At 44.0% G+C, this 71,538-nt stretch overlaps 2 protein-coding genes and 1 long non-coding RNA gene across 11 annotated transcripts; 2 read left to right on the plus strand and 1 right to left on the minus strand.

Moving 5' to 3' along the window:
• Window positions 1-623: 623 nt before the first annotated feature.
• ACTC1 (actin alpha cardiac muscle 1) lies at window positions 624-14,841 on the plus strand. 7 transcript variants are annotated; one of them, XM_030844159.2, is made up of 7 exons: window positions 624-757; window positions 10,209-10,359; window positions 11,546-11,870; window positions 12,550-12,711; window positions 12,842-13,033; window positions 13,820-14,001; window positions 14,517-14,841. In XM_030844159.2, exons 2-7 carry the CDS (start codon window positions 10,231-10,233, stop codon window positions 14,658-14,660), a joined length of 1,134 nt encoding a protein of 377 aa, XP_030700019.1. In that variant the 5' UTR covers window positions 624-757; window positions 10,209-10,230; the 3' UTR covers window positions 14,661-14,841. The 7 variants fall into 7 exon arrangements, with proteins under 7 accessions (XP_030700019.1, XP_060150490.1, XP_060150492.1 ...); XM_060294507.1 differs by lacking the exon at window positions 624-757 and adding an exon at window positions 9,518-9,643; XM_060294509.2 differs by lacking the exon at window positions 624-757 and adding an exon at window positions 9,661-9,739.
• LOC132596859 (uncharacterized) lies at window positions 13,524-43,204 on the minus strand. 3 transcript variants are annotated; one of them, XR_009563054.1, is made up of 4 exons: window positions 42,782-43,204; window positions 34,942-34,964; window positions 31,770-31,993; window positions 13,524-15,555 (listed from the first exon to the last, which is right to left on the minus strand). It is a non-coding gene; the product is annotated as an uncharacterized lncRNA (long non-coding RNA). The 3 variants fall into 3 exon arrangements; XR_009563053.1 differs by lacking the exon at window positions 13,524-15,555 and having other exon boundaries at window positions 31,482-31,993; XR_009563055.1 differs by lacking the exon at window positions 13,524-15,555 and having other exon boundaries at window positions 31,482-31,993; window positions 34,942-35,051.
• Window positions 42,836-46,248, plus strand: GJD2 (gap junction protein delta 2). The gene is made up of 2 exons (XM_030844264.2): window positions 42,836-43,656; window positions 44,658-46,248. The coding sequence occupies exons 1-2, from the start codon at window positions 43,586-43,588 to the stop codon at window positions 45,550-45,552; spliced, it is 966 nt and encodes a 321-aa protein (XP_030700124.1). The 5' UTR covers window positions 42,836-43,585; the 3' UTR covers window positions 45,553-46,248.
• Window positions 46,249-71,538: the final 25,290 nt, after the last annotated feature.

Genomic DNA, 71,538 nt, shown 5'->3' on the forward strand with positions numbered 1-71,538 from the left:
CTGCTTCCAACAGGCAGGAAATGTTAGAGCAGCTCCCAGATCAGTCCTACTAACACCACCGGGCAAGAGAATTGGAGTACCACCGCCTGACTCTGCATGGGTGGGGTGGGGAGGGAGATCAGCTCCCAGTGAAATGAAGGGTGAGCAAGATGAAATTTCCCCTTAAGGTCTGGCTAGGGTAGGACGGGTATTGCCACAAAGGCTTTCCACGTGAGGCTTCTCTTTTGTTGGTTCCTTGACTGGAGGAACAGACTTTTCTTAGAGCTTACTTTATCTGTGTCTGTTGGCAGTTCCAGGATGGAGGCCACTAGAGTTCCTGTCTGGGATTTATGGAAGGCAGTAAAGAAACCTAAAAAACTCATCCCTCATCACCGTCCCAAAGTCCCTAGCAGTCCACCTTCTTCTTTCCTCCTTGGAGTGTTCCTCTGTTTGCTTGTTGTGTTATGTCCACAGTTATAAGAGGGAGGACCTGGGAGGCTCCATCTTGGCTAGAACCAGAAGTCTGATCTATACTTGATTTTTTTTTTTTGCAGTACGCGGGCCTCTCACGGTTGTGGCCTCTCCCGTTGCGGAGCACAGTCTCTGGACGCACAGGCTCAGCGGCCATGGCTCACAGGCCCAGCCGCTCCGCGGCATGTGGGATCTTCCCGGACCGGGGCACGAACCCGTGTCCCCTGCATCGGCAGGCGGACTCTCAACCACTGCGCCACCAGGGAAGCCCAATACTTGATTTTTAAGAGGAATAAGTAGATAACAGGTATGTTGATACCAATAATTAATTCACAGAAGCAATTTTTCATGATGTTATCATTTTAGTTTCACTCAATACTCTACATGTGTCATAAATATTATGCCATAGTAAGTGACAAGAGTTCACTTTCAAAATGAGACTATTCTGTAAATAACTCCTGAAGCATCAAAGAAAATTAAATTCTCTCTGTCGTTTTGTGTGGGTGTACTGAGATGAGTTTAATTCTCCAAACAATGGTTGTTTTCCACTTAACAAGAAACCTAACAGCGAACCAATTTGGCTAAAAGAGATTTTATTGCACATGGAAAACTTGGAGCAGAGTTAGATAATTGACCAAATATGAGGACAGTTTTAAAAATAGCACCACTGAAGATAAAGATCCTAAACAGCACTCAGAGATGCAATGTCTTTCTTCAAGTACGTGGAGCTTATTATGTAGAAATATCCACTGGCTGAGCAAGACAAAAGCATTGATTGAATAAACCACATCTGGATTTCAAGGGAACCCCATTTAGCCACAAAATTGGATTCTTCCTCTTGTTCGTATCTACATTTGCAAAATAAGCATCACTATTTTGATTCTGTTTAGTTAGAAATAATGTTTTTTCAAATCAGAGAGCTTATTCCTTTAAAATATTTTGGTAAGTGATGTGTAAAATGAAAGACTAAGAACACTTTGGAGTTTCCACATTAGGTGAAAGCAAGCCTGTATCTCCCAAAATTATTTGAAGTCCTTTGTTCAGAATCAGTCACTGAGAACTGAATATCTTCTTGATCGATGCTGAGAATTTAAATAGTGTTCAGAAAAAAAAAAATAGTGTTCAGAGAGACTGGAAGGGTAAAAGATACTTTATTGGAAATGACACAAGCTCTGAAAACAGTACTATATTTTCCTAGCAAGACACTTCTTCTGGTAAAAGGTATATTGGGACACATCACAGTCTCAGGGTGGTGACATTATGAAATGTTAACTAGACCTTCTACTCCCACAAATATCTGAGGAAACAAAGAGCATTTGTTCAGTCTTAACCACTGCCCAAGACCAACTTTTTTTTGATTAAATTTTATTTTTTTTATTGAAGTATAGTTGATTTACAATGTTGTGTTAGTTTCAGGTGTACAGCAAAGTGATTCAGTTATATACACATTCTTTTTCAGATTCTTTTCCCTTATAGGTTATTACAGGTTATTACAAAATATTGAGTATAGTTCCCTGTGCTACACAGTAGGTCCTTGTTTTTCTATTTTACATATAGTAGTGTGTATATGTTAATTCCAAACTCCTAATTTATCTCTCCCTGCCACCCTTTCCCCTTTGGTAACCATATTTGTTTTCTATGTCTGTGGGTCTATTTCTGGTTTGTATATAGCACCAACTTTTTAAAAACTCTGTCTCCATGATTGCAACTGAAGTAGATGCTTGGGGAAGGTGTGCTTGGTCTCTCCACAGTGATCTCCCTATGAAGTAGAGGAAACAGAAGGAATAAAACTCTTACTCATGACGGATTCTCTCAGTTTCACGTAAACGTGTTCCACGTGAGAAAGTAGGCAAGCTTAACATTTAAGCTTTCACGTTTAGTCAGAATAAAGGTTAGTTTCCAGGTAGATCAAAGAAAACTCTGACTACACAAAGATATAAACTATGGAACAATATTTTAGGGTTTGCTCTTTAGGCCCGAAGCATGGGCCCTTCTAGAACACTGGAGCTGTTCTAATAAACAAGGGTTTCTGCCTCTTGGGATCGCTTTTGCCACTTCCATTACCATTTTGGGGCCCACACCCCTGAGTTGGACAAAATGAGCACAGTATACCTAAAGTTTTCCATTGCCCGGTGTGGAAGCAAAGCCTCAGCCCTTGTACCAGTATCTACAATGTGTTTCCGATTTATCATCTTCCGTTTTCTATTCGGATAGAAACTCATGGGAAGGGTGGAGGGGATATAGGTCTGCACCCCCATCACCATCTCCCTACCTGCTCTCCTCATCTCTCCCACCACTTTGGGCCGGCGGTTTAGTGATGTGATCCTTGAGTGGACACAGAAGGGACTGATTGTGCCAGTCTAAGGGCTCCCTTTCTGCACCCGCAGGAGTAGGGCTCTGGACAGAGGATACGGAGTGAAGACGGCTCTACCCACTGGTGGAGAGATGAGCCTAGCATGAATCTTTTGTGACAGTTATAAATATTGAGCTACAATATTATACAGCAACTGGAACCCCTCCCTGGAAAATAGCATATTTAAATAGAGTTTGCAAAAGGGTTAACTGAACAGAGGACACCCTTCCTGTTCACCCATAAAGAATGTTCTCAGCTGAGGACTACCCAGTCCTTGCAGGTGTATCTTGGGTGATATGATGCTTTATCTGGTTACATCCTTTGGGTCATGCTCGTGATTGTTCTGCTCACTTGTCAAAGCCACACCAGGGGTCAACGGCAGATTCTTTTCTCAGTTCTCAAAGGCTGGCTCGTCTCTCTGAAATGCCACACACACGGAGACCTACTTATTTGTGTGAGTGCCAGTATTCTCAATCGAGTAACTGCTCGAGACACCTTTTCAGCTGTTTTTATTTTGGAGGAACAATCTCGGTTTCCTGCCTCTGGTTAACACGGGTGATTGGCTTTAGGGAAAGCCTTTATTTTTATTATTTTTTCATTTACGAAATTAAGTTAGAATCTGTAAATGTAAGAGGAATTGGTTATTTGTAGACCTAACCAAGAGGAGTTTGGAAATACTCATCATAAAATAGCTGTAAATATTCCCTAAAGCAACTGCTTTCAGACTCTCCACAGAAAGACAAAGCCTACAGTAATATATGTGGTTTCATTTTATGTTCATGATAGATTCCTCTTTTTAGACTGTAATTTGGAAACAGTTCAACAGCTGAGTTGGCAACTAAAACCCACACTCTAAAACATATAAGTGAAATGTGGATGCTATAATCCTAAGGGCAGAGCCTGCTCCCAGTTTGGCATTCTTTGGTTCCAGCTGTTGACTAGAGATGTTAGATTATAACAGTAAAACCAGAAAATGCTGTTAATGCAAATTCCTTGCATTGCATGTCTCTCTTTAAAGAGCAAGTGGACATTCTTGCAAATGACCAGAATAGGAGGCTATTTGTCTTTTCTCAGCCCAGCGACTGTAAGTAGATATGGAAGGCAAGGCCTCATGAATTTTATGTCACATTTAATTTTATTTTAAGGAGGTTAAAATAGAGGGCTTTAAAGCCTCAGCCAGGCATGTCATTTTCTTTGTCCTTCTCTGTTCAGTGTTTCCTAGTTCACCACAACAAGCACTTACAATTTTCATAGTGAGGGAAAGGTTATTTTAGATCCCCAGTTACACATACCATGACGTTAAGACGAAAATTAAAATGATACAATCCCTTATACAGTACCTTATATAGACAAAGCGTGTTTTCATGAAGCAATATATGCTTGCATGGGGATGGAAGAAACCGGCAGACATACGCAAGGCATCTTGGACTCTTGGATACTTGTACAGTCATCACTCCAATTTCAATTGTTCTCTCCATGGTCCCCATGAGTTCATTTTTATCTGTCTATCTATCTATCCATCCATCCTTTGTTTTCTCTCACAAAAGATGTATGACAGCTTACAAAGATAGATGGACAAATAAAATTTAATAGTGGAAGAAAAAGGAAAATGAAAAATAGATGTGGCTGTGCAAGATAGACGATAATGATTTGTAATCATGTTAACAATTGGGCCACAAGTGTAGTTTTCTAAGATTTTTCTTGGCCACTGCCAAAGGAAAAATCTGGTTGGTCACTAGATTCAGGATCTACGGGATCAAAACAAACCATTTACTTGGTAGAAGCCCTTTGTTCTTGGAACTGGAGCCAGACAGGAAATTCTTCTAAGACGCTCGTAAAGAAGACAGTATCCTGTGATGAACACCCGTGACAACATCTTTGCAATAGAGGTGGTGACCTATTTCTTACACAACGCGCCCCCATGTAGGCTGGTGACATCATATTCAAGAGCAGGTCTGTAAAAATGGATTCTGCAGCTGGCAGTCAGTCCAGCTTCATCTAGAATCTGACCATGTACACATATGAAGTCTCAGGATAGTGTATGGACCCAGTCTGTACTTAATAAAGGTAAGCAATTAGTATTATTGCTACACACTGTTGCGTGTCAGATGTGTGCCTACTTTTGATGGCGAAGAGGTGGGCTCCACACATGCAGCGGAGTGAACTTGGTGGGCAAGAGCATCTCTGAGCTCACAGCTCTCACCTCCCACGCACTTGTGTGAGCTCAAAATGCAGCCGCGTTCAAGTTGGGTGATGCCACATGTGGGCTCTCTACGGAAGACAGGCTTGCTCCAGGTAATGCTTGAAAAGCCGAAACTCCATAGTTACAGCCAGTATGGGGAGGAAGCCAAATCTGAGCTAAGTGGAGAACCTTCCCAGCAGAAACCTGCCAGCTTCAGCTCTTCGTTCTAGGAAGATTCAGACTCCTTTTAAGGAGTTAAAAAGATGAGAAGTCCTTTGGGATTTCCCAGGATAGAAGAGAGTGAAGATTTGGCTTTTCGCTCATTAGTCCCAGGTGACTCCGAGATCCAGCAGGATCTCCCGTCTACATTCTGCTCCCCTTCCCTCATCCTCCCCGTCTTGCCCTCTTTTTCTAAATCTCATTAAATGGTTCATCACAGTTGGTCCTATCATGTCAGAAGGCAGGGACTGCCAGAACCTGCCTAGAACAGAATTCATCTGGAGTTGAAATACCCTCCGCCTGGGTTAATCTCCTCGGTGGTTGCACGTAAAGCACGAGGCAGCATGTGGTGGAGATTAGGCATGCCTCGGTGTTGAATTCTGAGCTCCAGGATGTGTGTGGGCCCGCATCCCTCACAGCCACGTCACTTTCTTCTTTTAATGAAAGCTGAAACCCAGCTCCTGCCAGAGGACAGTGGGAGTGAACAAATGTATAGGAAAAGAAAATAGACATGGTTAGGAAGGCTGGCTGCCCGACCCCTGGTCTGGGCTGGAAACAGCCCACCCCCTCCTTCCTAGCCCATGGAATGCAGGAGGGGCTGCAAGAGAAGCCAGGAGGGCTCCTGGGGAGGAATTAAGGTTCGGTATGTTTCTGGCTTCTCTGTAAATACTGGACACCTCCGAATGGAAGAACAGCTGAGAAAAGTGACTGCTAATCCCCCAGTGCCAGGAGGAGGCCTGCCTCTCCCTTCTAGATCCCAGCAGATGGTGGATGAAACAGGCTTCCCTCGAGGCAAGGGCAGCAGGAACTGTCCCACCTTCTGTTCCTTCAGCCAGCCCTGCACGTCTCCCTCATGGCCTGTCCCTGCCCAGAAGGGCCTCGCCGGCCCTCGAGAGCCTTGGGGACACGCCCCGGCTTTGGCTTTCGCCGCTGTCCGGCTGGGATGCTCAAGGTCAGCCAAGCTGGACTCGGGCCAGCACTGGCAGCTTGGGAAGCCTTCAGCGAAATTCCGCGGGCCTGGGGAAGAACAGCCAGGCAGTGTCGCCACGTTTCTCCCTCTGTGAATTACCTGGGGAAGAGGGGCGGTGACTTATTTAAAATGCACATGCACTCTTCCAGGATGAAACCTGGGAATCTGAATTGCTGTTAGAGGTAACTTGGCTGCAAGTGGTTCTAGCATTCTACTTGGGGAAACAGCAGCCCCAGTGGACTGGAAGGCATTTGGGGTGGTGGATAGGGTGTCGTCTGGTGCCTGGATTTGAAGCCTTACTCTTCCGTTTGCTCAGCCGTGTGACCTTGAGCAAAGCAGGTGCAACGGTTCCCTACCTCATAGGATACAAACCAGTCTTTCTCAAACTGCAGGGCACAGCCATTCTTGGGTTTTTAAATCAATTTAGTCACAATTCATATCAAAAAATGTAACTGGGAGGTTGGCTACACAGCAATGTGAATGTGCTTAACGCTACTGAACTGTACAATTTTAGTTGGTTAAGGTGGGACATTTTATGTTATGTATATTTTACCGAAATTAAAAAAAAAGAGAAATGTCTAGACTACACCACAGAAGGTTAAGTCATTTTTATATACTTAAGTAGACACGACAGAAGCCAATCTCAATTTTCAAATTAAATAGATCCCTGAAAAAATTGTGTCAAATGAAAATCAGTCATTGAATCTTATTTTCCATTGACTTATAATTTAAGTAAATATATAAAAACAGCGTTTAGAGTTTTAAAACGTGGAAATTGAGCAGTATTGCAATGAACAAATATCGAACCATCATAGATATTTAAGGGGAAAAAAGTGTTCTTACCCTAAATATAGTGCATAAGAAACTATGTTTTGCTCTAAGTGGGAAAAAGTGAAATTGTTTTTAAACATTTTAAGGGTGAAGATTATTTCATGAAAATGGTCTCAGTATTCCACTGACCTACCCACCCCTGCTCCCGGACAGACTGATTCCTAGGTGGGTGGACTGGAATTGGCCTCCTGCGCCCTAGAAGTATTTACAAAGGATTCAGGGAATAACCGTGGTGTTCAGTGATCTGCTAGACTTTCCAGGAGTTCCCTTTACACATATGGCAGTGAATGTGGGAATGTGCCACCAGTCACCCCCAAGGAGAAACTCTTTCTTTCACACAAGTGTTAATGCACTTCAGTCCTACTCTGCTTTAAAAATAATGAAATACTTCCTCAGGAAGGCTTTCTCTGAACCCTCTTTTGAATCCCTCTTTTTGTGACTATCTCAATGATTCCCTCATTCTTCCTAGTGTGTACCATAACCGTCTCTGACTTGTCTGTAGCTGCTCTGCAGTACGAGTCCTGCTCTGTTTTATTTCTGTCTTCCAGCGACTAGCACAGTTCTTGTGCCATAAATATTTGCTGGATCAATAAGTGAATGACATTGACCCAAATCTTCAAAAGTGAGAGCTATAGCTGCCCCCAAAAGTATCATTATTACTGAATTGTAATAGTTACAATTTGCTTTGTATCTTCTATGTGGCTTATATCACTTGTCTCTAATTATTACAATAACTAATCATCTCTGCCTGAAAAGAGTTACTGTGTCCTTTTTCAGAGGGGAAAATTGAGGCTTATGGAAGTGAAGTGACTTGCCCAAGAGCAAAATAGGTAGTAAGTGACAGAGGCGGGATTCAAACCTAGGGATGTTGGGCTGTAACACCCGTCCCATTTCTCCTTCTTTTTGGTTCTTCTGCATCTGCCTGAGCCAAAACAGCTCCGCTCTTTGCATCCTGTCAACAGGCATTTTCGCTGAGAAAGGCCTACCGTGTGGCAGAGGGTGATTCCAGCTGGCGTGACCCTCACCTGGCTCCATCACCCAGCCGCCCTCATACTTTCTTCTCCAGACCAACCCAAACATGGTTGGGGAGCTCAGCGGGGAGGGCCCAGCATTCCCCAGTCTGGACAAGTATCTAATCAGCAGGCCTCCTTAGCATATCAATCCAAGACCACTCCAGAGATGAATGCCTGGGCCCAGTTTCTATTTTTAACTGGTGTGAAGGGGAGGAAAAACACAAGCATTAAAAATCAAAGTGTCAGTGAAGAACTGAGAATACAGGGCAACCCAGGGCAAACCAGTGATCTGTGTCCTTATGTCTCTCTGTTTCTTTCTCTTCTCCTTGATTCAAGTAATCCCTTTCTCCAAAGTCTCAGGATCCTCCACAAAGAAGCTGATACCATTTATACCAGTGCTTCTCACACTTCAGCATACGTATGACTCAACTGAGCATCTTGCTAAAATGCAGATTCTGATTCAATAGTTCTGGGGTAGGGCCTGGGACTGCTTTTCTAATTCATTCCTGGTTATGACCATACTGTGCATCCCGGTGATATGTTCAGTCGGTTGAAGTTGCTGTTATCTTCTTGACAAGAACATTTCTCTTTCAGTCTTGTCTTTGTCTGGAATAAACGCTTTTGCGTTATTAAGATGAATGTTCATCTCTCCACCAGCAGGTGGACAAGCAACCCTTGGCATTTGTTCCTTCATTCCCTTTGGCAGCAGGGGAGTCTTTCCTGGCCTAAAGGCAGGAGTCTGAGTTTGAGAAAAACCCTGGAATCATGGAGGAGAGCCCCCTGATGTCCCAGCTGGGGTAAACCTGCCCTCTCCTCCAACAAGACTGGGCAGGCTCTCACAGCAGCTGTTTCCAGCCTCTTTCCCTGACCAGCCCCTGAGCCATGCGTAAATTGGGGACCAAGGTGGCCTTGGTTAATCTCAGCTTTCTGCACAGCCCCAGCTCTCCGAGTTGTCATGCAGGTTGGTGGGGACTAAGCCAGGAGGGTGCCCTGTCCCAGGCACCCCTTTTCTGGCCTCCCAAATGTGCTGCTGTGGTGCCCTTTGGGCCCATGAGGACTGCCAGGGCTCTGCTCCCCCAGCTTTCCGTCCGGGAAGATGAGAAGCTGCCGTCACTCCCCTGCTGCCCTGGCCCAGCTGTCAGGACCCCTCAGCAGAGGGCGGGGTGCCAAGCCTTCCCCCTTGCGTGTGGCTTGTTGTCTCTTAGGCTGGCGGGGCTGTGGCGAAGCCAGCCACAGCACACCCAGGGGGCACCTCCACCCAAGAAGGGGGAGGGGGCCGGCTGGCGTCACCCGGTCTTCCCCTGCCCCCTACCCTTCACCGCCTGCCCCTCCCTAGCTCCCTATTTGGCCATCCCCCTGGTTGCCCCCTCCCCTTCCTTACATGGTCTGGGGGGCCCCCGGGCTGATCCTCTCCCCTGCCCTTGGCTCCATGAATGGCCTCGGCGCTCCTCAGTGGTGCGAAGGCGACCAAATAAGGCAAGGTGGCCGACCGGGCCCCCCACCCCTGCCCCCGGCGGCTCCAACTGACCCCGTCCATCAGCGCGCTATAAAGCCGCGCGCCCCGCGCGGGGCACCAGCGCCTGCCACACCGCCCGAGCAGCCGAGCCGAGCCCGCCCCGCGGACGGTGAGTCAGCGCCGCCCGCCCCGCGCCTGGAGCCGGTGCCCCGCGCCCCCACCGCTCCATCACTTTTTTTCTCCTTAAGACCAAACTTTTCATTTGGTTCGAACTTCTTTTGTCCTGGGTCTCGGTCTTCACTGGAGAGGGGCGCGTGGAGGGGTAGCCTTGGGCCCCAGTGGGGCTTTTGGGGTCCCCGCTGCCGTGTGCTTTTCCCTCTAGCTGGGGCTCGAGCATGGATCGGGGTGTGGATGGGCCCGAAGTGGCTTCCCGGTTCGTGAGAAGGCGAAAATGTAAAGGGCCGGGGAGGACCTGCTAAGGGGTGACCGTCCCTCTTGCACTGGGGCAGGGGAGGAGCCTCCTGGCCTGGGAGCCTGGGCGGTTCCTCTCCCCTGCAATGCAGCTTCTTCCCACCCTCCTTTGTCTGCCCCGAGGGGAAGGGAGACGACAGCGTCCCCCGCCCCCCTCCCCTGCCCGGGGACCCCCATCTGCCCTGTCCCTTCCTCCGGGGACGCGGACGAGGCCAGCTCCGCAGGCACTGAACGTAGGCCGCCTTGCTCTCGTCCATCCGTAGACCCCACTGAAGCTTCGCCAAGATGTGCGACGACGAGGAGACCACCGCCCTGGTGTGCGACAACGGCTCCGGGCTGGTGAAGGCCGGCTTCGCGGGCGACGACGCGCCCCGCGCGGTCTTCCCTTCCATCGTGGGCCGCCCGCGCCACCAGGTAAACTTCCCGCCCCGCACAGCCTGCCCTCACCTGGAGCCGTCTCCAGCCCCGCTCCACACCCCTTCCCGCCACCTCTTCAGCCCAGCAATCCAGGAAATGTCTCACCTGCCCCTCCTGTTCCATGAACTCATTAGGTCAGATAGGAAACGCTGGATTCGCTTCCAACCTCAGCCCAGGCAAGCAATACTCACACCCTCCAGCAAACCAGGAAACGTGCAGCACCGCCCCCCCTCCCCCAGTCCACTTCAGGGACACAGCTCTGCCAGGGGTCCAACTTCCTCCTGTGAAAAGGCGGCAGCTTCTCTTTTCCACTCCTGACCTGCATTTTTAGTCCTCAGTATCTTCTCTAGCTCTTATACATCTCACTTTACTCCTTGGCCTCCCTTTTCAGTCCTGTTCAAAACTCAGAATAATACAACGTATCCGAACCAACCAGGAGCCAAGCCACATTGCTCCCTCTTGTTCACAGCCAGTTTATAGGGTTCCCAAAATGTAATCCATCTGCTTCCTGGCTGTTGCATTTTTAGAAGCCGGTTATGACAGAGGCAGTAAAGTGCCGTGGTGACAGTGACATACCACCTTGTTTATTAAAAGAAATGCCACGCTCTCTGGCTTTGCCTCGGTGCCTGGCCAGACACGCTGCCAGGGGGGAGAGTGGTATTCCTCAGTGTTGGCGGACCATGCGTACTCCAGGACAGCTCTAGGAGGGCTGGATTTCCCAGACAGGATGGTAATAGCATATCAGTCCATCTTTTTATGTTTACTTGATGAATGTCAAACTTTTTCCTTGGGAGAAATACAGTGTGTCATTAATTCAGTCATTCCACAGTGTAGTCATTTATATTCCAGTCGACATAGGTGATGAGCTTAATAATTTAATGAAGGCATTATGGTATTTTAAAAATGAGGTGAGGCTCTGCTTCTTCCGTGAAATAGCTTCATTTCTCCCCATCCCTAGTTATATTCTAAACAATAGAATTATACCTCTTGGGGGTGGGGTGGGGAGAAGGTACAAGATTAACTTTAAATGATATTTCTGAATTGGGGTAAATTCCTATTGTTTCTTATTTCTCGTATTCATAAGATGTCACTTGACTTGGACAGTTACGTAGAAATGAATAAGGCATTGATTGTATTCCTGACATGGTGGAAGCTTGATTTTCTCATTACTTTCTTCTTGTAGGGAGTCATGGTGGGTATGGGTCAGAAGGATTCCTACGTAGGTGATGAGGCCCAGAGCAAGCGAGGTATCCTGACTCTCAAGTACCCCATTGAGCACGGCATCATCACCAACTGGGATGACATGGAGAAGATCTGGCACCATACCTTCTACAATGAGCTCCGCGTGGCCCCTGAGGAGCACCCCACTCTGCTCACTGAGGCCCCACTGAACCCCAAGGCCAACCGTGAGAAGATGACCCAGATCATGTTTGAGACCTTCAATGTCCCCGCCATGTATGTGGCCATCCAGGCGGTGCTGTCCCTGTATGCTTCTGGCCGTACCACAGGTGTGTTGGGATTGTGAGATAGTCCCTGATTAATTACATTCCCAAGTCTTCGACCTTGCTGGGAATCGGTCTCCCCAGTGAGAAAGGAATGATCCCTTTCCTCACGCTCCCTGGGAAGGTGTCTCTGCTAAGGGAGAGGGGTAACAATAATACCCTGAGGTTGGTCTCAGAGCACACTTATTTCTAAGAACTGAAAGAATACAGAGTTAGATCCTCCCCTTGCCTGAAGTATGTGATGTCACATATTGAGGCTTTGCACAACTATCAACCTGGAATGCAGCAGTCATTGGTGTGTGTTCACACCATCACAGCCCCTGGGCACACATCCCTACAGGGTCTGAGTCAAAAAAGAGAAGAACACGTGTAAGTTAGAGGAGAGGAAAGAAAAACACGCCTGGTTGCTTGCATAAGGTGCTAATAGCTGGTAAGAGGGATGGTCATTTGAAAGTGTCCTGGGGAAATTTTTCTACTACAATATTTAAGAGGATGAACTGTTGCTGGCTTCAGATTTGGCATCCATTATGCTCATTTTTATTCTTCATGTGTAAGGGATCTAATTTTATCTGGATCCTTGCCCAGCGCGAGTATCTCTTAGCCAGGATTGGAAGCAGGCTTTGACATGGTTAAAGCAGTGGTGTCCTCAGAGATTTACCTTGTTCTTGTCGATTTTCTCTGACAGGCATTGTTCTGGACTCTGGGGACGGCGTAACCCACAACGTCCCCATCTATGAGGGCTATGCTTTGCCCCATGCCATCATGCGTCTGGATCTAGCTGGTCGGGATCTCACTGACTACCTCATGAAGATCCTCACTGAGCGTGGCTACTCCTTTGTCACCACCGGTGAGTGTGTGTGTATCTCATCTGCCGTAGTATGTGTCTTGTTTTTTACCCTCCCCCAGCGAACCCCCCGACCTCCTCAAGGTTGATTTCATCTTTCAGAGCTTAACTGTGACACGCTTTATTTCTGCAGCTGAACGTGAAATTGTTCGCGATATTAAAGAGAAGTTGTGCTATGTCGCTCTGGATTTTGAGAATGAGATGGCTACGGCTGCTTCTTCCTCCTCCCTGGAGAAGAGCTATGAACTGCCTGATGGCCAAGTCATCACTATTGGCAATGAACGCTTCCGCTGCCCTGAGACGCTCTTCCAGCCCTCCTTCATTGGTGAGTTGTAGGGTCTGGTGCAGAAACACCGCTTGGTAACTCCCAGGGTAAAAGCTATTATAATCAACAATGATTAAGGGGCCCTTGTGTTAAAAGAAGTCATAGCTTGGAGTCCCACACAGCTCAGCCTCAGGTCCCGATGGCTTCTTACAGGGATGGCCGTCACCGCTCCGTAGCAATGATATGATAAAGGATGACACACTGGCTTCATCTCAAAATAAGGAATGAGACAGAGTAGTAACTGAATAATCCATATCTGCAAGGAAGAGAAGGTGACTCAGGAGTGCTGCCTTATTCTGATATGTTCCATCACCAAGTAGCTGGACGTTACTTTCATCACTCATTATTAAGTGTAACAACACTCCAACTCATAGTAATAACTGGACCTTTGTATGTCACCAAATATCTTTCCTAAGGAGTGATTTCCAAGAGGAAGCTTGTCAGGACCTTATTTTAGTCCATAAATAAGAATTGCATTAATTTACCGTAAATGTGTGTCTCCTCCTTTTCTAATCCATCTCCGTACTCTGACGGGTACAGCAAGTGTTCCCTCCAAACAAGTGCTAAACACAGTTGTTTGTTTCTTGGCAGTCCGTTGTGGATTTACTGTCTACACTTTTAAGACACCTGTTCCACAAAACCCTGCAATGTGTCCTATAGAGGAACATATGTTTCAGAGACAAATGGTGACAGTGTACCAACATAGAGGGGTACTATTCTCTTCCCTCTACCCTGGCCCCCTGGCCTGAGGGCACTGTGATTTTTCTTTTTTACACTTGTTCCTAGGTATGGAATCTGCTGGCATCCATGAAACAACTTACAACAGCATCATGAAATGTGACATTGATATTCGCAAGGATCTGTATGCCAACAATGTCTTATCTGGAGGTACCACCATGTACCCTGGTATTGCTGATCGCATGCAAAAGGAAATCACTGCCCTGGCTCCCAGCACCATGAAGATCAAGGTGAGTGGGGGAAGCAAAACAGGTCTCTCCGTATTCCAAGCAGAATTCCTAACTCCTTTCCCCTCACCGCTTAGCTTCCCGTTTCCCATAAACTTTTAGTTTTTCTAACACTTTCTCTGATTTTTCTAGCACTTTTCCCAAGATAGGAGACTTGGAAACACTTTCAAGCAGTGGATAAAAATAAATCTTTGAAGGAAAAAAAATATCTAAATCTTTGAACACATTTTAAAAGACCCCCCCACTTTCGGGCTAGCCTCCACCATGCATGTAGCTTATTGCCACATTATATTCTGTTTCAGAGAAGTGGGGAAGTTCTATTTTATAGTGACTTTGATAGTGGAAATGATGAAATAGAGGAAATGCATTAAACTTGACTCAGCCATATTCATTTGTGGGAATGAAGTATCACATTACAGTGAATTGATCACCAGTATACTTTCTGTGAATCTCCCCAACATGCGCTCTGTTGCTTGGAACTTCAGAGTTCACTGGTGGTTTTCGTTTTCATTCTGCAGATTATTGCTCCCCCTGAGCGTAAGTACTCTGTCTGGATTGGGGGCTCCATCCTGGCCTCCCTGTCCACCTTCCAGCAGATGTGGATTAGCAAGCAAGAGTATGATGAGGCAGGACCATCCATTGTCCACCGCAAATGCTTCTAAGGTGCCTTCTCTCTTAGTCTACCTTATGTTCAGGATGACGGTATGATGCTTCTTGGAGTCTTCTGAACCACCCTCCCTCATCTCTCATCAATCATTGTACAGTTTGTTTACACACGTGCAATTTATTTGTGCTTCTAATATTTATTGCTTTATAAATAAACCAGACCAGGACTTGCAACCTACAAAAGCAAACCTCTCTTATTTCTTTTTGGGGTTTGGGGTTTGGGGTTTGGGGTAGGAGTAGGATGGGGCCAGTGTTTGTGTACTCAGTCTGTGAACTCGTATATTGGCGGCCTTGACACCGGGAGCATTGTAATATCACAGCACCACAAAGTTTATCAGATGAATTAGCGTGACTTTTAGCTGGGAGTTACAATATTAAATTTTGATTTTACCCTTTGGGACAGAATCATGAAGATATTTCATATCGGAAAAGCAGATTAGGTTTAGCTCCACATAAGCGAGAAACAGAATTGGAGAACACAATTCTCTAAGATTCGTTTCTATGATGACACTGAAAATTGTTGTCTTAGCACATGTTCCAGTTGTTTTTGTGACTTTGCAGAAACCACGTAGATATTGGTAATGAGAAAGTCAAAGATTATTTTAAACAGATTAGTTTCAATTCTCATTCTCTTCAGTTATCTTCCTGAGGGCCATACATGTTAACGGTGAAACACGGAAGCCAGCTGACAGATAAGCCCAGCCATGTCCCATTCCAGATATTCCCTAAATAAATCAAGACCACTGGGCATGTTCCAAAACAAATGTGAGGCAACAGGCACCAGATACCTTTGCCTAATCAGTGACTAACTTCTGGGACAGACGTCTTCAGTCTCTTCAGTTCTTTGAAATCCTGGGATCGTGGGTCGAATGGAGTGAAGTCTATAAAATCCTGAGGAGTTAAGGGGAGCAGAAAGTCATGATATTCCTTTTACTCCATGCTGGGCTGTTTGCAAAGCATGCTGGGGATAGTGATGCATCCAAAAGCATCTATTGTGCTCTGTCCTTGAGGGGCTCACATACACGCTACCCATAAACCCCCAGTGTATGTGGTCTGGGAGGCTACAAGGAGATGAACATATGAGACTGGGTCTTGATGAATGTTTAAGAATTGGAGAGGTAAGAAGAGCAGGGAGGAAATCTCAGCAGAAGGCAACGGGGCAGAAGCCATCATACAAAGCACAGGGCAGGCTGGTGGGAGCTGATGAATTTTAGGAAATCAGTTTGGAAAGGGAGATTTCAACCTGATTGCAGAAGCTTTAAAATTTTTCACTTTCAAATGAATTGTCCATGAACCGTTTGACCATTTGAATGGACCTAATTAAACTTTGATCTGTTGATGAGGGAATCAAGACACAGAGAGATTAAGCAATGGGTGCAATGTTAAACAGCTTATTTGTGGAATACCCAAGGCAGTCAGGAACCCAGATTTTTTGACAGCTAATCTAATGGTGCTTCTAAAACAATGTTTCCTAACTTAGTCATAGTTATCAAGAGTAACCACATTCTATCACACATCGTTTTGAGAGTCTGGGTTCAAAATCTGCAGTACTTTAAGCTCATCAGACAGCTTTAATAGGTTGCCAATGTCATTATCATTCAAGGTAGTAATTGTGTCCTATGTTCGTTCATTCATAAAACATCTCTTGATCCCTGATTCTGGGCCAGGCACAGTAGTAGGTGTCCGGGACACAAACATGGAGCAGAGCATATTTTCTGTGCTTACAGAGTTCCATATTTAGCACAGCTGAATGGAAGTCTTTCTCTGCATTAAGGGTTAAAAAATAAATTTAGTGACATTTATGTTAGATACGATAAACTTTATTGGAGATTTTCATTTTTTCCTGCAACTATTTCTTGTAGCACAGATAGATTGATTTAAAAGCTAGGTAGGGCTTCCCTGGTGGTGCAGTGGTTGGGAGTCCACCTGCCGGTGCAGGGGACGCGGGTTCGTGCCCCGGTCCGGGAGGATCCCACGTGCCACGGAGCGGCTGGGCCAGTGAGCCATGGCTGCTGAGCCTGCGCGTCCAGAGCCTGTGCTCCGCAACGGGAGAGGCCACAACAGTGAGAGGCCCACGTACTGCAAAAAATTAAATAAATAAATAAAATAGATAAAATAAAAGCTAGGTATCAGGACTTCCCTGGTGGTGCAGTGGTTAAGAATCCACCTGCCAATGCAGGGGACACAGGTTCGAGCCCTGGTCCAGGAAGATCCCACATGATGCAGAACAACTAAGCCCGTGCACCACAACTACTGAGCCAGCACTCTACAGCCCATGAGCCACAACTACTGAGCCTGCGTGCCACAACTACTGAAGCCTGCACTCCTAAAGCCCATGCTCTGCAACAAGAGAAGCCACCACAATGAGAAGCCTGCGCACTACAACGAAGAGTAGCCCCAGCTCACTGCAACTAGAGGAAGCCCACGTGCACCAATGAAGACCCAACGCAGCCAAAAGATATATATAAATAAATTAATTTTAAAAACAGTAAGAATAATTTTAAAAAGCTAAGTATCAGCCAGAGACAGATTTGGAGCATATATGGGGACATATGATTTAGCCAGTCTCTGTGTCTCTTTTTTCCTCACTTCTCAAATTGAGTATGTTAAGTATTATGAATTTTATCCTCTAAGTACATTATTAATACTAGAGGTTTAGAAAGCTGGCTGGGGTATCACCTGTGGTTCTTTCTATGTGTCAATTTAAATGGAATGGGTATTGCTGTCTCTACTTAAAAGGAGAAGCTTTCGGAATCAACTTCTGATATTTGTATCAGAAGTGGTAAGCACACAGGTTCTCATTGAATTCTGAGGTTTTCTCATCTCTGCTTGATGACAGGGTGTAAGATGTTAGAACAACTGACTCGTAATGATTGTGCTTAAGAAAGATATTAAGGCAATAGGGTTTTCTTAAGGCCACCTTCACATTGTATAAAGTAATTGAGATGTCTACAGTCAATAGATCTTTAGTTAAGATGCAATGTAACGAACCTATATAGATCATGATATTTTTCTCAATTTATAATGAAAAGAGTACTTTTATTAATTTCTAACACCCGCAGACACTATTTCTTTATTTTCCTTAACAATGCTCACTTCTTAGCAATGGTTATCATGTAGATGTGTTTAAATAATTAAGAGAGTAGAGTTAGAGAGAAAAGGAAAATAACTGAAGAAAATGGACTATTTAGAGGGGTAGGATTGGTTTACTATACCCAGGGCCTAAAACAGTGTCACTGGGCTTTCTCGCCATTTCTTCTACGAAATCTGTTATGGACTGAATTAGGTCCTCCCAAAATTCGTTATTTGAAACCCTAACCCCCTAATGTGGCTGCATTTGGAGATAGGGCCTTTAAGGAGTCATTAAGGTTAAATGAGGTCATAAAGGTGGGGCCCCAATCCAACAGGACAGGTGTTCTTAGAAGAAGAAGAGATACCTGGACTGTGTCCATACAGAGGAAAGGGCAGGTGAGGACACAGCAAGAAGGTGACTGTCTGCAAGCCAGGTAGAGAGGCCTCACCAGAACCAACCCTGCTAGCACCTTGATCTTGGATTTCTAGCCTCCAGAACAGTGAGGAAACACATTTCTATTGTTTAAGCCACCCAGTCTGTGCTATTAAGTTACGGCAGCCCGAGCAGACTAATACAAGATTTTTCCATGTATTGGATATGATGGTCCAAGATTCATGGTCTGAATTTATCAGCCTCTGGAACAAAAGTGTATCTTTCCATATAGTTCTGACAAAAATTCCAGGGAGCCTCAGTCTGGCCAGGCTTGAGGACTGAGTCATACCATTCCCACCATAGAAACCGATCAATATTATTGAGCGGGGGACGGGTAATTCTCCAAAGGAAGGGAACAAAACAGCATAAACACTATTCCCAATGATCTAAGGTAGGAGAAAAATCACAGCAGTTTGTAGTGGAGGGACCGATTGTTGGAGAGCTCAAACTTCCAGTTCAGGAATTTTATTTGATTAAACAGGCCTTGAGAAAGACTTGAGAAGAGCAATGACTTCACCCAAACAAACCTGGGGGCGAGACTAAGAAGCTTTGAATGGTGACATGTGTGACTGATCAGATGCTCTCCAGACTCCACTGTGGCCCGGGGATCCAGAAACCCAACAATCTCTATATGACCAGATTAGCCAGGTGTTGAAAAGGAAATAAGAAGTCAGATTCACTTTACTAATTAAATGATACAAATACTATAAATATTTCCTAGGAACTAATAGGTAGTGAAGAAATTGTGAGTCTTTTAGGCCTAAAATAGCAAAAGTTATAGCAAAAGTCTATATTCAACCTGAGGTCTTCCAGGCTCATGATAAAAGGAATCTCTCCTTCAGGCAGAACTTGGCTGTTGCTATGGCAACCAAGCTCACACTAGGAAGATAGGGGGAATAACTCCTGGGGAGAATGCAAAAGTATACCTCTGGTATACTCATGCTAGAAGATGTTCCTTGCATTTCACTCATCAGCTCTGCACGCAATAGATGTAAGCAAGATTGACTAGGAGGATAAAGAACTTCCATGTAAGCGTAGCTGAGTCCTGGTGATTCTGGGCCCTCTCTCCTGCCCGGGAAAGCCAGCCGAGTCAGGTGAGATGTAAGCAGGGGTGGTCTGCACGTCCCTCAGCAGCTTTGCTGATTGTTCTGCATTGTTTTCCTGCAGCTTCCATGGGCATCAGCGTTGGGGAGGGGAGGCAGAGAGAAACCAGACCCACGTGAAGATTGCAGTAAAGCTGAACTAAAATGTGGCATTAATAGTAGATGAGAAGTGGACTCTGGAGTCAAGGGTAACAAGAAATTCAGTCAACAGGTTTAGTGTTGAACACAGAAATTTGATTTGAAGAACTCTGGAAATACTACTGGATGGTGACATCCTATAGGGTAGGATATGATGCAGCAGCCCACGTGTGGGAAATTTAAAAGCACATCTGCCTTAGGCCAAATATTGAAATTTTCCCAAGACATCTTTAACTCTAGAATCTACCCTTTGGACTTCTTCTCCAGTGCCTTCCGCCCAATGGTGGCTACCTGCGACAGTCTTCTTACTCCTCATATCTTTTTTTTTTTTTTTACTTGCCTGTCATTTACGTGCATTCCTCAAGAGCAGACTATGCTAATTAAGATATTAGTAACCTAATCTATGTTCCTGGGGAAAAGTTAGAACTTATGTTCCCACTAGAGAGCATACTGATAATTTAACAATAATTTTCCTGTATATGTATAGCTTTTTATACTAACCTGAAGGACTGATGTTGCATGGGCTTTCAGTCAGAAAGATCCTAGAGTGCAAATCCTAGTTCTGCCATTGACTAGTTGAGTGGACCTTAAGTAAATTAATTACTTAGCCTCTCTGAACCTCAGAACAGAGGGGCTAACTAAAATCGTGGTCCGAGAGTTGTGAGAATGTGATGATATCGTGCATTTAAGACACTAAGCACAGGGCACAGCACAAGGGCATTTGTGCTCCAGATCAACAACAAGAAAGTTTACTTTCCTTCCCTCCCCCTTTCGTCCTTTCTAGCATGGACTTTGGAGGCTGGGTTGGGTGGGTAGAGGGGGAGGTGAGCTGTAAATATCTCTTCACGATGCAGTGGTGTTTCTATAGATCCTGAGTTTTTCTGGAGCCAAAGAATCAGAATGGGAAAAATGAAGGGCTAGAAAGCACAGGAGGGAGAAAACAGTTAAAGCAGATTCGTATAAGGAAATGAAGGAAGGCAAAGAGGAAACCAAGTCTCTTCCCTGGAGACTTGGAAGACAAATTAAAGAGAGATGTGGCCTGGGCAGGAGGAGCAGAGGCTGTGTGTGTGTGTGTGTGTGTGTGTGTGTGTGTGTGTGTGTGTGTGTGTGTGTGTGTGTGTGTGTGTGTGTGTGTGTGTGTACATGCAGGTGTGTGTGCTCCCACACAGAACACAGGTGAAAGCAATGAACAGAGAGCCAGGCTGTTGGCTGTGTGAAGAGGATTTCCTTTCTGTTCTTCTGTGCTCTTCAACTCCCAGCACCCTCGTCACCCCTTCTTCTCATCCCCGTTCAAGAACCTGGTTTTCCACTCTTTACTCTGCATCTGTAGAATCAGCATAGATAGACAAACAGATGCACAACTGTTTCACGAAAAGTTGACCTGAGAGAATTTGGTCCCACAAGCCCCGTCTTCCAGGTAACCCCTTTTGTGCCAGCTAGACCCATGCAGGAGCGAGCACTTAGGGAGGAACTTTGTCCCCATCGCACCCCCACTCAGCTTCCTGGCTCCACACCCTGTTTCAGCCTCACCAAGTTTCTCCTGTCTTCTTTCGGGCCTTGGGTTCTACGTTCTTTGGCCCCAGCTTCTGGTCAGGAACAGAAACTCCCTTAAATCAGCTCAGGTTAGGAAGGGAGTTTATTAAAAATATAGAGAGGAGGGCTTCCCTGGTGGCGCAGTGGTTGAGAGTCCGCCTGCCGATGCAGGGGACACGGGTTCGTGCCCCAGTCCAGGAAGATCCCACATGTCGCGGAGTGGCTGGGCCCGTGAGCCATGGCCACTGAGCCTGCGTGTCTGGAGCCTGTGCTCCATAACGGGAGAGGCCACAACAGTGAGAGGCCCACGTACCGCAAAAAAAAAAAAAAAAAAAAAAAATATATATATATATATATATATATATAGAGAGAGAGAGAGAGAGAGAGAGAGAGAGAGGAGCTCCTAGAACCTGAGGACATAAAATAGGGCAGGACATCACAGGGAATGGGAACTTAGAACTAGAAAGTCATCAGGAGCTGAGGGCATTCTCTATCCCTTCAGTGGCCTTTCTCCATGAACCTGGCCTATGTTTCACACAGCTCCTCCCAAAGGAAGGACCCTCAACAGACAGGTGTGTTTCATGCATGACTCTCGAGACTAATGGGATGAGGAGGATAGATCTGACATGAGGACTTGGACATTTAAGGGCCAGCAACCAATCAGACATTTTTTTCCCTCTCTAGTTTGAAGAGGCACAGACAGGGCTGTTAGTTGTTTGTGGTTTTCAGAACTGACACAGAGCAGGTGGTGGCCAAGATGGGCTGAGAAAACTAAAACCTGCAGAGAGGAGTGAGAAAACGGAGCGGTTACAGCTCAGGAAACAAACACGACTGCTTAAACACACCTGTTGTGTTTAGGGATTGTGGGTAGGGATGTGTGTATGCGTAAGGCAGTTTCTTTATTGTGGTGGAGTTTGGGTGGAATAACACCCCACAGAGGAAGGAATAAAAGAGTTCAGTGAAAGGAGATTCTGGTGGAGAGGAGAATTCTGCTTAGATCAGGCTGTCAGGAAAAACCTCTTTGAAAAGGTAACATTAAATCTGAGACTGGACGAGTGGAAAAAGCAGGCAGTGAAAAATAGCACCTGCAAAGACCCGGATGTAGGAGAGTCTATCATGTTCAAAGACGTGAGAGGACCCAAGTGGATGGACAGTGATGGGGGGCTGAGGGGGAGTAGAGTACGTGATTCTGGAGAGGTGGTCAGAACAGCCATTATACAGGGCCTTTAGACAGTGATGAAAGTTTAGATTCTAAGTATAGCAGAGTGATGCTAAAGGGTTTAAAGCATGGAAATATAAAACATATATTTAAAAAACTCATTCTAGGTACAATGTGGAAACTGGATTGGAGAAGCAAGAGTGGAGTCAAGTACATCCCCGGGAGGCTCTTCCACTGATGTAGGTGGAAGACCCTGGGGCTCGGACCTGGGGGAAGCTGTGAAGATGGAGTGTGGTGTGGACATGGTCCAGATGGGCCTCATAAGCAGCAAAGACAGGGTGTGCTGCTGGTCTGGAGAGGGCCAGGCAAGAAGAGGGCAGGACCACGGAAGCTGCCCAGGCTGCCGGCTTGAGTGGACCATGTGTTTTCAAGGAAATGAAAATGTCAACGTAATCCAAATGCAGCTTCAGTCCAGCATTGGAGAGGAAGGTTTTGCTCTCTCAAACCTCAAAAATGGGGTTTGCTCTGGGTCTTGGAAAGTGTTTTCTGGGAGAAGGAGAGGAAGACTGAATGAGCAGAAGTGGTTTGGGGACAGGGAGGCGGTGGGCAGAGCTGACTAGAGTACGGAGTGTGTGTTGGGATACAGCAGTCAGGAGGATTGGGACCCTGTAGGGTGAGGGCCAGAGCATGGGTTTAGGAGACACAGGTGGGCTGTGTTCTTGCCTATAAAACACAAATGATGATAGAACTGCCCTTTGAAGTTGCTGTGAGGATTAAATGGGATAAAGTTGATACTAGGCTCAGGCCTTGACACATAGTGGAACATTAATTAATGCTCAATAATCGTTATTAATATTATACTTATATATATTTATATATAGCATATATAATTTATATTATACATTAAACACACGTGTGTGTGTATATTGTGGAAGAATCGAAAGACGAATGTAGGAATTCGGATGATATGAAAGAGTGTGCGTTTAGTGATGACATTTCCTGAGAAGTGGTTCATTCAATGATATTTGAAGAAGGTGAATTCTGGCATCTGGGTCCAGAATGGTTTAGTGAGCAGAGATCCTTACTGAACGACCCACTAGTGCAAGAGCAACTAGAGAATGTAGGGAGCACATACTCCAAAGGCTGAAACTGTGGAGCTAGATTCTCCTTCATCTGTCAAAGGAGTTACTGACCTAGATAGCTTCAAGAAGTCAGGAAAAGTATGGCTTCATGATATAGGGTTTAAAGCGTTTGATTAATAATCACCATGGCCTTACATTACATGGACTGTTAAGAAAATCTAAACTGGCTTCCTGAATTCTCAGTGTAGGAAGCACTTTTTATACCACTTTGAGCCTCCTCTCAAATTGAAGGAATTTATTTTAAAACTGTTTAAATCCTACAGCAAGGGGTGGCCGTATTCTCTTTTATACCCATTACCCTGGAGCGTCAATTCCATTGTGTTATAATAACTGGTTTGATTTTAATACATAAAAGGAAGCTCCATCACTGAAATATGGCATGAGGATTCCAGTTTTTAAAAAGAAAACTGTAGGTTGGTAGGGATAAGGGATTCAGCAGGAAGAATTTGATGAGTGTTTACTCCAAATATAAATCTTAATTGGGAGGACATAAAATATAAAATATGTATTCAAACTCTAAGAGAATGAAGTATGATACAAGGAATCAAAAATCTACTACAGGGGGCTTCCCTGGTGGCTCAGTGGTTGGGAGTCCGCCTGCCAATGTAGGGGACACGGGTTCGTGCCCCGGTCCGGGAAGATCCCACATGCCGCGGAGCGGCTAGGCCCGTGAGCCATGGCCGATGGGCATGCGCGTCCGGAGCCTGTGCTCCGCAACGGGAGAGGCCACAACAGTGAGAGGCCCATGTACCTCAAAAAAAAAAAAAAAAAAATCTACTACAGGGACTTCCCTGATGGTCCATAGTTAACAATCCACCTTCCAATGCAGGATTCGACGTGGATTCGATCCCTGGTCAGGGAACTAAAGTCCCACATGCCGCGGGGCAACTAAGCCTGTGCACCGCAACTACTGAGCCTGTGAGCTCTAGAGCCCACGCGCCACAACTAGAGAGAAGCCCGCATGCTGCAACGAAGTGTCCACACGCCGCAAGGAAAGATCTCACGTGCCACAAGGAAAGATCTGGCATGCCACAATGAACATCCCCGAGGGCCGCAACTTAGACCCAACACAGCGAAAGAAAGAAAGAAAGAAAGAAAGAAAGAAAGAAAGAAAGAAAGATTTTTTAAAAAATCTACTACAATGTTCACATGTTGAATTGAAGCCTCCATCAGCCTGGGTCCCCACAGGATTAGAATAAGTGGCGCCCCCTGCAGACAGAAAGCATGAATGAGAAATATACTGTTAAACCACTGAGATTGTGTTTGGTACAACTGTATAACTTAGCCTGTTCTGACTGTTATCACCAGCTTTTCACTCACCTCTCCAGGATTCCACTTTGCTCTGGGGCTCTGAGGTGATTTCATGCCAGCTGAATAATACATTTCAAATAATAAATGTAAGCCAGGACTTTTGTTATTTCAGTAGGGACGTTTGTTCAGGGTGTTCAAAATGCCACCCTGTCAGAAATGGAAGTTTAGTATTGGGTAATTTTATTCCATTTTTGGAGGGGAGGGCATGGAATTTTGTTTTTCTTTGGCGTGTTAATGAAATAGAAAATCTATCTGAAGTTACTCTAGATACATCTTGTTGGTTCAACATGTGAGTAGGATGCTAAGAAGGTAAAAATGAAGGGTTTCATCCAGGTTACTTTGTTTTAGTCTATGTTTAAAGTTTGCACCTGAACTGGCCTCATCATGGAATTATGTTACCTAACTTTTTAAAGCTTCAAGATATAATTCACATATACAATTCACTCATTTAGAGAATTTAACTGTTTTTTAGTAGATTCATAGATAAGTGCCACCATCGCACAGTCAATTTTAGAACATTTCCTCACTTTAAAAAGAGGCCTCAGTCCTAAAAAAGAAAAGGGAAAGAAAAGAAAAGGAAAGATAAGAAAAAGCCTCAGACCCTTTAGCTCTTACTCCTTTGTTCCCCCCACCCCATGGAAGGAGTTGGTGGGATGATCTGGTTGCATATACTATCTCTCCAGAGAAGAGTAAAAATGGGATGTTTGTCTTAATAAAGTCCTCTATTGCAAGAAACATAAAGAGAACTATCAGGGCCTTTGCTCGTGTGATTCCTTCTGCACCAGCCTCTTACCTCCTGGCATCTGAGAACCTTAGAAGCCTTCTTGAGATACTCATCTCAGTTGGACTCCTACCTCACTTCCACTCTTGGTTTGTTTCTTTCATATCCTATATTATATTACCTTTTGTTTCAACTTAACTTGATTGATGTGTAATTTGAATACAATAAAATGTGCCCATTTAAAGCATGCAATTCAATGAGTTTTGACAAATGCATAAACCCAGTAACCATCACCCCAATCAAAATATAGCACATTCCACCATCACCCTCCAAATTCCCTCCTGCTTCTCCAGAGTTAACCCTCTCCACCTCAGCTCCAGACAACACTTTTTGTCATTATGGATTAGTTTTCTCTATCTTCAAACTTTATAATAATCATAAGTTAAATTGTTCGCTTATCTCTTTCTTCTCTGTTTCTACTAGACTTTTTTTTTTTAAACCTTGATTTTCTAGCACAGAGAGTCTAGCACCGGGCCAGACAGTGTCAGAAGGGATAAATCCCAAATCATTCTATTTATCATCTTTAAGTTAAAAAATTGAAGCATCTAAATATTTGATTGTAAGAGTGAGGATTATATTACGAGGGTTAATAAACAGGAGGAGGCTTTTATTCATCTTTTTTGCTTTCTTGCCTTCCCTGCCCCCACCTTTTTCATCACAACAATGTCAAAGGTAGCCTTGAATGGGAGAGAAAGCTGTGTCAGGAGTCACGTTCCTTTGCCTTTGGGCAAAATGTGTTACCATTTTGAATGAACAGGTAGGAAGAGTCTCATTCTTTTGTTTTGTGGCTTTCAACTCTGAGCTTTCAGTTTCCTTGATGAAGACATTTTTAAGGGTATCTTGTAAATCTATGTCCTTGATAACAAGATATGAGATCAACTCGAACCATATCTCTACTTCTGAAAAATACCCGAGACTTGTGTTCTACCAACAATATCATAGCAGTTCTGTTAATTTTTGACAAGCTATTTCTCTCACTCTAATGTAATCAAACTTCACATCACATACCTGCAAACTGGCCTTTCTCATCCACGCACAGGAGAGGGAGGGGTCGTGTTCAGCATCTCTTCCTTATAGATGCAGGAGCTGAGGTACAGAGACCCTTCTACGGCTGCTTTTCCCTGCATCCTTCATGTGCATTCATTTCCTCTTTGGCAGTGTGTGCATCCTTCAGCCCAAGTTCTAAATCTCTTTCTCTCTCACTATCTAGGACACATGAGAATTAACCTACTCATGTAGATTACAGGGCCCCAGCCCTCATTAACCTTAATATTGAAAGAAATGCAGCTTTTGCGGCAGGAGAAGCGGAAATGCCCTTCCTCTCGGCACAAATAGCGACACTGGCATGAGCTGAGTAGATGGGCTTTTTAGGAGGTCGTTCATCCAATGTTAACATCTGCTTCCAGTCAGTGACAATTTCACACGGATTATATTCCTGGATTTGTGGGCCCCTTCATCCAGTATTGTAAAATTGCATCCCTGAGGTTATTTTAGAGTAGATCAAGGTACTGTCTAGTCTGTATTTTCTTCATGTCCTTTGACTCCATCCTGAAATTCTCATCTTCCTGCCCAGTGGGTACTCAACTACTACTTGTTGAAGGACTGAACAGCTGACATTTCTCTCTTAAACGCTTTAGTCAACGAACACTTGACCTCCTCTTTTCCGGACATCAGGTGCTCTGTCTGTTCCCTGCTTGCCGGGCCTGACTTTTGCTTTAATGGGATTTAAGTACTGAGCAAATCTCAGCCATGTCCTCATTCCTCCTCTTTGGAAGATGTTGCTTTTGTCGATGACACTGAGTTTGGGGAGGACAGTCACCATTCGGGGATGGAGAAGGGGGAAGAGAGGACAGGATATAAATTCATAACCAGGGCAAGTTAGAGGAATGCTGAGGACGGACTTGAACCTCAGAGAAGGCAAAACCAGGAAACAGGTGGGAAGAAAAGCTGCTCAGAGCAGCCCAGGCCATGACCTCTAGCTGGCTGTACAATATCTAGAATCAAACCTGTGTAAGAAAAGTTGGGCAATGGGCCCAGGTGCAAAGAAGCGGCAGGTTATGAAACTCTCTCATTTTGCTAAGCTTGAAGACACCCCTTTGCCAGATGAGGGTCAGGCTTTTCCAAGAAGGGCTAGGCAAATTTTCATTTATTGTCTTCCATCAGTCCCAAAGTAGTCACTACTCTTCTCTTGATTCAGGACAACAGGAAAATATTTAACTGCCCACCCCATGATCTGACACCATTTAGAACTGTGTTTTTCAAGCTGTGGATCATGACCCATTAATTGAGTTTTGAATCAGTTGAGTAGGTTTCGACTAGTATTAAAACAAAAGCAAAAACAAAAACAAACTACCCAAGCAGGACAGAGAATAGAAAATATCAAAGTATACTGTATGTAGTGAGGGTAAATAATGTTTTGTGGAGCTCTGTTTAGTCTCTACGTATATGCACTAGGTTGCAACATGAAATGTTTTTTGTGGATCATGGTGAAAAAAAGTTTACCACCCATTTACAATGATCAATTTTCAGATATTATTAAACTTTTTATGAGGAAAAATTTCAAATATACATAAAATAGCAACAGTAGTGAGATAGACCCTGTGTATCCTCATCTAGTTTCCAAATTGTCTTTTGTATGTAGTACAATCCTATTTATTTCCTTCACTAATTTATTTTTATTTCTTTTCTCCATCCCTACCAAATGCAGGGATACGTCAGGTAGAATTGAAGTAATCCTTCCTAATGGGTTGAGTTGTGAACATTTCAGGTCAATTGGGAGTCTTCCTGAGAGGCTACAGGAAACTACTGGGAAAAACAAGTTTGGAAGAAAAACTTAGGCAAAACTCACAGATGCTGCTTGCACTCCAGGCTCTATGCCTTTCTGGAAGAGTCATTCATTTCACCTGGTTTAGTTCAAAGTTCCCCTTTTACCCCATGCCCCTTACAGAATAGAGAAAAGTAGAGCTGGGTGGGATGTGAGAACACTCAGTCCAGCTTTTTGTTTTACAGATGAAGAAACTGAACTCTCTAGGAGTGGGAACTGGGTTACCCAAGAGAACTTCTCATCTAATACCTCTCTCACATCCCCCATCTGATTTCGGGAGCCACGTGTATTTTGGATGCAATGAAAAGTTTTTTTTTATACTCAGCCTTACTCCCCTTCCTCTGTTTTTCTTTCTTGATTGATAGTTCTTCATAATTATTTCAGTGAAGATCTGTGCATAGGAAATGCTTTCATTCTTTGTCTCAAAAAAATATTTTCTTCTCCATCATTAATATAGTTGGGTATATAGGCATAGAAAAATAACTGCAAGGCAGTGATTATATCTGAATGGGAAAACCACTGGTAGTTTTCTTCAGTTACTTGCATGTTCTAATTTTCCTATGCTGGATATTATTTGTGCAATTTCCCAAAAGTTAAAAAATTCACACCAAAATGCAGTAAGAGACAAAATACTTTGATCACCGGCTCATCAAATCAGTGCCAAAACTTCATGTATTCTGATCCTGTTTCTGTAAGATTTTCTTCAGGAGAACCATTGAAGGTGATGCTGTTGCCATGGCACCATACAAGTAATCCCCTTCGATATTAAAATGGAGGAGTCTCTTCATTCTAGGCTCAGGTTTCAGCTGTTCTGGGCAGCTTTTATTTGCACACCTTCAATGCAAATGTGCTTTTAATCCTGCTTTCTACTTGACATTAGAAATTCTTCTTTACCGTGATGGAATGCAATGTCTGTCTTCATGCAAGACTTGAAGCTGGAGTGTGAAAGAATCATAGCCAGCACCCACTGTACCTGGGAAGTGTGGCTACATCCCCTCTCTGTTTTCAAAGCTGATTTTTTTTTAATGCAAATGATGCTCCAGTTGGCCTTAACAGCAGCATCTGTGCATGAGATGGAAATCCAGAGCATAATCCAGGTCCCCTCCAAAGTCACCAAATTTCAAAGGACAGCAGTGAAAATTAGATTGAGAGAGAGAGAGAGAGAGAGAGAGAGAGAGAGATCACAGGCAGTGACACTGAGCTAACATTTTCCAGGGAGCTGGTTAGCTGGAGAAATCTGAATTCTTTTCACGCAGAACTTCAGTTACTCAATTAGTCCACACTGCTATTTTATTTTTAGCAGATTATGTTTGGATTCTTGTTTTCTCTTGGGTTTAGGTTTAAAAAAAAATGGTTTTTTCCTGGCTCCTATCACACTGCATCCTGCAGATTAAATAGGCTCCAAATTAGCTTCTCCTCCTATTTGTAGTCAGTAGATTTATGTAATGAGGAAAAAAAACCCACTAGACATAAAAACCCATTTAGCAACATGCATATGCAAACTGGCCATGAGGGATTCAACGGAATGCAGATATCTTACCTGGCATTCAGTATACGTACAGTTTTCCGGGTTCCCTTAATGGAGAATACCGGTGAATGCTTCAGCATGAAAAATAAAATTGTGGGACCTCCACATAACAGATGGAGGTCTACATGCATGTACTCTCATTTACTCTCATTCCCTTCAGAAGTCTCACTAATCAGACAGTAAAAGGATTTTAAGAAGGCATAATCTGTAAAGGCAAAGAGAATAGAAAACTGGAAAGCAGATAGACAAGTGATAATTATTAAGCTCAGCTGTAGAAAAAGCTAAACAGCAACTATTTTATTTAGCAGAAACCCACCTCTGCCGCCCAATAAAGATTTAGGAACCGGGCATGAAAAGGAGGTAAGAATGTAACTAAAATCAGGATGATTGTTTAAAAATATATTTAAGAAGAAACTAAAATTCTATATTTCCTTTCCCATTCCATATAGCCAAGTAACTGCTTTTCCTTCACCCTGGCAGAAAACTGGATGTTTAGTCTCTGGAGGGGGGCCTCTGGATTGGGGGAACAGTGGCCATAGTTGATGCTGGGGAGACAATATTGTCAACAGAGTGGTTAAGTGACCTCTGCCCACTGACTGTTAAAACCCCCAGCCCACCATTCCTGGCTTTTATCCCCACCAGGCAGGAGGCTGGTAGATTCTTGTCTGCAGAACTGACCTGCCCAAGAGAAAGATTAAAAACAAACAAACAACAAAAAACAAAACCATCAGGGATTTCCTAGCTAACTGGTCTAATGAGATACTCGATACCAGGATTTCTCAACCAAAACCACTGACACTTTGGGCAGGGTAACTTTTTGTTGTGGGGTTGTCCTGTGCAATGTAGGATGTTTGGGAGCATCCCTGCCCTCTACGCACTAGATGCCAGCAGCACTGCTCTACACTGAAGCCCACAGTCAGCAGGCCCCGCTCATGCACTTGGAGTTTTCCATCAGTTTCTTAGCGCTTCATTCACTTGCCAGTGTGAGCTAACAACCAAAAGTCAGAAGACACCTGAAGAGGAAAGCCTCTAATGTGAAATATGGAGATGAAAATAATGGAAATGTGGAGAGGATGGTGCACTGGGGAACTGCACAGTGATCTGGGCCAATGAGTTAGAGCCAACCAGTGGGAAAGTTGACGTATGGGCACTCTCAGCAGAGAACAGCACCTGTAAAAGTACGGAAATGTGCAAGAGGATGGTGCGTTGGGGAACTGCACAGAGATGTGGCTGGCTGGAGTGTAGGCAGTGTGTGGGAAGAGGAGAGACCATTAAACTAGAGAGTAAGTTCAGGCCAGATCTAAGGAACTCTCCTCACTGGTTTGTTTATGGTCAGGCCATTCAAGACAGCTGTTCTCTTGCTCTGTGGACATCCCCTGCTTGACCAGTCCCTGCTTCACCTGCACCCTACTCATGTGAACGTGCTTGCCCCCAGCCCCAGCTAGTGATCATTCTAATCCTTAGGCCAGAACGGCTCCACCTGCTAGTTTATTTAAGGGAAACATCTGCCCTCGGGATGGTTGTTAAGCTGAGTGGCTGTGCTGGATGTGCCCCCGCTTCTGGTTTCCCTGGTAACTGATGAGCCAACCTGAGGTCAATTCCCCCTATAAACGGTAGCCTTCTTCTCCGCGAGGAGTGTTGTCATGTCCTGCCTGCCCTTTGCCATCCATGGTGGGGTGTCGCTCCAGGACTCTTGTTTTTGTTTTTTTTTTTGCGGTACGCGGGCCTCTCACTGTTGTGGCCTCTCCCGTTGCGGAGCACAGGCTCTGGACGCGCAGGCTCAGCCTCTCCCGTTGCGGAGCACAGGCTCCGGACGCGCAGGCTCAGCGGCCATGGCTCACGGGCCCAGCCGCTCCGCGGCATGTGGGATCTTCCCGGACTGGGGCACGAACCCGCGTCCCCTGCATCGGCAGGCGGACTCAACCACTGCGCCACCAGGGAAGCCCCCAACTCCAGGACTCTTTTGTTTCAGACTTGTAAGATGCCGTCTCTGATACAGCACTGATATCTCCATCACTGTCTCCAGGCTCTTTCTTCAGACTTGAGGCTGGGCAATTACAGTAAGTCTCCTACATACAAACCTTCAAGTTGCAAGCTTTCAAAGTTATGAACGTGTGTTCCACCAACGTCAGGCGTGAGTGAAATTGCAGCTTGCCCTCTGTCTTCTATTGCTGACGATCCTTCAGCTCTACCATCTCCCACCTCCTCTCCCTCCTCCAGTCAGTAACTCTTCTTGCCGGTTCACCCGATGCCAGCCCGTGTGCCAGCTGTTGTACTGCACTTCTGTACTTTTCAAGGTACTGTACTGTAAGGTTAAAAATGTATTATTTTTTTGTGTTTGTTTTTTATGTATTATTTGTGTGAAAAGTATTATAAACCTATATACTATATAGCCGATTGTGTTAGTTGGATACCTAGGCCAATTTTGTTGGACTTTCGAACAAATTGGACTTACAAATGTGCCCTCAGAACGGAACTCGTTCATATGTAGGGGGCTTACTGTACAAGGCTTGTAGGCCTGCGGGGTGCAGCCCAACAGCTTCCTAAAGAGTCTGACCTACCCAGAAGGCCATAGGAAGCAATGAAGAACTGTAAGTAGGTTGGGCTATTATTGTAATAATATTCCTGGGAAACACACTTTGAGTGAAAGGTAAACCTATCCTGTATGATCTGTCCATTCATCCAAAAAGCTATGCGGACTCTCACCCTATCTTATCAACACACACACTTGACAGTGTGAACCACAACCTATTTCTAAGTAGCTCCTCTTGTACCCCCCTTGGAAGTTCCCATATATGCGTTACAGAGTGCCACCAGTACACAGAACATTTCAGGAACTCACTTCTTGTTATTTGCTCTGGGGCTGGCAAATATGTGTATGAATATTTTCGGTGATGGTGAACCCACTCTTCGAAGGGTAATCTGATTTCGTAAATGGCCAAAAGTCATTGGATATCAAGGGACCACACAAGGAAACGTTCCAACTTGAATGCTGGAGAAGCAAAAGGACCGTGAATCCCAGCTCACAATTGCCAAGAAACTATGATGCAGGTGCAAATCATTTTGCCTCCCTCTTTTAAATTCAGACTCATTAAAATATGTATTTTCAGACGTCACTAATGAAAATAAATTGGGTAATCAAGGTGGCTCATACAACTTGTAGTAAAAGTTCAGGTGTGAGTTTTCAAGTAATGAGGATTTTCTTACGTGCTAACAAGGGGCTCTGCAGAGCCTCAGAACTAGTTTGAGTTACGGCACGAAATTTGGAGTACATTTATATTCTAGGGAGACAATTTTCATTCGTGTTCTTTGCAGGATTCATTTTATCAACAGTAGTTTTGATCTCCTTCGTCCTATTTGATACTTGCACCATGTTTAAACTGCTCCTTAAAATGAACAGCCAGAAATCTCAGGAAGTTCTTAAATATTAACGTCTCAACATGCTTTTCCTCCTTCCAAGAACCCCGCCCTCCGCCTGCACTTTGCTCTGGCGCTTAGTGAACTGTAGAACTCAGGCAAAACCTGAATTTCTAATGCAAAAAAACAGGGAGCCCTGGCCTCCCTGGTTGGGGGACCCACTCTTACCTTTTCTTTAAAATTGTTAAGTGCCAAGGGGTAACCCACTACAATTTGTTTCCTGTGCCCAGAGGTGAGCATGTTTGCAAGGGGCACCACAATTTGCAAGATTCAGTGAATCATGGAGGTATTATGTTGACCATTACAGTCAGGGCCCATTTATTTCCTACGTAATTAAAGATGTTGATGAGCTTGGGATGGTTCCTGAGGAGCCCTCTAGTTCATTTCCCTGAAAGCAGACAGGGTTAGATACTAGAGGCATTTCCTGGCGTAGCCACCCAGTCTCCAAGGGAAGGAAGGCAAGTCCCTATGGGTGTTACTGAGTGTAGCCCAGCAGCAGTGTTGGTGTTGTCACCGGTTTCCCTGCATCCACTGTTGCCCAGCCTCTCCAAACTGTTCTCTCCATAATGCAAATAGATTGAGCTTTCTAAAACAAGCCTGATCATGTCACTCCCCTCTTACAAGCCGTCAAAAGCTGCACATTATTTTTGGAGAAAAAGCCAACCCCTTTACCCTGGCCTCTAAGGTTCTGCTTGATCAGATCCTTGCCTGCCTCTCCAGCCTCCCCGCCTTGCTCCGTGAACCACCCACGTTAGCCCTTGCAGTTCTTTGAATGTGCTACTTTCTCCGGCCCCAGGGTCTGTTCACTCCTGTCCCCCCAGCTCAGAAGGTCCTCTTTCCCCCCTTTTACTTGGTTTAGGACTCTTCCTTTAGGTCTCAGCTAGAAAATGCCTTTTACCCCTGACCCTTCCCCACAAAGTAGGCCTGCCACCCCTGGCCCCATTCTATACTCAGGGCTGCAGATCTATCTCAGAGCTATCTACTGGTAGCACTTAGCCCAGTTTTAAACTTATACATGAGTATTTGAGATTATTTGATTAATTAGTATATCTCTCCTAATAGACTTTCAATTCCATGAGGTCAAGGACCATGTGGTTCTGCTTACTCTTGTATCCCCCTGGCACAGAGAGGAGATGAATAACTCTCCATTGAACAAAAAAATGAGAGGGCCAAGAATCTATCTGCAAAGATGAAGTTTAACGGGTTGGTGGAATTTGATTGTAGCAATGCATATATATGCACACGGTAGATACACATGCATCTCTGTCAATTGTTTAAATATATGCTCTAGGAAGGTAAAGGGGTAGGAGAGTACATGACTAGTTAAAGGTGTGAGTAGCATGTTAATTAATCCCTTCATCCATCTTTCATTCATTTTTGTTCATTCAGATGTCAAAAGAATTGTTTTCTTTGAACAGTTGGTACTATAATTTCCCTTAGGAAGTGAATTGTCTTGCTTGCAGTAACACAAAAGACTGGTAAGAATTCAGGTTAAGAAGTGGGTTCCCCCACTCCCACGGGCAACCCTTCCCTCCTCCACCAAGAAACGGCAGAAAGATATAGTCTGGGCATGTGGCTTTCTGACCATCTGAGCTGCTGCAGAAACAAAGCCTAGACAGACTGAGAAAAAGGTGATTAACTTAGCTCTTAGGTGATCCTTCTTGTATACCATCTGTCACAACGTGGTTATTGATATGAACTCTATGATGGACATTTAAAAATGGAGACCACTAACAAGTGGTTTATGCTTTTCACTGAAATATCTATATTATAGATACCAGGCAGCAAAGTTAAAAGTTTATTGAAAGCAACAACATATTTGATTTACACTCTTACCTTAATGGAAGATTATCCCATCTCTGCATGAAATAGAAAGAATAACTTGATTATTGACATCCTGAGAGAAACGGTGATGCTGGAGAGAATACATGGACTCTTCTTGTGCTCTGAATAAAAGATGTAATTGGATGCAATCATTTCATTAATACACACATGGCCCTGTAATAGGAGTACAGGGGACCAGATGGCCAGGAGTGGACTGAGATGAAATGAAATGGGTGTTTGCAGTTTAGCAACTAACTACTTAGCCTGTATGGATTATACTAAGTCCTTACAGACCACAGGAACACATTTTTAGTATGAAATTCTGGCTTTGTGTCCAGAAGCACCATTCCTAACACAAGGAGAAAGCCTATTTTACGGAAGTCCTAGAGGGCTGTTGTGTATAAGTAGTTGATGGTGGGGATAACCGCACTTGTGCTCCAACTTGACTGCATATTGGAATCACCTGGAGAGTTTTGTTTTTTCTTTAAAAATACCAGTGCATGGGGCTCATCTCCAGAAATGCTGATTTAATTGATCTGGGGTACAGCCTAGGCACTGGGATTTTTCAAATTTCCCCAGGTGGTTCTAAGGTGCAGTAAAATTTAAGAACCACAGCATTAATGCAATTCCTGTATTTCCACAAGGAGGCCCACTTTATAGACCGATAAAACAAGCAAGCACTTGTGTGGTGTGATTTGGGAGGGCTCAGAACATCCCTGGCCCTCAAACAGCTATTCTCTCCTTCTGTGTAGTGTTTGGAAAACTACCTAGAAAAATTCACTTCTTTGAATGAAGGCTTTGCAACTTAAATGAGGATAATTCCTCTGAGAAGGATAATACATTAAGTGGTTATCAGTTATTAACACCCTGGTGTGCCTGTTTATCGGATTACTTTCCTTTAATGAGTGAGGGGCGGGGAGTGAGTGAAGCATGATGGTGGGAAGCTCAAAGGTCAATAGGATGTGGATTCAAGGTGAATTCCAGGGGTGGGAGATATGACCAAAGGCAGTCCACGGTCAAGGTGGAAGGGTAAGTTTATATCAAAAAGATACATTTTTGTGTGGGGTTCTGAAGGTCAGAGAACACTGTGAACCAAATCCAATGGGCAAGTTGGTGGGTTGCTCTTGGCAAACCCTCAGGTGACTATTAAAATACTGCAGTAAGGGAGCTGAACATGTGAGTGACAAGTGAGTGGAAGCCCCTTTCCAATCTCAACCAGCTCCAGAAACAGGAGGCTCTCTGGACCAGACTTCGATGTTGGTGTCCAAGAGGGATCAGAAGGCGTGTAGATTGATGAGAATTGGAAAATCGCAAAAGCCTCTGGGTTGATAATGCCTCAGTTGGCCGAGTCCTGACAAAAACAGGAATCAGCTAGATTTCAGGAGGTGAAGATACCAGGCAACCAGGAGCGCCCACATATGATTATGAGAGCACGGAAGAACCTTGAAAATCAGCTCCACGTCTTAGAGAATGTTCCTTTGGGGACAAATAGCAATTCGACATAATTAACTTGGCTGTAGATATGAAGCAACAGGGTGAATTCAACTTTTAGCAGCACACTCTGATGTGGAAAAAGTGCAGGAAGGGTGCCTTTGGGAACTGACATATATTCTCCCAGCTTAACAGTTCTATCAAGGGTAGGTCCTACCCATGTGCGTTTCCCCTGCAATTTCTTCATCTTTTCCCTACAGACTGGAAACACACTCAGTAGGAAGCCCAGCTACATCCTGCGTGGCTGGGACTCTGGCTGGACCATGACAATGAGAGTGTGAAGAGGTGGGTGCTCAGACCCCAGGCAGGCTCTTCTGCACTGTAGCTGAATGACTTTTGAATAGTGTTGATTTAAATCTCTTCCTTCAGGTTTAATTAGCCCCTCCTGGGAATCTCCTGATGTGAATGGGAATCACGACTTGACATAAACATGAAAGATTATGTGTCAGCAGTGCTGATTTGATTCTTAATGAGTGTTAATTTATTTGCTGTGGTTTCACACATCTGCTTTGGCCACAATGTCATATTACGTTAATCCCTGAGATATTACTACACATACCTATATTCTCTATACACAAGGTGGGGAATGGGGAATTTGCTCATGTGATTTTTTTAAAGGGATACATACCCTTTTATTCAAAGGACTAGCAGGCAGATTAGATTGCCCCACTATTTGGATATACAATCTCTTAAGGCTAAAACATAATTTGGCATTTGTGTCCATGACATTGCAGAATGGTTTCAAAGGGAACAGGCTCAGGGCAGTCCTAGGCAACACATCAAGCCACCATATTTAGGGGTATTTATGATTGGTGGATTGGACAGCTCTACTCCTGTATGGAATATTACTCTCTAAATTTTGTCTGGACAGTAAAACCCAAAAAGTGTTTCCCTAAACATTTAAGTCAGGGATTAAACAGAGGGAAGGAAACACACACACCAAAAAAGAGAAAACTCATTCTGCAGCAAATAGGAGTCGATTTCATCGAGCGCTTATGTTCTTTCAAGTCTCACAAGACAGGTTGGGTTTGCCCGTCAGAAGAAAATTTGATGGTTTCATTAGGAAACAGATGTACGTAGGCCACTGGGGGAGATAAAGCTCAGTTAATCCTAGCGTTTTGTGAATGAAACGTGGAGGACTTTAACACAGAGACCAATCCCAAACCAAATGCAGTCCCTCTCAAGCCACACGAATCCTGGAGGCCACAGATGCTGGCGCTTCCTGGAGCCTGTATATCCAGGGCTGTGATCAGCTTTCTGAAGCTGCCTCCTTGATGCTGTAGCCCAAACCCTGCACACTCAGCAGCATTTTCTGGGTTAGTTCAGCAGGTACTGGGACCACAGTGAGTGACAGCAGCACAAAGTGAGACCAGGGGCTAGTGGTCAGCAAGAAGGCTTTCTAGTGAGCAGTCCAGCTGCCCCAAGTGTGTAGGGACTTTCACTTAACAAAGGGAACACCTTTCTTTTCTTGGTTGGAATGTAACTTATGGTCTTGGGGGAGGCAGGACGCACCTCTGCTCAAGGACCGTGCAGCCTTCCCAGGTTGAGGGGAATAGAAAGCCAGAATAGCTACCCTGTTCCTCCAACAAACTTAAGTTTCCACAGTGCTAAAGATACTATGGAAAGCACCATGAGGTGTAAGGCATGTCCTCTGCTCCCCAAGAATTTATGGTCCAGGAGAGGAGAGGTTAGTGGATTCACTAACATTCTTACACCTTAACAAAGTTCCTAGGGAGTTTCATTTACCAAATAGTTAAAGCTACTAAGCTAACAGGTTCACCTGGGAATCTGTGGTTGAAAGGAGAATGAAGTTGGATGAAGGTGATCAAAAGGGACAAACCTCCAGTTATAAGATAAATAAGTACTAGGGATGTATGTACCTGATAAATATAATGATAACATGAGAAATATAATTAACACAGCTGTATGTTATATAAGAAAGTTGTTAAGAGAGCAAATCCTAAGAGTTCTCATCGCCAGGAATAATTTTTTTCTATTTCCTTTATTTTGTATCTATATGAGTTGATGGATGTTCACTAAACTTGTGACAATTATTTCATGATGTATGTGAGTCAAATCATCATGCTGTACACCTTAAATTTATACCGTGCTGTATGTCAATTGTATCTTTAAAAAAAACTAGAAGGAACAGAAAAAAGAAAATTCTAAGCACATATAAGGATAAGAGCAAATCCAGATATATTCATGTGGAAAATTGGATTATTCTTAGTAACTCTCCATTCCCTCCCTGTATTAGAATATTTAACTATGCCTTTTGCTATGTGCCTTTACAGTTTTTTCCACTAGACGTGGAGAATATTTCACTGATCTGTCAATGGAAATTTCTGCTTGGTAAGACTTGGCTTCACAAAGCCAGCAATCCAGGTATTATTTCCCTTTAGATGCTTGCAGGTGGCTACGTCCTCATGATCCAAACCACCTTAATTCCTTCTTCCTTCCTTAAAGGTCACATTTTCCATCTTTTAAAATTATTTAGTCCTCTTCTCTAGGACCCTTAAACAGCACTTTCTTCACAGCTTTTTCCTTACCTACTTGTCTGACTTGAGATACCTAATCTTTGGGTCAATTTTAACAACTATGAATCAAAGGGATAGGATTTCCTGATTTCTAGGATTCCTTCCTGACCTAATACTCATGGAAATAAACGTTCACAACCTTTTATTGTTATCAGAGCCACTGGTGAGAACTTAGTAAAAATGCAGGTACCTAAACCTCACTTCTATAGATTTTAATTTAGCAGGTTTGGGGGGGGCGGACCCCAGCATGTGTATTTGTAATGAGTATCCCTACATGGGCTAACGTACACCAAAGTTTATTCTATGAGTTCTTTTACTTTTGTCCATCCAAAACTATTACTTTAAGAGAGTTGAATGAGTTTTAAATAAGAGTTAATGGAAAGAACTTCCCAACTGACTTAAATGGGATCTTCAATCAGAGGGGAATTGAGAGAGTCAGAATCTAGTTGGTTGAGACAATGTGCTGAGGAAACAGAGATGCCTAGCTCTACATAGAAGCTTTTCATATTATTGCTGTACGACCAGGACAATTTATTAATTAAAAGTGATTGGGGGGGCTTCCCTGGTGGCGCGGTGGTTGAGAGTCCGCCTGCCGATGCAGGGGACACGGGTTCGTGCCCCGGTCCGGGAAGATCCCACATGCCACGGAGCGGCTGGGCCCGTGAGCCATGGCCGCTGAGCCTGCGTGTCCGGAGCCTGTGCTCCGCAGCGGGAGAGGCCACAACAGTGAGAGGCCCGCGTACCGCAAAAAAAAAAAAAAAGTGATTGGGCTGAAAAAAAGGAAACACATAAAAGAATGAAATTTTGCCATTTGCAGCAACATGGCTGGACTTGGAGGGCTTTATGCTAGCTGAAATTTCAGACAAAGACGAATGCTGTATGATATCACTTATATGTGAAATCTTAAAAAGATACAACAAACTAGTGAATATAACAGAAAAGAAGCAGACTCACAGGTACAGAGAACAAACTGGTGGTTACCAGTGAGGAGAGGGAAGGGGGGAGGGGCAGTGTGGGGTAAAGGGTTAAGAGGTACAAACTATTAGGTATAAAATAAGCTATAAGGATATATTGTACACATGGGGAATATAACCAATATTTTATAATAATTATAAAGGGAGTATAACACTTACGAATTGTGAATCATTATATTGTACACCTGTAACTCATATACTATTGTACATTAACTATACTTCAAAAAAAATTTAAAGATAAAAAAAGGAAACAACATAGTAATGTAAAACACAATCTATGAATGATTTTTTTTTTTCGGTACACGGGCCTCTCACTGTTGTGGCCTCTCCCACTGCGGAGCACAGGCTCCGGACGCGCAGGCTCAGTGGCCACGGCTCACGGGCCCAGTCGCTCCGCGGCACGTGAGATCTTCCCGGACCGGGGCACGAACCCATGTCCCCTGCATCGGCAGGCGGACTCTCAACCACTGTGCCACCAGGGAAGACCTGAATGATTTTTAAAAATAAAAACAGGGCACTGTTTTCAAGGTGTAGTGGTGAGAATAAGGTTTTTATCTAAAAGCAGCCTACCAGGGAATTCCCTGGAAGTTCAGTGGTTAGGACTTGGTGATTTCACTGCCTGGGCCTAGGTTTAATCCCTGGCAAAGGAACTAAGATGCCGCAAGCCACGAGGAGCAGCCAAAATAAATAAATAAATGAATAACTAAAAAATAATTAAAGAAAAAAAGGCTACCATATCTAATAGAAGAGTCTTTTTCAAATATAGATTCTGTATATGGGTGTTTTGTGTGTTACACACATGTATACACATGTGCTCATATGTTGAATCTATGTCATGTTAATGTATATTTTAAAATAATAAACTAATTAATGGTCAACAATTTAGTCATAGCCTAGTGCTTCAAAACTGCACTGTGGGGATTTCCCTGGTGACACAGTAGTTAAGAATCTGCCTGCCAATGCAGGGGACACGGGTTCAAGCCCTGGTCTGGGAAGATCTCACATGCCGCAGAACAGCTAACCTGTGCACCACAACTACTGAGCCTGCACTCTAGAGCCCGTGAGCACAACTACTGAGCCCAGGTGCCACAACTACTGAAGCCCGCGCGCCTAGAGTCGGTGCTCTGCAACAAGAGAAGCCATTGCACTAAGCCCACGCACTGCAACGAAGAGTAGCCCCTGCTCGCCACAGCTAGAGAAAGCCCATGCACAGCAGCGAAGACCCAAAAAATAAATTAAGTAAATACATTTAAAAAAACTGCACTGTGAGAACATATAAGATGTCTTTCCTGCAATCTGTGTCCTTCGATCACTATCTTTAAGGGTTTGGGAAAGCCACGTATATAAAACGTAATGATTTTGAATTGTGCAGCCTATTTTGGGACATTTAATATGTGAAACAGATTTCCCTTGGGACTTTCTCATTCATTCACTTCTTGTCTGAGATCCTTTGCCCCAAACAGTCTGCTGGAGAAGGAGAGAATACAGGGAGCCAGAGCCTGAGGGAGCAGGAGGGAAGTCTGAGAAAAAACACCAAGTCTGAGTTGGGAGATCACCATTCCATCTGGAGGTGGATTCGACAATAGGATATCCAACCATTCCCATCTTTGCACCTCCTCTCTACCCAGCAGGAAATAAGGAGCACCTGCCATAACCCTAAAGTTCCATTTACACCCTATGCCTTTCTCCATTGTCAGTGGACTCTTTTACTCCTTTGCAGTGAAAAGTGGCTTCCTTGGCGTACAGGTGTCAGGTCTACGCGAGAGCTCACCGATCCCTCTCTCACCGAAGCTTGGGTTGTGCCTTTACACATCATTTTATGCAGAGGTGCACTGTGAGTGAACTCAAGCCTATGCTCTGTACCCTTCTTCCCAGTCGCTGGGCCACCAGCTACCCAAGCAACTCCTATGGTCTCAAACTGAAGGCTCATCACGGTGTGCCTTATGCAATACATATATATGTGCTACGATCCCTGTGGATAATTAAGGCTGCATTACCTGCCTAGAGCAAGTCAGCAACTTTTTCACAGCTGTATTTTTTAAAGGGTGACAACCACTTATTCATTGTGCTTTTGGAACATATACATGAAACACTCAACTGCTATGTCTTCTAATACTGACCCCCTGAGCTAATTAGCAGCCTGGTGTGATTGTTTTAATTTTCTAGTGACCAGTTAAGCGGTTGCTCTAGATAGAACTGACAGCAAAACGTAAATTTAAAAACACAAAGCAGGATCTGCTGATTGAGCGGGGAGAAAGCCGAGGTCGGAAAACGAAAGTGAGGGCGGGGTGAGACTGTGAGTGGCTATTCTTGCTAGTTGAATACTGGGCCTCCTTAGATTCAGATTAGATCACAGTTTACCCGAGAAGTACCCCCTCCTCCAAACAAACAAACAAATAAGAGATGGATGGATCGATAGATAGATAATAGATAGATAGACATTTAAGAATAGCAGAGCGTCTGGATTTGCGCTGCGGAAGCGAGTCCTTCAACCATGGTCACCCACTCGCTCAAACTAGGCACCTCTTTGGTAGAGTCTTGTGCTCAGACCCCCATCCTCAGAGGCAGCTTCACACCTACATTTAAGCTTCAGCCTAAATGGACTCTAATCAAGCTTTCCTCACCCCTGCGTCGGATCCACGAAGGCACCGACCGCAGACTTACTCTTAGCCAAGCAGTCCTCTCCAAGGGAGACTGAAAAGCGTCCTATTGTTGCCCCCGCTCTCCTTCCCCCATCCAGCGTCTGCATTCAGTGAGGGAATTTCAGTTGTATCACCAAAGACAAAAAGCAAAAGGTGAGGGATGCGCGGAGAGACCCTAAACTACCTACTCACGCCCCTCCCCACTCACCCGCGAGTCTGCTCCAGGCTGCCCCTCCTGCCGGGGGCTGGCAGTCAGGTGAGGTTACCTGGGCACCCGGAGAAGCCCCGAGGGGCGCTGCGATCCTTCCTCTCGAAGTCGCCCCACTCCCTGCCGGGGCCCCAGGACTCTGGCCCCCTCTCTCCCTGCGCGCATCCCCTGCCCCTCGGGCTCCGGCGCGCAGCTACAGCCGCCCGCAGCGCTCGACTCCCCTCCGCCGACCTGGCGTGACGCAGGCGGAGACTACTTAAGGCCGGATTAGAGGCGGCGGCCGCGGATTCCCGAGCCCTGCAGCCGGCTCCGCGCGCTCCGCCCCGGCTTCGCAGGCGGCAGCGCGGGAGCGCCCGGTGCCCGCTGAAGTGCCAGGCGCGGGGGCTGGGGCCTGGACCCTTTTTTTGGCTCCCAACCCCCGGCGGTGAGTGGGGCCCAAAGACCTCGCTCGGGCGGGCGGGAGCTCGAGGACCTGCACGCGGCCACCCCCGCTCCGCCCCGCCCCTCGCCCGGGCATCCGCCGGCTCCAGACCTGACGCCCGGACGGCGCTGGCGGTTCGTGGCCGACCTCCGGACCGCGCCAGCTGCCCATCAGTTGGGCGTGCTTGGGTTTCCTTCCCCATTTCCCTCTTTTAAGTACAATAAAAGGGAGAGGGGAATCGTGGATTTTTAAAAAATTTTGTTTGATTCTTTAATTGGGGGGCAATTCGCTCCCAGTCGGGAGGTGAGGCCCGGGGAGTGGCCAGGAGCGGGGACGTGCCCGGTACTGCCCAGTCTTTGTCTGCTGCCTCCGGATGCACAGCGATGGGGGAATGGACCATCTTGGAGAGGCTGCTGGAAGCCGCGGTGCAGCAGCACTCCACTATGATCGGGAGGTAAGGGCGCCGAGCCGGTCATCAGCCGGCCCCGTCGGGCGGCCCCCGGGAGTCCTTTCTAAAGTCCAGACCGAGTCCCGACAGCCCTCAGACCATCCTCTGACCCCTTGCCATCATCCTTGGCCCATGCGCCTGTGTTCCTGGCATTGAGGGATTGCCTGATGCCCAGTGATGCCCTCCTCCTCCGGCAGCTCCTCGTCCCTTCCCTATAAGGCACCACCAGGGGATTCACTCTTCTCCCATTAGCAAAGGAGTTATTGGCTCCGTCGTGGTCCCCCCACTCTCTGGAGTCGGAGCCAATCTTCATCCGGTTCCCTAAATAGAATCTACAAAGAAGGCAGGATTGTATTTGGACAGAGAAGGGCAAATGGGGAGACAGATTTGCTCTTCAGAGCAGATGTATCTTTTCCCAACAAACATTTATTAAGCTAAACTGATTTACCTGTTAAAACTTACAGTGCCAGAAACCGACACACCCAATTGACACTTTATGTGTCTCTATATGTGTATATATGTATATTCACATACCTAAATACTATATATATTCATGTATATATGTGTATATATAGTCATAGCTATCTGTTTATATAAAGCTTAAGTTCCATATTCATACTGAGGCTAAACTAAATATCCTCTTGGAGTAGTTATATACATATTCTGTGTGTAGACTTTGTATTCTCTGTGTTCAGCTAGTCCATGTACATTTGCCGTATCCAGAGTGAAGGTGTGTTTTGTGCCTCTCTACATTCCATGTTGCAAATACACCATGTCCAGTGTAGGGAGGTACACATGCTTGAGATCCCTGTAGTATGAAGTGTTCCCAGTCTACCAACATCCTGCAGAAAGGGAAGAGACAAAAATGTTTGCTGGATTCCCAGTTCAGTACCACGAAGGATGGATAGCTCCCCAATCAAGGACGGAGCTGGGAAGGGAGGCAGGGGTTTCCTAAGTCAGTGACTCAGCCCATGAGAACCTCTCTCCCTCCTTTGTCCACTGCTCAGGATCCTGTTGACTGTGGTGGTGATCTTCCGCATCCTCATTGTGGCCATTGTCGGGGAGACGGTGTACGATGATGAGCAGACCATGTTTGTGTGCAACACCCTACAGCCCGGCTGTAACCAGGCCTGCTATGACCGCGCCTTCCCCATCTCCCACATACGTTACTGGGTCTTCCAGATCATAATGGTGTGTACCCCCAGTCTCTGCTTCATCACTTACTCTGTGCACCAGTCTGCCAAGCAGCGAGAACGCCGCTACTCAACTGTCTTCCTAGCCCTGGACAGAGATCCCCCTGAGTCCATGGGGAGCGCTGGAGGACCTGGGGGTGGGAGCAGTGGTGTTGGCAAACGAGAAGACAAGAAGTTGCAAAGTGCCATTGTCAATGGGGTGCTGCAGAACACAGAGAACACAAGCAAGGAGACGGAGCCAGATTGTTTAGAGGTTAAGGAGCTGACTCCACACCCATCGGGGTTGCGCACTGCAGCACGATCCAAGCTCCGAAGGCAGGAAGGCATCTCCCGCTTCTACATTATCCAAGTGGTGTTCCGAAATGCCCTGGAGATTGGGTTTCTGGTGGGCCAATACTTTCTGTATGGCTTCAGCGTCCCAGGGTTGTATGAGTGTGACCGCTACCCCTGCATCAAGGAGGTGGAATGTTACGTGTCCCGGCCTACTGAGAAGACTGTCTTTCTAGTGTTCATGTTTGCTGTGAGTGGCATCTGTGTGGTGCTGAACCTGGCTGAACTCAACCACCTGGGCTGGCGCAAGATCAAGCTGGCCGTGCGAGGGGCCCAGGCCAAGAGGAAGTCAGTCTATGAGATCCGCAACAAGGACCTGCCACGGGTCAGCGTTCCCAATTTTGGCAGGACTCAGTCCAGCGACTCTGCCTATGTGTGAAAGGGCAGGTTTTGGAAAGGCCTGGGGGATGACAAGTAGCCCCAAGGCAGACGACTGTGGAGAGTGGCTCTATCTGCCCTCATTTATGTGGCTGTCATCACTGAGACGTAGAATAAGGCTGGTTAAGAGAAGATCTTGCCTCAATGGGAGAGGAGAGAAAGTAGAATGATTACGTCACACCACTGGTTCCAGAGACAGTTGGATAGAGTGCTGAGAGGATGAGTTGGACTTCTTTGAGTCCTTTTGTTTCGTGGTCCAGTTTGATACTGATCATAGTGGATTTGCACAGCTACCAAGCAGGACTTAGCTCTGCTAATCTCTGTATTCTGGTGAATGGCGTGAGTCAAATATTTTATTGGTACACAATTTGTGACCTATCTCGACACATCCTTCCATCCTGGGCTGCAGGACAAACATCCTTGAGGCATCCTTCATGTACCTCTCCCATCAGCATGCCCCTCTCCCTCCGCCCAGGATAGCATGCCAGCTTTTCTCTCAGTCTGGCCTTACAGTAGACCTAATATGGTTTATCTGCAAGCTAGAGGGAATTCCATGGGGTGCTTTTTGGAGAATGGCCATGGCAGAGGTTTGCATTATAGCCCCGTCTGACTGGCCCTTAGTCATTATGAAAACCTTAGGAATGTCTCAATATTTCCAGTTTTCTAACTCGAACTGCACTGGTGCTGTTTATTAGGGGCAGGGTGTTGGGTGGGAGGGAGGGAATTGAAATATGCAACTATAATAGTCCTGTGGGATGGTTGTTGCCCTGTTAGGCATGTGGTTATGAGCTTTGGGATATTTCTGCCTTCCAGATTGTGGACTTTGGACAGCATTAAAAATATATTTGCTGTTGTTGTTGTTAATATCAGGGGTGTCTACCCGAGCCACAGAATTTCTAACTGGTGTATTTCACTCATTTTCTTGTATAGTTTTGCTGTGCAACACAGCTGCACTTCGTTTTGCCATGGTTTGAATTTACCTGTGTGCTCACACCAGAGACCTTAATCAGCCCATGTCAATCCTGATTTATTATTTTATCAGCTATTTTTGAACCACACACAATCACTGGCTTAAGAAACCTGGAACTAAACACTATTGGCTAACACGTGTGTACGGATGCTTATTTGAGATATATACCAAAGGTTCAAAAACCTGTTGCTTTGGACTGTGAACATGTTTCCTTCTCTTTGCTCCTATTTATTTAAGTGCCATCCTGTACCTTTCACATCCACTGCGTATTTAGTTAAAGCGTTGGCCAAGAATAATATTTGGCTAATGTGTTTTATGAAGCCCTCTGTTTCCTTTGCATTACCATTATGATTTTTGGTTTAGATATGGACGTGGTGTAACACACAACTGAGGATCTGTTTAAAATAAAGTTCTTGCCTTTTTTTTTTTAATGGGAAGAGTCTGCCATTTTCTATTTTGATTGGGATTCTATTTATTTAAATATATGTTCAAACTGTTTTGTTACATATTCAAAAAAAAAAAAAACAGAACTTTGGGGGCAGGAAGTGAAGGACAGTTGAAAAGTATTTGAGGGATGACTGATAAAGTCCAGCCACTAACAGATGAGAAGAGGCTGGTGCATTTTGTGAATGTATAGAAGTGTGTGAGGAGGTATTCAAATAGTAGTATTTACTAGCTCCTTTCCATTCTAGTCCAAGATTTCTCTGCTTGTCTAAGGATATTTCTTGTAATAAAATGTCAATGCTATAATATATTAGTTTATTCCAGGAGTGGAATTATTTTTCCCTTTCCACCATACTTTCATGCTATCAGTTGTTACATCTAACAGCATGCTGTGCTCCCTATCATCTCTTTAAGGCCTGATGTTTAAATGATGCTAACCCAATAGTCAAACAGAACCTTCTAGACCAGCACTGTCCAATGCAACTTTGTGTAATGATGGTAATGTCTACTATCTTTGCTGCTCAGTATGACAATGACTGTTGAGCTCTAAGAATGTGGCTAGTGCAACTGAAGAACTAAATTTCTACTTCCATTTAATTTTAATTAATTTAAATAGCCATATATGGTTGGTTGCTACTGTATCATACAGCACAATTCTAGACTTTTAATCAAGCATTTCTTATTGGGTTCTTTCAAAGGAGACTGATCCTTTGCTTAAAAGTCCTAAGATATTACATTTTACCCACACATTTTACTAGCATGTTTGGCATTTTCTGTCTACATGCGGTCCCATTAGTTCGGTAAACCAGTACACTTCCTCAGTTCTTAAATGCTATTCACCTAATTCCAATGCGTCCTTTGTCTGAATATTGCAAAGCAATGTGAAATTTCCTGGATGCTTGCTTTTCAAACACAATTGTTGCATCCTTTAACTATTGCAGTGCGGATGCCAATTTTAGAATGAAAATACGTTTATTTCAATCTATAGGTTTCCATCTGCAGTATAAACAGGCAGTTGAAAAGGATTATTCTTGAATAAAGAAACAGATCCTCCTCTGTTTTGTATCTGGTGAGCTAAAAATGTTTTAAGACACCTCCCAGAGATGGAGGAAGAGTGTTTTTTGAGAGCTCTTAGCTTACGCTTGGGCGTGAAAGAAGTAGGAAGCTGTGTGGAAAACAAGGGCTGTTGTATTTATGCCGTGATGTGAGATTGGAGAAACGATAGTATTTCCTGGTAGAAATGCATCCCATATCAGTGGGGCTGATCTATGTCAGCTCTTTGATGTTTCCAAACACCCTCAAATGGTAAGATTATTAATTCACTTGTCGGTAGTGGAGCAGGGAACACACCTTCCTCTGGGCATATAGAGTCATCCCTCAGAATGACTGATGTGTGTCAGTTTGATTCTTTTGCTTTCTATTTAATGAAGGAAACACACTGATAATTTGATGGTTCACATAGCTATGTGATGGATGTGACCTTAACCTGTACTTTTGATAGGACAACACCAATCTATTCTCTTAAATTTAAGAGCCTTTTGGCGAACCACAGGCCCTTTTGGCCCGTGTGTGCACAATGTGTGGTCGTGTGTGTGTGTGTGTGTGTGTGTGTGTGTGAATGTGTGTGTGGGCGCATGCACGTTGGTGGGGTGATGAGTGCTAATGTGTGAACTGTGAATTTAAAATCTTGAAGAATAGCCTAGAGAGACTGAAATTACTTAGCCTGGGGAAAAGAAAGCTTAAAGTACAGAATTTGTCATTTTTAAGTCCTCAAATATTTAAAGGGTTAAAAAATATGAAGGATAATAGCTGTACTCGCTGACCTCTGAGAGCAGAGGAAAAGGACTGGATTTATAATCAAGGGTGCGGGAAATGAAGAAAGTACCAGAAAGAACACGGTTTCCCTTTCACCTCTGCTTTTCTTTCTTTCTTTTTTTTAAAATGCTGTTTCTTCTGCAGGGAATACCTGTCCCACTACCTCCTTTCACTGGGTGTGTTCCTCTTCACCCACTAAAAATCAGTCTGGCTGTCTGTTCACACAGAAACTTATTCTAAACTCTCCTCCAGGCTAGCTAAGTGCACCTGCACTAAGCCTCCATAAAAGTCACTCTGTCCCTTGCTGCGTGGAGATGAGATGTTTCCAGATCGGTGTGTGGCTCCTTGAGGGTGGGAACCGTGCCTAACCCACTGTAACCATATGTGACATTCATTATCACCATCTTATCTACTACCAGAGAGATGGGGGCCTCAGTTTTCCATCTGGCAACAGTCTTCCAGACTCAGAATATACAGATGCTAAAAGCATCCTTTGGAAACATTAAGTCAAGCCCTTTATTGAATGGTTGAGGAAACCGAAAGATTTAAGATCAAGACAGTGAGTTTCCTGGAAAATGATGTAAGCATTCGTCCTGGAGGATTGGAATATTTAGGAAACAATATTTATATTGGTTTTACTTACTTTATATTTTACCAAGTATATTAGTCTGCTCAGGCTGCCATAACAAAATATCACGGACTTGGTGACTTGAAAAACAAGAATTTATTTTCTCACAGTTCTGGAAACTGGAAGTCCAAGATCAAGGTGTTGGCAGGATTAGTTTCTTCTGAGACCTCTCCTTGCTTTGCAGGTGGTCACCTTCTCTCTGTGTCCTCATGTGGTCATTCCTCTGTACATGTGCACCCCTAGTGTCTCTCTCTGTGTCTTAATCTCCTCTTCTTTATGAGGACATGAGTCAGATTGAATTAGGGAAGACCCTAATGACCTCATTTTAACTTAATCACCCTTTAAAGGCCCTATCTTTAAATACAGTCACATTCTGCCCTGCAAGATGCAATTTAGCCCATAACACTAAGTATTTTCAAACCTTAAGTACCCTTATGGTTGCAGGGGGGAGGCTTATATAATTTATTGTACAAAATGGGATACCTTTGAGAATGAAAGGGGCAGATAGCTAATTGCATAATTAACAATGGGTGTAAACTGGATCTGTCCTGAGCAAACCAAGTTGTGTGGCTACTTTACTTAAGACAATCCACTGCCATTGAGTTCCTGCTCCAGGGCCTCGAACCCTGGAGATAATAACACCTAAGTCTCAGCTCTTGAGAAGGGCTGTCAAGGCTGCTTCTCAGACAAACAGATAAACTTTTATGTCAGGAATAATGGGAAAATAATACTTAAAGAATATGAATGCCTTTGCCCCACTCCAGACAACCTAAATTAGAATCTCTGATGCTGTAGCCTGGGCATCTGTATTTTATTTTCCAATTTCTAGGGGATCGAATGTGTAGTCAGGGTGGAGGACTAGGGATTCAGAGACATTAGCATAAAATTACGACAACCAGATATTTGGAGGAGAAATTGGGAAAAGGCCAGAAGGGAAGTGTGAGGTCCTCACAACAGAGCTGCCCTTGCTTACGCCACGTGCGAGGTTAGTGATGAGATGCTCTAGATGGAAGGCTAGCAAAAATTCTCAGACTTTAGGAGTAGAAGCAGTGGCCCTGGCGGTGAGAGGGGCTGACCAAGGATAGCACCTGGAGTGGACAGAGGAGGAGAAGCTCAGTTTGGGGGGTGAAAGGGCAAGTTGCAAAGGCAAGTTGCAAAGTGGTTTCATAAAGTTCAGGGAGGTGGAATCTCAAGGAAGAAGGGCTGTCCTGAGTATGCAACTTTAATAAGCACTCAGCTAGATAAAATAGCTAAATACCAGATAGCTAAAGACCTCGAAACCATCCACTAGACTTGGTGAGTGAGTGAGTGGGAAGTGAGAAAGAAGAAATGGTGAGCACAGACCATCCTCTGCTTTTCATACTTCCAGACCTCCTGCAGGTTCCATAGAAGCAATTAAAATCAGAGCAGACCAAGGGTAAATTATCCATCCCATCCCAGCCAGGCCTCTGATACTCAGTCAGGCATGGCGAGCCAGCTTTATGACTGCTCAAAGATTACGTTCCTTTAGGAGATTGTCACACACCGGACAGATGGCGTGTTAGCTCAGGAAGACCTGGTGGAACCCAGCCCAAATGAGTATTGTGGCTAAAATGTGTTCAGTGGCTCTTGTCAGCTTTGGATCTTGGGGCTGTAAGCCAAATGAGTGTATAGAGAGGTGTCTGAGAGGACACTGGTGCCAAATACCTATGCACAACTTGCTGTTGTGAATCAGATCCTTGGTTCACCCAGGCCAGTGTTCTAAGTGTCTGTCCGCTGGGGCAAACCAGTTCTGAGGAATGGATCAGTTCTTCTCTCTGACTCCAAAGACGAGGATGCTCTCTAAATCATGTTTATTTAACTTAATAAATAAAAGACCTATCATCTATAACTACACCCCAGCTCCCCCATACCCAACCCCTTCCCTGAAAGTTCCAGTCCCCCAAAACATCATGCAATAGAAAGTCATTCAATTCAATTCACTGCTTTCTTGGGCACTGATGGTGTGCAAGGGCTTAGACTAGGTGTTAAAGGAAATTTAAAGACAAGTGTGATGCCTCACAGGGCCTACAGTTTATCTGAGGGAAATAAGACAAGTTCATAAGGCAGAATGTGAAGCGCCACGTTCAAGGCTCAAGGTATTCTGAGATCTAAGGAGGGAGCCGTCACATCCAGTGTGTGTATGTGTGTGTGTTGAAGGCGGGGAGCAGGTCTAGAAAAATGTCACCATCGAGGTGGTATTGAGATGGGTCTCCTTGAAGAATAAAGAAGGAAGTGGGGACCAACATAAACATTCACCTCCAGCGGAGAAGTCTGGGACATAGTGGAGAACTGGGGTATTTTGTTCTGCCTGGACTTCACAGAGAGAAGTGGTGGCAAGTGAGTTTGGAAGGTGAGCAGAGTGGACCACATTGTACACCGGGGAAAGGAAGCTGCACTGAATTGGGGAGAAATGTGAAGACACACCTTTCAGCAAAGCCTCTTAATGCCATCGTTTTGAGTCCTTTTAGGTCCCCAGGCATCAGCCATACTGTCCCTTTCTGACCAAGCTGAGATTCCATCTCAGGATCAGCCTTGATTTGGAAAACACATTTCAATCTCAACAGTAAAGGATTGGAACAAATATCCAGGGTGAAGGTTGGGGATTTGGCAGCATGGCTCCATTAACATTAGTGGGAGTTAGTCAGCTAAATCCCAGACACTGAGCAGAATCCTCATTTATTTACCACGATGACCTTCCTGCTGTGAATTGATACAATATTTCAGAATCACTTAGAACAGATTAAGCTTTGTATCATCTCCCTCTCCTGAAAGGGAAATCTTTTTGAAAATTGCTGCCCTGTGCACTGAAATGTCTGTATTTGTGGGCAACTCTGGCCAGTGGGAACATATGGGCACCTAAATATAGAATTGGTGAATTTCGATACCTCTGAGACATTTGATCTGGGGAAATTTTATCGCTTGTACCTGTCTCCAGGTAGGGACCAAGCTTTTTGCAAATGAATTGCTTTCTCCAAAAAATCTTTTTGTTTCCTTTTTGATTAATTTTCTATTTCCTTCCCTCCATATTTTCTATTTTCCCAAATATAATAAAAGAAAAAATTCCTGAATGTTTTTTTATATGAAATCTGAATGGTCTAAAGATTTCTCTTCATGATCTCAATAATAGCAAATACATGTTAAACACTTCCTCCTTAACCCTCACAACAACCCTGAAAGAAGAGTGCTACTTATGATTACCTCCATTTTTTAGATGAGGAAACCAAAATATGTAGATGTTAAGTCAACTTGCCTAGGGCATACAGCTAGTCCATGGCTATGTCTAGACTTCAGCCCATGCAATGTGATGTTGAAGCCAAGTTTTAACACTTCATGACATTACCATCAAGAAAGCTCTACTGGATAAGGTCTCAGGAAACCTGGTGTCGTGGTCTGCTACCTTTCTCTCAGTACATCTTTCATTGGGACATTTCTCCTCCCCCTTCTCCACACCAAATGTTCTTTTCTTGGTGCAACCTGAGACTGTGAGGTTTTCCAAGGCATTGCCACATCATAGTCACCATTGTTTCTGCAGTTCCTGGTCCAGACAGAACAAGCCTTCGTAAATGTCTATTGATTGAGTAAGTAAATCACCTTGAGGTGGGATGGGAAAGGTCATTCCATTCACTTCTTCATTTTGTAGATACAACTTAGTTCCAGAGAGTATGCCTGAATAAAGAGCTCCAGGTTAGATGGAAGTTGAGGCAGGGTGGGATTAAGAAAGTAGCTTGTCAAGTTGTCAGGAAAGGATAGCCTGGGTGGACAAAGGTTGCTAGCAATTATTTGCAAAGTCAGAGGTCCTCTGACTCCTAGCCCATATCTCTCCCAGCATAGGTCATGAGAATCATGAGTTGGCAACAGTGTTGGAGAGAAAGAGATCTTGTCTTGGTTAAGCATATGGCCCATCCAGCTCTGAGGCGCCATATTCCTGGGCTTGATCCAGGTCAGAGGATTAACTCAAGGCCACAGACCTATGGCCTTTTTCCCCAGCTGTGCATGTGGGTAAACGTCTATCTCTGGGAGCACCTTGGGCATCTCCACACTCCCTACTCTGAGAGACCATGTTCTTGAACATTTCTTCCAGAACCCCTGGTCAGTATGGGGGGTTACAGATGGAGCTCAGGCTCCCTTAGGCCATGAAGAATACCTCTGACTCTTACCCATCCTGACTGCAGGTTCTCTGCAGGTTTCTCGCTCTCTCTTCCAGGAGCCCATGGATGACCTGCCCTGCATGCTCATTGGCGAGTGTTTCCCAGTGTTGTTTAGAAGCTTCTCTCCCTGCCCCATTTTTTCCATCACTATGCTTTGCCTAACAGGAACTCAGAAAATTCATTTATTATTTTCGCACATATATACTGAGTGCAGTATTTATACACGCTCAGCTCTGAGCTAGGCACTAAGGATACAGAAGATATGTCAGAGAAAACCAAAGGAAGCAGCTTGGGGCTGGTCTTTCTTTACAAGGAAAAAGGCAGAGGTGAGAGACAGCCAATCACAGATGGAAAAGAGCATGAGCAATAGAGTTCCAGAGCCTTCCTTTAGAGAAGCAAGCAGACTATATGCATCTGATGCCAAAAGTCAATCTTTTCTTTTATAAAAATATAAGAATATAACCTCAATTGATGCTGTAGGTCAAAGATAACTTTGTGAACTGGACATAGGGATATTTTTTCTCCCTTTCCAGAAACTAAAGTCAAATTATAATACCAGCTATTGGTTTCTTCAGTTATAAGAGCTGTAATAGTGATAATAATGACCATTTTAACAATCATGATAGTGATAGTAAACATTTGAGTAGATGCCTTTTCTCACCTCTTCCCTGTGTACTGTCTTATTGGGTCTCTGCAACCCCTGTTTATGGAGTGTGCAGAGGACAGAATGGGTGGTACTTGCTTTTCCTTAAAGGAACAAAACCTCAGAGCTTCAGTTTTGGTGGCTTGTCCAAAACCACTGTTAGTTTTAATACAGGTGAGACAGAGCCCTGTTCTCTGACTTATAATCTGATGTACTTTCCATCTTGCCTAGTCAAATGCTAAGCTTTAGATTGTCAAGAGAGATATCTAGAAATGTAAGGAGGGAAATGAATATATTCTCAGAAAGTGGTTTCCTATACTTCCAAAGAGGTTGCAAGGAAATTTGACAGTCCAGTCTTTAGAGAAGGATGTCGGTCTTGGTCCCTTGGGAACTGCAGTTTGTTCAGGACAGTTAGAACAGTCTTTCACCTGGACTGCAGACCAGAGGAAGCTGAAGTGAGCATCCTGACAAGGTAGCCAGGTCTGACATGGGACCTTCCCCTTAGCTATCTTCTGTGATTCCAGAGATGAGAGAGGAAATTGAAAAGCAGCACTTTTTCTTTTCCAAAAACCCCAACACTTATTTCCCCTCATTACAAAAGTAATGCACATTCAGGGCAGAGAGAAGCACAACAAAAAAATTCTGTCACTCAAAGAGAATCATTGTTACCTGTGTCTGTCCTTTCGTGTACACCTGTGTAAGACTTCTATTCAGTAGCTAGAGAGATGGGTACACACAGGACCATGGATGCGGGGTTCCTAAAGGTAACATCACAGTGTCCATACTATTTTGTAGACTTTTTTCCACTTGGAAATAGATAGTCAGTATTTTCCACATCAAAAATACCTTCACAACATGTTTTTGATTAGTGGATATATGTTCCATAATATGGTGGTACCACAATCTACTTGAACAGTTCCCTAATTTTGGATATTTGGATTGTTACCAGTTGTCCTGTCATGCACAATAATGAGGTTAACATCTTTGTACACTTCCTGGATTGCTTCTTCAGGATAACTGGATTACAGAGTAGGCACTTAACGTTTGTCGCTACGTTTTGCCAAATTTTCAAAAAGTGACTGTGGGAGTGTTCGTAGATGTTGGTCATTCATGAGAAAGTTCAAGAAGCAGGTAATTTCTGAGATTCTGGCAAAACTAGCTTATGAGACAGGAAGACACAGAAAGTCTCCTCAAATTTGTTTTGGACGGAAAGGTGAAGGAAAAAAAAAATTTTTAGATTCATTTTTGTCTGTTATTGAAAACAATCAGTAAGTGTGTGTGTGTGTGTGTGTGTGTGTGTGTGTTTGTAATGGGAGCTAACCCTCTAAATACAAGATGTCAACACTGAGACTCTGGGAGGCTGTGACTCCTGAGACTGAGACAAAATTCTTGGTCCAAGGGTTGAGGATGAGCATAATGCGTAACCAGGTCAGGGAAGCATCCTGGAGTAACCATAAAAGGACGGCACAGCTGTGAGAAAACAAATGCATATAATTAAATCCTGAAGGCCAGCTCACGCATTGGGTCATGAAGCAGCCTTGGCTAAAGGAATCATATGGTTGGAACCCACACCAAGTAGCCAAAAGCCAGCTGGTGAATCACAAGGAAGGCATGAAGCCCTATCTCCTGGGCACAGAGGTGGCGCTCCACTGAGCCACCAAGCTTTTATACGTCTCCTGTCAGGCCTATGCCTGGGCTAGAACCCAAGTGGCTGAGATGGAGAGTTAATAAAGAAACCGGTGTCAAAACTTATAAGTTACTTATCTGGGGATACATCTAGGCTAGAAAGGGCATGTAAGATAACCAGTCCTTATTAAAAGGAACACATATTTCCAAAGGAACTCTTTTTCTATCAAGTTACCCTGAAATTTATTTAAATGAAGGTGCATTTGATAAAAATAGCAGTTTCCTTCTCTGTGCCTGGGTGCTAATGAGCTCAGAAGGCACTGATTCCTCACTTTGATATATTCGCTCTCCTCACCACACCTCTCTCTGGCACTCCTAGGATCCCAGGGTGTTGAAATGAGGCTGGCTGGTACTTAAAAAGACTTTCCTGGGTGAGAAAATACAATGACGTAACAATTTCTTTTTTAAGGAATGAGGGAAGAAGGGAGGTGAGTGGTGGGTAGAAAGAGTATTGTTTTAAGAATATTGGAAGGCCAACTAATTTCACTTGTCTGCATACTTTGTGGGGGTAGATTTCATATCTAGCATGTACTTGGGGGCTTTCTGGGGTCAAAGGAATAATAATAAATTAGGAATATAGGAGAATGACAGGTAGCTGGCAAGCAGTTGCAAGCACAGGCTTTAGAGTCACCTGCCCTACAAAAATAATAGTGACATGCAATGTAGTAGTGTCCCATGATCATCTCTGATTAATATTGACACATTCATTCTACAGGTATTTACTGAGACTCAGCTGTGGGTCAGACACTGAATTAGCTTCTTGACTCTCACTTTCTAGTTGTGTGATCTGGGCAGTGACTTAACCTTGCTAAACCTCCGATTCCAGAACTGTGAAATGGAAATAATAAAGCCATCTATCTCATTGGTTGTTGGGAGTCATAAACTTGATTATGTTTGTAAAGAACTCTTCTCATTGCTTGTTACCTACTAAGTGCTTAGTAAATGTTATTGGTTTATTATAATCATGATTATTACTATTAATGAGACTCTAGGTGATTGGATGTGGCTACTGGTACATTGAATTTATCACAGCCCTGTCTGCAAGAGGATACTGAAGAAGGAGAAAAGAAACATAGAAAGAGGAACCTGGCAAGGACATCAGCTTTTTCTCATCCCACAGTTTGTCTCAGGCCAATGCCGTGACTCCAACGGTCAATTTGACGGGAGGACCAGGTGATATGTATAGGGAGTACATGATATAATCCAGCTTTGACACCAGAGAAGGTGGACTGGGCAGCCAGGACATTGGCCCCCTTGCTGAAGAAGTGGTTAGAAAGAGAAATGGAGGAGCTGGAAATCCCTTTTTATTTACCTAGAACTTGGCTCTGTTGCAAGATCTAAATAAACTACTTCCATATGTATAGACTTTTATATTGTCCAACAAGATGCTATCATCCACATTCTCCCACAATCCTCCCTCAACAACCTTGTAAGACAGAATAGAAAATAGCCCTGTCTTACAGATGAGAAAATGGGGTTTAGAGACACTTATTCTTTAATACCAAACAACCAGGCATAGAGTCAGAATTGAAGCGAAGCATGCTCGAAACCCAAACCTCCAGTTACTAGAATGTCTGCTATTCCTAATACTGACGCCTTTACGGTTCATGTGGATATCTGTGCTCTTCAGAGGGCTTTTCTGGGCAAAGGGAAACTTATTTTAACCTTGGACAGACAAGAACATGATTAAATAAACAAAATTTTTGGAGACATTGCAAAGCACATAGAACAAAGTCTAAAGCCACGGAGAAGAGAACAGTATGGAGGTTCCTTAAAAAATTAAGAATAGAACTACCATATGACCCAGCAATCCCACTCCTGGGCATATACCCTGAGAAAACCATAATTCAAAAAGAGTCATGTACCAAAATGTTCATTGCAGCACTATTTACAATAGCCAGGACCTGGAAGCAACCTAAGTGTCCATCAACAGATGAATGGATAAAGAAGATGTGGCACATATATACAATGGAATATTACTCAACCATAAAAAGAAACGAAATTGAGTTATTTGTAGTGAGGTGGATGGACCTAGAGTCTGTCATACAGAGTGAAGTGAGTCAGAAAGAGAAAAACAAATACCGTATGCTAAAACATATATATGGAATCTAAAATTTTAAAAAATGGTTCTGAAGAACCTAGAGGTAGGACAGGAATAAAGATGCAAACATAGAGAATGGACTTGAGGACATGGGGAGGAGGAAGGGTAAGCTGGGACGAAGTGAGAGAGTAGCATGGACATATATACACTACCAAATGTAAAATAGATAGCTAGTGGGAAGCAGCCGCATAGCACAGGGAGATCAGCTCGGTGCTTTGTGACCACCTAGAGGGGTGGATAGGGAGGGTGGGAAGGAGATGTAAGAGGGAGGAGATATGGGGATATATGCATATGTATAGCTGATTCACTTTGTTATACAGCAGAAACACAACAATGTAAAGCAATTATATTCCAATAAAGATGTTAAAAATAAATAAATAAAAGGAGAAATATAAATAAAGCCACAGAGAAATTTGAACATTATTGTTATTTATTATCCATGACCCTGATCTTGTTGAGGCACTACTAATGGACTCATTTATTGAATTAATAGATGTGAAGTTCTTATGTACAGTGTCCGGCATATAGTATGTCCTCAATGAACTCCTGTATTGCTGAGTGAAAAACAAATAATATTACTTATTGAGTGCTTATTAAGAGCTTTACATGTAATAATGCATTGGTAACCACAACAAGCCTCTGGGCCCATTTTAGAGTTAGAGAAGAGGAAGCTGGGGCCCAGAGAGGTTACAGAGCACTAAGTGTGGTATGAACTCATTTTGGGCTGTATGTATTTGCATGTAGAGAAGTCTGCAAGGAATATACTTGTCCTTGAGTGGTAAAGAAATTGGGGAAATTTAAATTTAATTCACCTTACGGATTTTCCACAAATAGAATATAATTTATGATACTTTAATATGATACAATTATGATATATTTAATTTTATAATCTTCAAGAATTTTAACTTACTGCATTTAGAGGAAAGTAGGAGGTTTAACACTGTCTGGCCTTCTGTGGCTTAACTTTCGTCAATTGTTTATTCATGAAAGTCTTCTCAAAACACTCAGATTAAATGTGCCACCAACGTCCAGCCTGGGCCCTGACTGACACAAGCATCAACTCTGTGCTACGCTAACGCAATATTCTTGTGAGGAAGGTAGTTTAGACCCAAACTGTAAACTACAGGTGGAAAAACTGAGGTGAGTGGCTAGCTTGCCCTAGGCTATGAGGAAAGAGTACCTAATTACAAAGCCTTTTGTTCATTTTGTCTTCACCAGAATCTTATAATGAGCTTAAGGGAGCAACCGGAGGTGGAAGGGCAGAGATAAGAGCTCAAGTCACTGACAGGTAAAGAGGGGAAGGCCCTTGGCAGAATTTACCGTCCCCACTGACAATCTTAGAATTCTGAAACTTGGTGCGTGGGGGAGTTGGGTGGAGTAAGGGATAAGGTCCGGGAGGCAGTGGATAGATTTGAAGGTAGAATCTCTACTGAGATTGGCCAGGTACAAAGCTAGATTATTGGGATGTTGGAGAGGAAATATTTGTAAGACATAATCCACAAATATTCGAGAAATTCTAAAGGTGGCTCAGCCCTTATCAGACTTGGTCCCAAACAACTGTGCTGTGGGCAAAATTTCTCATAGACCTTCCTCCCTCCCCCTCCCTCCCTCCTCCCTCCCCCTCCCTCCTCCCTTCCCCTCCCTTCTGCCTCTGTCCTTCCTTCCTTCCTTCCTTCCTCCCTCCCTCCCTTCCTTCCTCCCTCCCTCCTTCTTTCATTCTCTCTCCCTCTCTCTCTGTCTCTCTCTCTACTTCCTTACTTCTTTTTTTCTTTCTGTTCATGATTTTACGGGGTTTCCATCTTTTCTCTCTTGGGAGGGGGGAGGAATTTTTGTAAGTTCATTTACTCCAAGGATGAAGTTTTAAAATTACTACTCCTTTAAAAAAAAGAAAAAACCTTAATAAAAGAAAAATGTTTGACCCGAAAGAGGGTATTACTGATGATGGATAATAGGTGTCAATGAAAATATTTTTAAGCGTGATCTTTCTAGCTCACTCAAACAATACCACCGGGGGCTCTCCTACTTTTGCTTTTTAATTTATTTTTTTCAAGTATAGTTGATTTACAATGTTGTGTTTATTTCTGCTGTACAGCAAAGTGATTCAGTTATATATATATATGTGTGTGTATATACATATATATAATCTTTTTCATATTCTTTTCCATTATGTTTTACCACAGGACACTGAATATAGCTCCCAATGTTATACAGTAGGACCTTGTTGTTTATCTATTCTATATATAATAGTTTGCATCAGACTCCCACTCCATCCCTCCCTCACCCACCTCCGCCTTGGCAACCACAGGTCTGTTCTCTATGTCTGTGAGTCTGTTTCATAGATAAGTTCACTTGTGTCATATTTTAGATTCCACGTATAAGTAATATCATATGGTATTTGCCTTTCCCTTTCTGACTTACTTCACTTAGTATGATAATCTCCAGGCCCATCCATGTTGCTGCAAATGCCATTATTTCATTCTTGTTGATGGCTGAGTAATATTCCATTGTGTATATATATATATATACACACACCATATTTTCCACGTCTTGGCTACTGTGAATAGTGTTGTTGCAGGAAGGGGAACCCCTTTCCAGGGCCCAAGAGGGGGCTCTTGTCTAACACTCAGGAATGAATTGTCTGAGGAGACACATGTGCTGACAAAGCAAAAGATTTTATTGGCGAGGGGCGCCCAGTTAGAGAGCAGAAGGACTGCTCTGCCACGTGGCTCACATCGTCAGGTTTTATGGTGATGGGCTTAGTTTCCGGCTTGTCTCTGGCCAATCATTCTGACTCAGGGTCCTTCCTGGTGGTGCGCGCATCTCTCTCTCAGCCAGCATGAGGATTCTGGGAGGTTGGCAGGACAAATCTTCTCCTCCCTCCCGTGGGCTGGCGTGCCCTCCCTCCTTTCGGCCCCTCCTGAATTCTTCCGGTTAGCTTTTGTTGGCAGCCCCACGGTCTCTATTGGGACCTCCTGTTGTGAGACAGTTGAGGCAAGTGGCTATCATCGTGCCTGGCCGAGGCGGGAGGTTTCGGTCAACAGTTCCCTAACAGTGTTGCTATGAATGTCGGGGTGCATGTATCTTTTTGAATTACAGTTTGGTCTGGATATATGCCCAGGAGTGGGATTGCTAGATCATATGACAACGCTATTTTTAGGTTTTTTGAGGAACCTCTATACTGTTCTCCATAGTGGCTGCACCAGTTTACATTCCCACCAGCAGCGTAGGGGGGACTCCTACTTTTTTTTTTTTTTTTTTGCGGTACGCGGGCCTCTCACTGTTGTGGCCTCTCCCATTGTGGAGCACAGGCTCCGGATGCGCAGGCTCAGCGGCCATGGCTCACGGGCCCAGCCGCTCCGCGGCACGTGGGATCCTCCCGGACCGGGGCACGAACCCGTGTCCCCTGCATCGGCAGGCGGACTCTTAACCACTGCGCCACCAGGGAAGCCCGGGACTCCTACTTTTTATCAGCCGTTCAGCTCTCTCATAGACTCACAGGCTCCCGGGGTGGCAGTGGTGTTGTATGCAGCTAGTCCAGCCTCTTCTTGGATGTTTGAATTCCCTATACAGCATCCGTTCCCAGTGGCTGCTCCCATCTGCTGGTGAGGAGCTGGTTCCCTTCAAGAGAGTCTGCTCTATGTTCTGGCAGTTCTGATGGCTTGAAAGATCTTCCCTGTGTTGAGCTGAAATCTCCTCCCTGGACCTGAGGCAAGAGCCCAGTAGAAAAAGTGTTTCTTTCTTGCAGGACATAGAGGTGTGTTGGAACCTCAGAGGACGTACACGCTAGATTCAATGGTCGTCTCTCTTTGCCAGGAATACACATTTCACTCTGAAAAAATAGAGATAACTAAATTCAAGCAGCAAGAGTGTCATTTACCTCCCACACAGGCAATAATACTTGTACCAGGTTCCCATTTGGAAAAATAGACAAGTTTGTTTGTTCACTCAGATTGAGTTGGTATCAACTAACCACAAGCTCCATATGTTGCTTTTTCTGTTTGGGTTGCTAGGCATGAGGAATTCATGGGGAGCTTACTAAACATGTTTGACACATTTTCGCATGTGAATCATAAATATTGGTGGATTCTTTTCAGGAGCGGCTGTCATTCAGAAATAGATCCTGACTGAAGCTTTCCTCCTCAAGAAGAAGACCTGGATTTCAGGCTGCACGAAGGCCTGACTGAATGCAGGAGGCAGGTCCCCCCGTGCGATGCAAAAGAGTAGTAGAAATGTGAGCCCTTTGCAACAGCCGTGGCATTTTGCAGTTAACAAAATGCCTCCCCATTCACAATCTCATCTGACCTCCCAAGTCCCCTGTGAGATAGGTATCAGGGCTGGTAGCTGCCTCCGTCCCAGGAATAAAGTCCTGAGCCCCAAAGAGCCATGATGGGAGGACAAACCCCCAGCATGAGAATCTCCCGAGGATGACTGGCTCATCCTGGCAGTGCTGGGGCTGTGCTTCCTCCGTGTGGGAACATGCACTCCACTACCCTGCTGAGTCCAGCCATTTCATTTCTTATCTTGGTTTACTCAGTACCGAGCCAGTGGCACTTACATAAATGTCCTTCTGGCATGAGGGAGGGAGAGAGAGGGGAAAGAGAGGGAGAGGGAGAGAGAGAGAGAGAGAGAAAGAGGGTGGGGGGGAACAGCAGCTGTCAGCAGAGTGTCAGGCTGGGGACCTGCCATCTCACTGAGCAAAGCTCCAGTCATTTCCAACAATGTCCTGGGTGCAGCTCTAATCATGGGTGATGGGTTTGTCCCCGGGCTCAGGATTACTTCCTGCCCTTAAAGAGAACAGGGAGAGAGAGTCCTTTAGCTGTTACCACAGTGTCACTTGTAAATCATTAACCAGGACAGAGAGGAACCAGAGCAAGATGAAAACAAGTGAATCCTGATACCAAGGCCCCTCAAGACCATGTCTCAGTGGTACCATCTGAGCATTAATCTTATGTGACTATCACCAACAGGCCATCTGTTTAGGTGGGACAGTGGGGACTACACTTTGCATTTCTTTTAACTCTAAAGAGTCTTCCAATATTTAGCATTTTCCACTGGGGCTGGAAAAACTCCCTCTTGTGTGATCTGCTCCACCTCCCTGCCTCTGACGGCACTGGAGACCCCTCCGCTCTTGGTGGCCGTGCTCCTGGAGTTCAATGCCTCTTCTTTTTCTGCAGTTCCCCCATGGAGGAGACTGTGCAACCATCCTGTAGACCCCACTCCAAGGCCCTAACCCTACAGAGTTTTCTTTTCTCTCTGAGGGCCCCCAGCTTAAAAGACCATCAAGAACCAAGATTGATGAATGTGGATATGGTTGAAGCTTATTGATTGTTACATGGGGAATCATACTAGTCTGTCTACTTTATGCATGTAAAATCTCTATAATAACATTTTTTAACACCTTTATTAGAGTATAATTGTTTTACAGTGGTTAGTTTCTGCTGTATAACAAAGTGAATCAGCTATATGTATACATATATCCCCAAATCCCCTCCCTGTTGCATCTCCCTCCCACCCTCCCTATCCCACCCCTCCAGGTGGTCACAAAGCACCGAGCTGATCTCCCTGTGCTATGCGGCTGCTTCCCACTAGCTATCTATTTTATCTATTTATCTATTTTGGTAGTGTATATATGTCCATGCCACTCCCTCACTTTGTCCCAGCTTACACTCCCCGCCCCATGTCCTCAAGTCCATTCTCTACGTCTGTGTCTTTATTTCTGTCCTGCTTCTAGGTCCATCAGTACCTTTTTTTTTAGATTCCATATATATGTGTTAGCATATGGTATTTGTTTTTCTATTTCTGACTTACTTCACTCTGTATGACAGACTCTAGGTCCATCCACCTCACTACAAATAACTCAATTATAATAAAAAACTTTTTAAAGACATAGCATCAGGATGATTGGACTTGACAGAATTACAAAATGGAAGTCTTGACTCAAGCTCTGAAATCTGGCTGGCCTGAGATAAAATCCCAGCTCTGCCGCTTTCCAGTAGTAATTGGACATGACACTTAACCTTTCTAAGACTTCCTCATCTGTAAAACCAGAGAAAGATTAGTTACCCCATCAGGTTTCTGTCAGCATTGAATGAGATAAAAAATTTTCTTTCTTTTCCATTTTTAAAAATTGAAGTATGGTTGACGTACAATATTACATAAGTTACAGGTGTATGACGTAGTGATTCACAGTTTTTAAAGGTTATATTTCATTAGCAGTTACTACAAAATGCTGGCTATATTCTGTGTTGTGTAATACATCCTTGTAGCTTATTTATTTTATTCCTAATAATTTGTACCTCTTAATCCTCTACTCCTATCTTAACAAGTAGTTTTCTTAACAAGTGACAGAAATCATCTTTAATTAGTTTAAAAAAAAAGAGGGATTGCAGTATAAGGATATAAGGGTACTTCAAAATTCTAAGATGGGAGTGCAGCTGACTCTCAAGAGTAAATTGAAAGCAGGGACTCCAAGAGCATCAGGACCAGGACACTTGGTTTGACTTCTCTGTGCCTCTCTTCATGATCGTTCTACTCTTCTCTTTACCGCAGACCAGTTTCCTGTTTGTCAGTCAGCACGATTGAAAACGTGGCCCCCAACAGCAGTTCCCAGGTTTATATTTTCTCAATCCAATAGCACAGCCAGTCTGAGTTTGGATCCCCTGGTCTGGATTCCAAGTTTTCTGGGGCAGGTCTTTTGTCTAGCTTGAACAAGAAGTCTACCCCTATACCCAACAACGAAGGCTGGAGCTGAGGTCATGCTGTGATAAAGTGAAGGCTCCCGTGGTGACCATATGGATGGAGTTGGCCAATAGAAGTTCCCAGAGGAAGGGAGAGCAGTCTCCAAAACATTGTCGGGGTTGGGGTGGGAGTGGTACTGGGCAGACAACATGATGAGAGTCAAAATGCAAAATGCTCAGGACACAGCCATTTGTAGCCAAGTATTGGTTCCCATTCCTTTGAACTGACCCATCTCCATGCCTCCGGGCAAAGTCTTAGGTTAGCGCATCTGACAAGGTGGGAGGAGAACTACAGTTATGACCATTCATGCCTTCATTCCAGAGTGCCTACTCCATACCAGAGAAAGAGGGTACAGCAGGGAACAGAGACAAGAATCCCTGCCCTCATGGGAACTTATAATGGGTGTGATGCAATAACAAACATTTTTGAATATGATGTTTTGCACCTCCAAGGAGAAATTGAACAGGAAAGTGGGATAGGAAGTGCTGGGGACTATAATTGTAAACAGGGTGGACAAGGAAGTGATATTTGAACAATGGCCTGAAGAAGGTGAAGGAGTGAGCCTTGTGGCTCTCTGGGAGATGAGCGGTCCAGGTAGAGGGGCCAGCAGGTGACAAAGCCCTGAGTCAGAGGGAACAGCAACAAGGCCAGTGCAGCTGGAGCGGAGTAAGAGAGAGGAAGAGCACAGGACATATAAGACCAATGACCTTCACTGGGGTTTTCAGGATTTTCTACCTGGGGAAGAGGAGGGGTGTGGTAAAATACTGATGCTGGTGACCAGAGCATCAGCCCCATCCATTCTTTAGTGATTCATAAATAATCCATTTCTAATGGGAGACAGCCTGTAATACGGCAGTTTCTCACACTGTAAGAATAACAGGAAATTATAGACAGGGTTGCACACGGAAGGCCCAGCTGCATGGAAATGCCAGGACACCCCTCACCTCCAGGGCACTGTTTATCAAGCAACTGAGATAGTTGCATAGTGCTGGCGGGAGAACCAAAGTTTTCATGAAGGGTGAATGTCCTTTTGCACACAGATGGGCCAGTGAGGGAAGAAAATGCAAGGCTGGTAAGAAAGAAATTTAATAACCACTTCTAAAAGATGCCAACATAATAATTGTTCTCAGTGCCTTGAATTCTGAATATTGATTAAGAGATGGTCCATGTAGTCCCAGAGGAGAAAACCCCTGTTATGTGATTGTGTCCTGGAGCCCTTTCTGCGATGATCACAGCTGAGTATTTTGAGGGAGGACATTAGCTAACAAACAGCTAGGAGAAAATGGAAAGGGAGAGCCAGAGAGAAACCCTTTCATGTTCCCAGGAAATCAGTATCAACCCAAAGCCCACACTGATGTGCTGTTCTCTGGAAGCCATGATTTGTACAGTACAAGAGTAGTTTGTACTATCAAACAAAATGCAGTTCACTTCTGAGCCTCGGACAACTACATACAAGAAAGAATGTGTGGCGATTGGGTGAGGGATTCCAGAAGTTAAGCACCTGTCAAACATCTGGGCAGAATGAAAGAGGGAGATGTAATTTAGACAGAGGAAATGAATTACAAAGGAGAAGCACAGCAAATCCAGTCCTCCTGCAGCAAGTGGTCCAGGAAAAGTGGGGGGGGGGTGCTACGAAATAAGCTTCTTAACTGACCTAGATTAATAACGATATTCTCCCCTTTAATAATTGATTCCTGATCAGAAGAGAGAACTTCTTTCTGTAGTTTGGAATAGCTGTTGTCTCAAAGAGGAACCATTTCTAACAGGTAATTTGCATCTATCTTTAAACTCATGTGACAAAATGTATGTACAAACATACACAAAAATATTGGTTACAATGAGGAATGAAATGAGCAAAGGGAGAGGAAGTAGGACATTCTTTCCATGTCTTTCTCATATGTGTACACTTTGGTACGTTGACCAATGGCACATGAATTTGGTTTTCTAATTATGATACGGATTATGATAATTACCATTTCTTTCTTCTGGGCATCTTTGATACCAAGAACAGAGGATTTGGGGGTAAAATATGCCAGATCACACTATATCACAGAGCATATCATTGTTAAAATGTAGGTCTATCTATCTACCCATTCTATCTATCTACCTATCTATCCACCTATCTATCTAGCTATCTAATAAACAGTACAAATATACGGCACAAAATTCAAAGATTATATATTCTTTCTCCCACTCTATCTTCAGACAGTTTCCCCAGAGATAAGAGACATTATGTGCATCCGTTGTTTAATGCTACAACATGCACTATTCTCACATTGCCCTTTTCGCTTAACAAAATAACATTGGGTTGGGTCCATATAGCACTGTGCCTCATTTTATTTCAAAGGCTGCATAGTATTCCATTGCATGTTTGCACCATAATTTATTTAACCACTCACCTAGTGATGGATATTTTCTTTGTTTCCAAGCTTTGGTTGCTGCAAACAATACTCTACTTTGGGACGTTAGGCATTAGGTAAAGACAGTCAGTTGAGAAACTGCTCAATGTTTTGTTAGATAATGCTTCACTATTGAAGCATTGAACTGAAAATGAACTGAAAATGTGGAACGACAGTCTTGAGACTCAGCCTGATGTGATGGGGAGTAAAGAAGAGCTATCTTTTTCTACCATCAATTACCATGAAGTAAATGAACAGTGTTAGGAGGGAAGGAGTGAAATAGTCTTGATTATTTTTTTAAATCGATTTTCAGTCTTTTCTTCAAGAGGGTGGGTAAGAGCTTTCTGTATTCCGATTCAAGGAATATTTTCAGTACCTTTATTTAAGCTCAGTCTAGACATTAGTTGCAAGACAGAAAGGTGATACAATATGTTAGATTGTGCTATTTCAACTCGGGTTATGCTTATAATTACATGGTCCAGAGTTAGAGTTGGACAAAGAAGAAACTTGTGTGAGATTTGGAAGATGGAAGCAAACCAAATCATGAATGTTGTGTGATCATACATGGTGATGGGCAAAAGAGCAAGGCATCTGGCAGGTTCCAGCTGGTCCTTGTTGTCTTCTGCTCTGCTTCCCGGTCATCTTCTTAACCTCCACGGTGCTTAGTTATGGCCCTGGACAGCTGCACAGAGGCACCGCCATGAGCGGACCTTAGGCCTTCTCATGAGCTCCTCCTTAAGATCCTACGTTGTCAGCTAGACAGGCCTGGGTTCTCAGATTTCCCTGAAAGGTCCGACATGTCCGTCCATATCAGTTCTTCAAATGGACTAGTTGGTGATTCTTGCTTTAATCCTCTGACTCTTCCTTCTAGGCCTTTATTAACTTCTCCCGTACTAGTGATGGTCTCACTCCTATAATAAGTCCCTTAGGCCTGTCATCATCATCTTGGCTCTGATTTCCTGCCTGAACCCAGACTGCTACATACAGGAAATGCACCATTAGTTATATCCTTCCTAAAATTCCTTATCCATTTCTGGGCTCTGTGTTATAAGAGACAGATGAGAAACTTGACAGTGACAACAAGATGATGATGGCTTCCCATCTACTTCCAATTAGGCAGGAAAAAAAGGAGTGGTTTAAGCTCTCATTAGGAGATGTCAATTAGATAGCCAAGGGATTTTGGAGGTCTTTAAGAAAAGTGCAAGTTCTCAGCTGAGATAGCTTGAGATCCTACTTCAAGTCAAAGGGATGAATAAATGGCCATGAGAGTCCTTTCTAGTACTAATGTCATACCACAGTCACATAAAAGCTCAAGAAATGCCACATTAAGTCAGTTCACTGGTCTCAGCCTGTCATTCTTTTTCTCCCCATGACCCCAAGAGATGTTTGTGGGAGGATATAGCTGTACTCCAGTATATCACCTAAAGGTGAAGGATGCCCTAGAGCAGCCTTTCCCAAAACCTAACAACATCCTTTCTCTGCCTCCTATTTAATGCCTTTGGATATTATTTCATTGCTGTTGTTTGGAGGACATCCTTCTTTCCCTATAAAATGTTACTTGTCAAAATCAATGTCTGGAAGTTAAATGTTTTCTATATGACTTTGCTGAGCTAAATACCTGGGTTAAACTTGGCTGTTGACCTCTCCCAAAGAGTGTTATTTTTCTTTTAAGTGAGACCTACTGGGTTACCCAATTATCTTTTTTCTTATTATGATAAAATATATATAACATAAAAATGGTCATTTTAACCAATTTTAAGTGTAAGATTTAGTGGCATCGATTATATTCATGATGTTGTGCAACTATCACCACTATCTACTTCCAAAACTTTTTCATCCTCCCTTCCCCACCCCTTCTCCTGCAAACAGAAGCTCTGTAACCATTAAGCAATATTTCCCAGTCCTTCCTCTCCCCAGTCCTTTGTAACCTTGAGTCTACTCTCTATCTCTAAGAATTTGCCCATTCCAGGTATTTCGTATAAGTAATATAATACAATATTTGTCCTTCTGCATCTGGGTTATTTTGCTTAGCATAATGTTTTGGGTTACTCGGTTCTTAAAATCCCAGACTCCTTCTGTTCAGATTGAATATAAGTTTCCCTCCTCCTCCTGTTTTGGGAATCTTCTTATGACTTCATTTTATCTTGGTTCTTCAACTGTCATCCCAGGAAGAGAAAATTGACCCAAATGTATAAGGCCTTCTTCAAATGTGATGTTTTAAAAACATAAAATGATGATGAAATAAATTCAACAACATGAAGATATTCTTTTACAAGTCCCAATAGCCTCAAAAACAATTATCATTCAGATGAAGTATCCATGAAATATTTGCTTCTATCTTTGTATTGAGACAGTTGAGGTCATAGAGCTACTGATATAAACATTATTTCAAGGCTGCCAAGTCCCTGACTATCTCATGATGGTCTACAAGTATTTAAACACAACCCAGTCCTTCAATATATGAGAGGGATAACATGTCCATGCATCTTTAATGTATGATTAATCTTTTTTGACATTTCTCTTCAGTGCCGAGGAAGATGGTTGAATTTGCTTGTGGCTGCATGGAGAATAACTTATCTCCTTCTCTTTCATTCCTGAAGGGAAATGTCATAACGAGAACCCACCATTAAATAAAACATGTACATCACAGTTGTTTTTTTTTATTTCTGAAAAACAAAAGAGGCTGACCTCAGAGTCAGAATGAATTTATACTGAGCAAAGAAAAAGTGAGACCTAAATATAGAATATGGTTTATTTGTTTTAGCATTTGCTATTTTTCCTGTAGCAAGAAAACTACTACAGAGTATAACACAACAGGAAAGTAGTTACTTATAGAAGTATCAGCACTGTAATAGGTATAGTTTATAGTTTGGTTCATGTAATCACTTATTCATCCATCCAGCCAATAAATATTACTGAGCGTCTACTTTGTGCAAAGTGCAGGCATTGTCTGCTCTGTCCAGTGTGGTAGCCACTAGCCACATGGAACTTTGTAATGTAAATTGACTGAATTCAGTACAATAAAAACTCAGTTCCTTTGTTGTACTAGCCATGTTTCAAGTACTCAACACTCACATGTAGCTAGTGGCTACGATCTTGGACAGCAAAGATGGTAGACCATTTTCATCACTGCAGAAAGTTCTACTGGACAGCACTATATATAGAGTATAAAAAATGTATAGAGACTTCCCTGGTGGCGCAGCAGTTAAGAATCCGCCTGCCAATGCAGGGGGCACGGGTTCGAGCCCTGGTCTGGGAAGATCCCACATGCCGCAACTAAGCCCGTGCACCACAACTACTGAGCCTGTGCTCTAGAGCCAGCGAGACACAAAGACTGAACCCATGTGCCACAACTACTGAAGCCCACATGTGAAGAGTAGCCCCCGCTCGCCGCAACTAGAGAAAGCCCACATGCAGCAACGAAGACCAAACACAGCCAAAAATAAATAAATAATTAAATAAATAAAAATAAAATAAATTAAAAAAATTTTTTTCTTTAATAAAAAAACTTTTCTTTTAATTTTTTAAAAAAAGGAGATCTGGAGGCCACGGATTGGATCTAAGCAATATTCTTACAGCCAAAAAACTTAATAGTCTCCCCAGACTTCGAAGAGAAACTTTATCCAAACAGCATGACTTTGAGTAACAAAATAAAACGAGAAAGGGATAAATAGACTATCCAAGAAAAGCAAGGAAGTTTTGTCACCAGACATTGGTTTGGGAATGTTATGTTCATGAGCCTACCTGGTATCACTCTGAAAATCATCTGCAAGTAGAGACAAGCAATCCCAAAATAGCAAAATGATCAAGCTTCGGTTCTTCAGCTAAGTAGGGCAACTTGTTCCATTGAGTCAGACTCTGGGGTTAGCCCTGTTCCAGCCAGAGTATGGACTTCTTTTTCCAGAGTAACCTTTGCCACATGGAACAGTTAGATCAAGGGTTCTCAACCTGGAGAGATTAAAACAAACAAACTTGGAGCTGGGCCCTACCTCCAGTATTAAGATTTTAATTCTTTGGATGGAAATCTAGCATGAATAAATTTCCAGTACTCTAGTGATTCTAAAATGCAACCAGGACTGAGAAACACTCATCTAGACCATTCTACAGCAATAACCCATATAGGACCAAGACATCCCTAGTTTAGCCTACATATTCTAAGGAGAATTAGATTCTTATGTAATTTTGCCAGAATAAGGCAGAGCCCACATCCTTCCCTTCCTACTTTCCCTGTTGGGTAGCAACTCAGGAGTGTCTTTTAGGGGGCTGCTCTTCCCTCTCTTTCCTCCATATTCATCTGTTCCTCGTCACCCTCTTCTTAGGCTAAGCCTCTGCTTTTTGAGGTACGGTCCTCAGACAAGCCCCAGGGCTGTTACCTGGGTGCTTAATAGAAGTGC

This window comes from Globicephala melas, chromosome 2 (genome assembly GCF_963455315.2).
Source record: "Globicephala melas chromosome 2, mGloMel1.2, whole genome shotgun sequence".
Lineage (NCBI taxonomy): Eukaryota > Metazoa > Chordata > Mammalia > Artiodactyla > Delphinidae > Globicephala > Globicephala melas.

Bases quoted from the DNA above. Each gene is read 5' to 3' on its own strand.
- ACTC1 (XM_030844159.2), top strand. From the start codon at position 10,231: ATGTGCGACGACGAGGAGACCACCGCCCTGGTGTGCGACAACGGCTCC. The intron at 13,034-13,819 runs GTGAGTTGTAGG...ACTTGTTCCTAG, and splicing joins CTTCCAGCCCTCCTTCATTG to GTATGGAATCTGCTGGCATC. The intron at 14,002-14,516 runs GTGAGTGGGGGA...TTCATTCTGCAG, and splicing joins CCAGCACCATGAAGATCAAG to ATTATTGCTCCCCCTGAGCG.
- GJD2 (XM_030844264.2), top strand. From the start codon at position 43,586: ATGGGGGAATGGACCATCTTGGAGAGGCTGCTGGAAGCCGCGGTGCAG. The intron at 43,657-44,657 runs GTAAGGGCGCCG...TCCACTGCTCAG, and splicing joins CACTCCACTATGATCGGGAG to GATCCTGTTGACTGTGGTGG.